Here is a 72,089-nt window from a genome sequence, read left to right as displayed (position 1 = left end):
TAGATTCACTCTCTAAAAATAATAAAATCTTGGAATTAAGTACGTCCAAAATCAATCATAAACTTACGTTTAATCTTTAAACAAAAACAACTCTAACTTATTATTATGGCCGAAATAGCCTATATATACTACAAGAGTTCCTAAACCTACTAGGACTAGTAAAGCTTAAAAGATAAATCTAATCTTATCTATCTTTATCTTAAGGATTAAGATAAATAATCACTCCTAATCACACGCCTATTATTACTCCTAATTAGACTTTGATAAGGAATTAGACTCCTACGTATAATAGGATTCCTTTATCAACTTAAACACTTAATTAACATAAAACTGAAATAAGACTCCTAATTTTACATAGAATCCTAACAGAACTAGAATTCTATATAATGACTACCATTTCCATATCATTTTCGAATATGATGCTCCTCACACGCATCAGGTGGGAGGGATTGTAGGTAGCGAAAACAAAAGTGGCTCAATGGTTGAGTACGAGATATGGTCAAATTGCGTGATCTATTCTATTCTTTAAATGAAGTAGTAGGCCATAAACGAAAAAATTCAATCAATTTTTTTATAAGATTAATAATGGGTCACGTGATCCATAATGATATTAACTACATCAACTACTAAACACACGGGTCATAAGTCATTTTAAAAGTAAATAAATACATGATTATAAAACTTTAAATCACAATATACTATTTCTACAATGATTTAGGAAAAACAACATAAAATTCTAAATTTATGGAAAAAAATTTCCCGTTTAATTTGCACAGGTCTAATAGCAAATTAAAATTTACATTTATGTATATACTTATTTTTTATTCCTAACTAACTTTTGTATCATCTACTATTTGATACATGAACGAGTTAAATATTTTCACCCTGATTTTAGGGGAAATAACATAAAATCTTAAATTTATGAAAATAATAAATCCCCATGCAGTTGCACGGGTATAAATTTAAAATTATGACTAAGTGGGCAGCTACCAGTGGGTGGCCAAATATGATGCATCGGTGGTGCAAGAAGGTAAAAATAAGACTTCCATAAGTGGTTGCTGAAACCGGCGTATGACTGGGTGTTATTGGTGGTGCGAATTGTGATTTTATCTTAGACTATATGGGAAGCAATAGACAGAGCAAATACTAATTCTATCAATTTTTTTAAAAAAATATAGGTGGGTCATGTGATTTACCATGGCATTAACTACATCAGCCTAAGGACACGGGTTATAAGTCAGTTTCTAAAATAATCTCAATACATGATTATGAAATCTTAAATCACAAGTTAATATTCACCACCATGACTTTAGGACAAATTCTTTTTTTCAATTTATAAGACAAAACATTTCCCGTGCAGTATGCACGATGCACGGGAAGTTACTATTATTTTCGGAAGCAATGTCGGAGAAAAAATATTTATCTCAAGAATGACCCTAATCCCGTCTGACTTCACTAAATTTTATATCGGATTTCAGAGACGACTATTTCTTTTAATTAATGATTTTTTTACTATGACCAAAAATAAAAGTCAAGGACAAACTCTGTCTCATGTAGGCGTGTATCTTTCGATACCTGTTTTCAGTCATGGAAAATTTTATGTTGTCGTTTCCAGAGTTACGAGCAAAAACGGTCTCAAGATCCTTTTGTTGGATGAAGAACATTGTTTGCGTGCAAATACGCTAAATGTAGTTTACAAGAAAGTGTTCGCATACATACAAATTGATTTGGAAATTTCATTTGTAACCATTCATACTTTATGTTTTATGATTTTGTGTAATATGGGAAGTTAAGTTAATGTTATTATGTGACTTCCTTTAAATATGTAATAAAACAATAAATACTCCCGTGCGTTATGCACGGGTCATAATACTAGTTATATATAGAGAAAGTGTATTGGAAAGTAAAATATGAAAGAGAAAAGTGAAAGTGGGGCCCACAAAAAATTGACAAAGCTAGTAGCTTTGTGGAGCTACTTGGCTTCACAAAGCAACAAGCTAAATTTGTCTCCAATAATAAAGCTAGTAGCTCTATCTTTTAGAAAATTGCAAGCAAGGACTTCCAAACAACCATTGGAGTTGCTCTAAACCCTTTTTCGATTTTTCGAAAGTAAGAGTACTTCAATTAGCTATGTTCAATTCACCTTATTTTTTATTATTTAAGATTTAATTAGATCAAATCAGAAAAAAATAAGTTCATATCAGATGAGTCTGATCTGATCAGAACAGATAGATTCAAATCTGATCAGAACAAATGAGTTCAGATCAAATCATGCATATATTTAAATATCATCCTTACTATTAATACTATTATTTACTAGTATATTTGTTCAAAAGGATTATTATGGTTGTTGTTGTACTTATTAATTATTAATATTGATAATTATTAATAATCTTGATGTTATCATTATAAATGTCATTGTTATCATTATTTGAAGTTATTTTGTTGTTATCAAATAATAGAAAATTGAAAACCACATGTTAAGAATATAATATTGGCGCAAAAATAAGAAATATATAAAATATGATAGCTCAAATCCATGACAACGAAACTACTAAATTTGGATTACATTCAAAATAAGCAAAGTGCGAGATACATTTCAAAATAAGCTAAGTGCGAGATACAAATTATAAATTTAGATCCGGTATACGTCTTCCTACCGAATTCCAAATCTCTCTAGCTATTTGAAGTTCCATGCTATCCATTTCTTTCTTGCGCAAGTCATAGTTGTTTTTTTTTGTTTAACATGGCATTTTCATTAATTACCTAATAATGTTAAACATATTACAATCCGAAAGTAGTTGTTCCGAACAATAACTAGGGGGGAAGGGAAAATCCTAGTTACAATACTATCACTATCCATGTATATCTTATTTTATATCTTATTTTATTTTATATGATAAAAAAGAGTTGAGTCTGCCAATTTTTCAAGTGTGAAACATTTTTTTTAAGGAAAAGTGTGAAACATTTTATAAGTGCTCCTATAAATTAATGACTTGGGTTATATAATTATTTTTAGTAATAATTATTATTATGATTATAGTTATTGTTGTTGTTATTATAATAATGATAATAATAATTATTATTATTAATAATAAAGTTGTGATAGAAATAAGGAAAAATTCACAACAATAATCCGAACTATGGTCATTCTTCCCATATTAATCCCAACCATAAGTTATTCTAGTATAATCCAAATTTTAGGAGGTATCTTCCCAAAATGATCTAGTTACCTATTAAAACCTTTTTAGCAGGTTACTTTGCCACTTTGCACATTATGATTAGTGTTTTTTTTTTTTATTTCCCATTTCTAATCCTTACCTTCCAGGCACCACCATCTCCTCATCAGTAATCATGCACAGTCCGTTACTCTCCTCTATTACACTAGCAAGCCAGCAACCACCCTCTTACTTCCTCAATCTAGCACCATTGTTCCCACCTGACATTTGATAACTATCACCAGCACCTCTGCTCTCATTCTCAACATAATCTTAGCATCCATTTCATCAATACAACGACATTAGTAATCAAGATGAAGACGTTGAATACCTTGACAACGTTACTAACATCGGCAACAACGATAATGATTAAGTTTCGTGAAAATCGTGCTCTTGAGCTAGCCATTGTCACCAATTGATTCCGGATAAAAAAATGGATTTTGCAAGGTTACCCACTGTCCACTCTCTCCTCCACCACTACCTACACCATTGTCCCACCTTGACCTCATTTCATATTCATTTTAGGCTTTGTTGAAGCTCTCTTCTTGTTCTTTATTTCTATGTGTATTAAAGGACATTTAAGGTGGTTGGGTGGGTGGTGATGGAATTGAAATTTCGGCACTTTTTGTGGTTGTGTTAATTTATTGGACGTCGTTACGAGCCCCCCGTAATCCAAATTAAGGAGAGTAGAGGTGATGTTCTGAGCAATAGATTGAGCATTGCACCCGTTTGGTACCGCACAATTCTCGATGTCCCACCACACCAAAGTCCTTCCATTGCTGTAACTCGGTGCTGCTACTACTTACAGTTGACATAGAGTTGATGCTTGATGAAGCTATCATAACTTGATTCGATTCTTTGTCATTTCCTACCATGCCGTCTCTTTGGGGTTTTCTTGGTTTACTATTTTGGTGTTTCTCCTCTTCTTACTAGGATGTTGGGAATTTATGGTATACTAGTTGATGAGGCAGAGATAGAGGGAGACGCAGCTACAAGGCGCTGGGTTTGAATTGTGGGCGGTGATGAGGGGTCGTAGACGTTGGCTTGGTTAGGCAGGGAGAAAGATAGTATGAAAAACAAATTAACCGGTTGAACAGGTCACTAGTCACATTGGATCATTTTGGAAAGGTGTCACCTATAGTTTGGATTATACTAGAATAACTCATGGTTGGGATTAATATAGGAAGAGTGGCCATAGTTAGGATTATTATTATGAATTTTTCCTAGAAATAAAATGATAATGATAGGAATACTATAAATAAGATCTTATAATGTATTGCATAATAATGAATTACAAAGTAGTTATATAATACTAATAATATATTTTATAAAAGATAAGATCTTATAAATCAGATCAGATCAGAAAAAATAAGTTCAGATAAGTTCAGATCAGAAAATTTCAGGTGAACTAAACATAGCCTTAGGGTGAGTTTATACCTCATATTCAACTCCAAATTCCAGACTGTGCCACATCAGTTTTCCACTATTTTTAAATTTTACAGACTCACTCCAAATTCATTCTAATTCTATACTTTATCTCTCAAAATCTCATAGACTATGTTTTAAATTGATTTTACAAAAATAAAATAAAATAAAAGACAAATGTCAACTTTTAAGTGGCTAGAAAGTCAACTCCTTACATTCATAGTCTTGGAGGGAGTCTTTGATGATCAAACTCACTCCAAGACTTCCATCTTTTTTCTTTCATCATTATTGCATAGTCTTTGCTCAATACTCCCTTTAAGACTACCAATATTCATACCCTCGGTGTCATTTGGCATACGCGTAAGTTTTCAGGTTTTGGTTTTATGAATATAAAAGTCGTATAATATAAGAGCAACTCCAATGATGAGCTATAACACCTTGTACTTTGACTTGCCACACAAACTTTTTAAGCAATATTATTTTATAGCTACAAAGTATTCCAATGGTAAGCTACAGTACATTGTTGTTTGAATAGTCCCACTTCCCAATCAATATTTTCAACTTTAATTTTTTATTCAATTATAATTAGCTAGAACACAAAAAAAAGTGTCTTTATTGTTGATGGAGATGCACTCACCAATCATATGGAGTGTGAGCATCACCTTCTCTTTTTTCCAATCTCAAGCCATGTTGCCTTTTTAAAGTCAAGCAAGTAGCTTGGTGGAGCAGGTGTTGCTCTCAAGCAGGTATCAATTATCTTGCTCCAATGATTGAGCAACTTGTTCACTACTTTCAAATATTGCAAGCAAGTCCGAAATTACAATTATTGGAGTTGCTCTAATAAACTTAAATTAGTCATTTCAGCAGAAACCGCAAACTACTTTTTTCTGATTCCATATTTTTGTTTTTAGTTTTCACAGAAATTGAATAGTGGAAACATAAAAAGATAAAGAACGAGCCCTTAAAATGTTAAATGCATTGATAATGTTATATTGCTTAAATCAAGTTCATTTTAGGGTTTCTGACCTAATCCCCTTAAAACTTATCTCCATTGTCCCTCCAAAAAACACCTCACCAATTTAGGCATGTCCACCTCTCCACACAAAACAAACCCCACATCCATTTATCGATCATTTTCCTTTATAGAGTTTCAATGGCTACATCTCGTAGATCCTCCTTTCACAAATTTCCTCAAAACAATCAAAATAATGTGCAGTGGGTGAAGATGAAGCCTTACAACTGCCATTTCTTGTGAAAATGTGAAACTCGAGTCTTAAATTCAGTCAACGATCTAGGTAGGTTGTATTACAAATCAAAATATGTCCCTACTCTGCCTAGGACATTAAAGATGATTTCATCAAAGCTGATGAAGAGGTTGATGTTGAACCAATTGGAAGGATGCACGCAATTAGTGTTGCTGGAAGGAGTGATGTTACTATGAAAGAGACATTAAGATGATTTGCTTACATATGTGAAAGTTGTACTTAGAATGGGCAACTAACGATCTTGTATATCATTCTTATTGTGCTAATTATGTTGTCCAAGTGTAATGGCAATTGTAATGGATGATCAATAAAATGCAATATTTTGAGGTATGGTTTGCTGAACCAAAGATTCATATGCATACATGTTACTTAAAGCCAAAAAAAACTTGTTCAAAACAATAATATAGAAGTTCAAGATCATTTTTGCAAGTCACCAAAAAAACACAATCCATTGAAACAAAGAAAAACCAAGTTTGCTCCTAAACAAAATCTAAGCAAAGTAACTACAATTTCACTATTGTACACTCTGTGTTGGTTGAGTAAGTGACATAAATTTGGTGTTTGAAGATTGTTGAGAGCTTGATCCCCCATTTAGTTTAGTTACTGTTGGTTGTGATGCTGAAGTACTCACCTTTATCTTAGTTGTTTTTTTTCTTTGTGTTACACAACTTCAATCTATGCAGCTTGTTCATCACCACACTATAACAAAAACGGTCTATTATGGCCTTTTTTTAAGCCTTCTATGGTGATTTTAACAGTCTAAAAACCTTTTCAAATAAATCACTATTTAACACAAGCAAGAACCTTTGTTGCCATAGCCTATTGGGCGATTTTCACCATTGCTGGGGTTAACCTAAATAATCTCCACGAAAAGTTCATGTCTACTTTGTGTCGGATATTATGGTGATAAGAATCAACCTGAATGCCTAATTCTACTGTATGCATAGTGTAGTGTTGGTGACAATTACAATCACCATTATTGGTAAACAAAGGCCTTGTGACATTACAATAATTGCCACAATTAGTAAGCAAAACAAGTAATATTATGCCTATTGAGACTACTATATTCTTCATTAATCCTTATAAAAATTCCGCAAAACGTAAACGAATATAACTATGGAAAAATGATAAATATCAATGTTCCTACAATACAAAGCCAAAGATGTCTAACAAAGTATGGATTACCATTTCTCAATGAAAGAAAGTATGATAACTTCTTCATAATGCTTGACAAGATATATAAATAGAATAAATCCTAATATTTCGTGATAACATCTTATCTGCTTCCTAGTGCTTTACAAGATAATTGAGCTTAATTTCACCACTCCTTATCCAATGTCATACCTACAAGAGAATAAGGTAAAAAAAATAAATTAATATTTAATATAAAGAAACATATAAGTGCGAGGAAGCATATTTTGAGAAGAGAAAGACAAAATTCATAGTATTTCTACTCTCACACATTTAGGCACCACAAAGGTGACGCAAGAAATCAACTCCTACAATACAAAGCAAAAATGCCAACTATAAAGCAATTACAATGCAATATACCAATCTCTATCACTATTACTCACTTTATTACCAATAAGTTGTATAAGTTTGTACATAACTATGTATTGAACTTCTTTAATCACAACATCAAGATGATGGATTCCTCCATACAAAATACAGAACTTTTAGTATGATATGCTTGCTCTTACACATTAAGTCACACAAAGATGAAGCAAGAAATATCAAGAAAAAAATATTATATTATTTTTCAAAGGGTTAAGATATTTATCTAATATGTATGTTCAAATTTGGTGAAAATTTACATTTATATGCTATTACTCTGCATAATTGATCATGAAATGAAGTAGTATAGCAATCTAACAAAATATATAATCAAACAAGACTCTTCTCATATCAATTGTAAGTAGTACTCCCTCTGTATCTTTTTATCTTTCCTACTTTGACTTTGCACGTTTGCCAATGCACTTATTCCACATTAAATATCTTTCATTATATATTAGTAAAAATTTTAATAATTGGAAATTAATAAAGTACTCATTGAGACGAATCAAACAAGACCTTACATGACTATATATTTTCTTATATATTGAGAAAAATCTAAAAGATTCTCTCTAATTGTGAATAGTGTCAAGATTCTAAGTGACAAAGATAAAAAAATACAGAGGGAGTAGATAACTACAAACCTAAAACCAAGTTTGGTGAAAATTTACATTCATCTACTTTTGCTCTACATAATTGGTCATGAAATGAAGTAGTGTTATAGTCGAACAATATATATATAATCAAACATCAATTCTCAAATTAAGTGCAGGCAGCAGGTAATTAACAACACTTCATAAATCAAGTTTGGTGAAATTTTACATTCATCTACTTTTGCTCGGCATAATTGGTCATGAAATGAAGTAGTGTTGCAATCCACGACAATATATAATCAAACAACACTTCTCAGCTGCTACATTAGTTAAGGAATAAGAATCATGAAAAGGAGTGAAAATAAGAATCAAATCCCATGTGTAAGAGGTAAGAATCCGAATTTTTTCCACCGGGTTCGAGTTGTGCACCAGACACACGACCATGCGCCAGACGCATGATTGTGCACCTAGCGCACAACAATTCCCTTCGCCAGACGTAGGGCCATGTGCCTAGAGCAGGCTCCTGCTTTTGGCGCAGTAATCCAATCAGTTTTAACTTTCACGTTTTTTGATGCATTTCTACGTATTAGGATGTATTTTAGGAAGAATATTTTCTGAAAATCCGACTTTGCCTAATTGATGAGAAAATTAAAAAAGAATAAGAATATTTGTGTTTCCAAAGAGATTTGATGATGTCGTTTGGGTGAGGTCATTAGAGTGATGTGATTTAGAATGGAAATATCAGATTTTTTTGGTAAAAAATCAGATTTTTTTGGGTAAAAAATCAGATTTTTTTGGGTAAAAAATCTTATTTTCTATTTCTTTCAAATCCTGATTCATCACTTGATTTTCGTATAAAACCACCCCTTTTGTTTTCATTTTCAAATCAACAACTTCTCACTCACAAAAACACTTAAGGAAAAGAATTTCACACAACTTCACTTAACTCTACTACTCTCCTCCTCCTTAATTTCTCCATCTAAGCAAAATTTATAATTAGTAAGTAAAGAAGTTCATCAAAAGAGACACACAAAAAAGGGTTTAAGTTAGTAATTAAATAGATTTAGAAACTCACTTAGAAATTTAGAAAATCACAAAAAAAAGGTAGAAAAATTAGCAAAAAGGAAGTGTATCATTGAGCTAGCAAGGGTAAGTTCAAGTTCTTGTTATTTTTCTTAATCACATACTACCTTTTTCTTTGTTCTTATCATTTTTTTAATTTTTGGAGTGATTTGGGTATGGAAAAGTCCTAATAGGTCCCAACCTTAAATCACCCACCTAGATGGGGAGTGTTACGTAGCGTAAAACTAGTAATTAAATATCACAACTCCCAAAGATATGTTCTAAAACTGGAGACTTGTGCAACAATGATTGGCTTGAATCCCGATGCAGAATCCTGACCAGCAACCTGCAAAAAAGGGACGCACCCTGGAGGTTTGGGTGGTATTTCCCCCTCTGATGCTTAAGTCAGATATCAGGGATGTGAAGGAACTTTTAGAGAGAGAAAATAGAGAGAGAGAGAAGAATTTATGGCAGAATAACAGTACTATGCTCTGAAAAACGTACCTTTCACCCTGAAATAAAGGACTATTTATACTGTTTGAAATGACTGATGTACCTTGATGTCACCCTAATTTGGGAGCATCTGATTGGCTAATTAATGAAATGGGACACGTGGCAGATGTTGATTGGTTAGTACACCTCACTTTATGCAGAGGTGCAGACTGCCTTGGCTGGGCCTGAAGTACAATTTTGGGCCATTAGAGGGACTTTTAGTACTCTTTCTTCAGAGAAACATACTTTTAGCCTGCAAACTTTTGGCCCTTTGTACTTTGCCTCCATGAGCACACGCCACATGTAGGGCTCTGATGAAGCCACGTGTCATCTTGATAGCCGTTGATTTTTAGGCTACAACATTTGCCCCTTAAAAGAAGGAGTTATTATTTTCTAGGCGCCAAGACGGTTAATCTTCCTCTTTTAACCGACCTGGAACTGCCCTCTCTTTTTCAAAAAAGAGGCGCCATTTTGCGGTCTCCACAGGTCAACTCCTAAGAGCAACGGTTACTTTTACTGGATGGGGGGGTCATTTTCACCCTTCTATAAATATGTGACTTTGTCGTTTCTGGAATCATTTTAACATTGCTGAGAAATTTTCTAGAGAGAGAGACTCCGCAATTTTTACTGAATTTTTAGAGAGAGAAATTACTCCCGTCAAGCTCTTGCGAACTGTTACTCCACTCGTCCGAGATTTCAACTCGCCTTGATATTCGTCCGAGCTTTCATCTACAGGTATTTCTTCACTCCTTTCCTTTATATTTTCAAACATTTTTTAAGAAAATGGATTCATCCTCTTCATCGAACAATTCCGGGGGCTCAAGGGTTGGTGCTAACCCTAGAACAGAGGGCCTGACTTCCTCGGCATCTTCTAGAGTTGGTCCTATCTCGGCCGGACATGCATTATTTTTCTTTAGCCATGGACGGCAAAGTCAGACGACCCAGTCTTTACCTGTGCAGGGTAATCTGGCGTGCGTCAAGCAGACCGCTCGTATCAGACGAGGGGTTAACATGCCGGCCTCTAGCTCAGAAAGAGAGGAATCAACTGGCCAGATTCCTGCTGACGGGGAAAGAGAGATCCAGAGCGCTCGTCCTGCCAACCAAAACCCGTCTCCTGAACTCGTCCAGGAGGAGTCTGAAAGACAAGGCTCTCCAGAGCCTAACCCGTCAAACCCAAGAGTGGCCTCTGATGAGTCGAATGAGGCCGAAAGCTCTTCTGCTGCTGGTAGTGCTCAGACGAGCCATCCACACATCTTCTGAGATAAGGCAGCGCCTGGGCCCCTTGTCCGACCCTAGATACATCCTGGCCGAAAGTGGCTGGCTAGGACGAGTAGGTCGCCATTTAGACCACCTTTCTTCAGCCATACCCATGCCGGGGTATCGTTCGTTCTTCCTGGCCGGGAGGACACTATACTTAGTGCTCCTGCTGGCCATTTTGCTGTTTATCGTCTGGCATTAGATTCCGGACTACGGTTTCCTCTTCATTCCTTCATCACTAGAATCCTTTACTATTACAACATAGGACTCAATCAACTTGCCCCAAATTCGTGGCAAAATATTTTAACCTTTATAGCCGTCTGTGAGCTTAAGGGCGTCCAGCCATCCATGGCGGCCTTCTCACAAATGCACTATGTCTCCAAAGTCCCCAAAACTGTTAATGGGGCTTGGGTGAGTGTTTGCAATAGGCAACGCTTTATGACGTCTTGGGACAAAACATCCAAGATGCATAGCTTGGAAGGCCGAGTTCCTGTTCGTCCAAGCTCCAAACGGGCGGTAGCCAGACGGTACCGCTATACTAGCCGGAGTGCCACTAATACAGGACGAACAACGTCCTTTCTGGAGTTGGAGGACAGCTTGGTTGAGCATCTGATGGAATACTTTAAAATTTTAGAGTATTCCATCGATGACGTCTCCTTTAAAGGCCCGTCCAACTGGATCCCTTTCAAGGAGATGTTTTACAATGACGACTTCTTGGTCGCGGCTGGGTTGAGGCCGGCCGCGGATAGAGGTATATTCTTCAAAAGCTCTAAGTAAAAAACCCTTTCGTCCTGAGTTTAAGAATTTCACCCTGCTTTCTCTTCTTATGCAGATTCGGCCAAGGAAAAGTTACGAAAATCTTGGAAAGGCGATATGAGCGCGTCCAAGTTTACCGACTCCCTCTGGAAGGAGTTCAGCAAGACTGGAGCTGAAAAAAGAGCGGACACTCTGGTAATTTTCAACTTTTTTTTTTTTTTTTTTTTTTTGCCGTCCAAGGATGACTCTGGACGAGCTAATTCTGGACGCCCTGCTTCTTCAAGCGGCAGACCGTCCTGGCATCATATTGGACGCCTTGCCTCTTCGAAGAGCAAGTCGTCCTGACTCTTCATTGGACGCCTTGCTCCTTCGCAGGGCAAGTCGTCCTGACTCTTTGTTGGACGCCTTGCTCCTTCGAAGGGCAAATCGTCCTGACTCTTTGTTGGACGCCTTGCTCCTTCGAGGGGCCAATCGTCATAGCTCTATTCTGGACGCTTTGCCTCTTTGATGAGCAAGTCGTCCCGATAATACCTTGGACGCCTTGGTCCTTTGCTAAATAGATTATTATCTTTTAAATAGCCTCCGGACGACCTCCAACTTTAACTTTTTCCCTTGGTAACTTTTTTCAGAAAAATGCCCCAACGTCCAAGGCGTTGGTGGAGAGGCGGCCTCCAAGAAAAGACCGCCACCACCAGTGAAGCCCCTCCTCCAAAGAAATCAAGGGGTTCACAGCAAAAAAGAAGAAATCATCACGGCCTCCTCCCAAGGTCGTGATTAATAGTCCTGCTGAGGACGATCCTCCCAAGGTCGAGGAACTGGCCTTGGTTACTTATAAGGGCCCTGCCGGCCCACAGGTGAGTGAGCATCCGGACGCGATGTTCACTTGGACGGAGCAGAGACCCAATCTGCCATCCGGACGCGGTCGCGGACGGGTCTGCTTATTCGGGACCAGTTGCCAAATTGGTTTCCCATATGTCGGAGGCATACAAGACGGCCTCTCGATCCTCTGGTGAGTCTTACTACTCTAACATAGTTAGAACGTTGCGGGTTGGCGGGCGTCCGATGAGTCCGTCCAACAAACAAGCCATGGTTATCCCGGTGAGAATACTGACGCCTCTAATCTTTCAGATAAGGGGAAAGGACCAGCCCTTGACGGCTCTCCAACCCTTTCTGACGATGAATCTTCCCCCGCCTTTGGGAGGATGTCATCGTCCGACCGCGAGAAGCTCAAGCTGGAGCTTTTCAAGTGCTTTCCTGAACCCTACATTAAGGGGTTGAGGGGAGCATCATCAGGGCATGTAGGATACATGTCTCAACTTGCTGCCGAGGTACACCTTTCTTCCTTTAGACGCTCGTATTTTTATTTTTTTTACTTAGATTTATATTCTCCATGTTGCATTCGTCCTGACTCTTTTGTCCTTCTCCTATTTTCAGCTCTTTGCTCGCAGCATGATAACTGAAGATTGGGCGAAGGAGCTTAGAAAGGAAAATAAAAAGCTCGTCCAGGATGTGACCGCGGCCGCGGACCTTGCTCAGTATCCATGGCCGAGCAAGAGGTGCTGCATCAGCAGTCAAGATTGCTTGGGAAAAACGGTCAGCCGAAATGGAATCCCGAACAAAGTTTTCTCCTTCGGCTGACGGAGATGCTGGACGAGAGGCGTCCTGGAACGTGCCCTGAGGACGAGAGAAACGCAGTCACAACAATGGCGGCTGAGTTCTACAAAGAGAACCTCGTCCTGAAGGTAAAAAACCAAGCCCTCAGAGCTGAAGTCGCGGCCACGGTTGAAGCGGCCAAGGAGGCTATGAAACCGTCATAGATACCTCAAAGGAGTGGGCTGTGCAGGGGTTTGGTATGATGGCCGAAGAAGAGGATATTCCCAGATATGCTCGCCGGCTAGAGTTCCAAGAAAGCTTGCACAAGGCCAAAATATCAGGGGAAGAACCTCCCGTCTTCGAAGAATCTTCGAGGACGAAGAAGGAGAAGAAGATATGGAGGCCAGGACGAAGATGACAATGGCCCTCCTGCCGCTTAATTTCCTCTTTTCTTGGCCGTGAGCCACTTGTACTTTACTTTTTCCTAGACTAGCTTGTAATCTTTTCTTTTATCTATAAAATTATCTTTTTCATCTCAATGTTTTATATTTCTGCCAAGGACGCCTTGCCTTACAATTCCATATTTATGCCAAGTATAAAAGCAACTCGTTATAACATACTTTTGGACGATCCCCCCAACTCTTTTGGCCGGGCGCAATTAATGTCCCAGGCTTAAATGGATAAGTATAAAATCAATTCGTCAACATTTTTATCTGACCCATTAGCTCTTTTCTGGACGTTCATCACCAGATGTCCAAGCAAAAACTTGTTTTAAATTTTGAGTTTTAAAAGTCTGCTAAGTTAATAACTTGTTCGGCCGGAACCTGGACAATCATTCGTCATTGGACAAAGACTTAGTCATTTATAAATTATGCCCCTATATGCCCCCCTTCTTGGACGAGGAGTTTCTATAACCTTCCTCTGTTCAAGAAGGAGTAAGACCATAATTTTTTAAATAACTTGGACGTTTTTCTAAGAGGATTGCAACTCGTCCATCTTTGTTAAATTATGAGATAACTTGTTCCTTTACTAAGGTTTTATCTCTAAGTTTTTGGCTTTTGGACGGAAAGTAGATACCTTTACTAAGGCGTCCTAATTCCAGCCGACCTTGTTTAGGAGATGTTTAACTCTTTAAGTAAACAACCGGCCAGTTTTATTAATGATAACATGTTCAGCCATCCTCCTAATGAAAGGTGCATTGTCTTTTTGCTCGTTAAATTAGTTAGCTTTGGACGATAGATATAACTTTAAGCAAATAAATCAAACAAAGTCATAGAGAAGTAGAGCTGTATTATATGAAGTTTGCTTGACGAATAGTCAAGATACATGTATACATTCTACTTTTTCATTGTAATGCTTAAAAAGATTACAATTGTGACAGGATGCCCTAAACAAAGTATTTCTTCAAAGTGTCAGAATTCCACGTCCTAGGAATGGGACGTCCGTCCATGCCTTCCAGACGAAAGGTGCCATTCTGAACTACTTCGATTATTTTGTAGGGTCCTTCCCAGTTAGGGGTGAGCTTGCCTAACTCTTTGGCTCGGCCGACCGCTTCCATTTTCCTTAAGACGAGGTCTCCCAGCTTTAAGGACGCCTTGCAACTCTTTTGTTGAACTCCCTTGCCATTCTCAACTTGTATAGTTGCATTCTCAGCAAGCATTGCCCCTGACTTCGGGAACTAAGTCCAAAGCCGTCCAAGAGCTGCCCAGTTAGCATCTTCGAGTACATCAACCTTAAGGTGGGTTCTTCAACCTCAATAGGAAGGACGGCCTCAGAGCCATAGACCATCATAAAGGAGTTCTCCTGTGGAATTCTTGGCCGTTGTCCTTATTGACCATAAGACCAGCTGCAATTCCTCAACCCAAAGCCCCTTTGCATCGTCCAACTTCTTTTTGATCCCGGCCGAGAGGATCTTGTTAAAAGCCTCAACTTGCCCATTAGCCTGTGGATGACCACTGCGGCAAAGTGAGCTTGATTCCTTGTCAGCCAACCATTGACGGAGCTTGGTGTTTCAAATTGCGGCCCATTATCAAAGACATCGACTGGGGCATTCCAAACCTTGTAATAGTTCTTCCAGATGAACCCTTTGACGTCATTAGTGGTGATGCCTCTTAATGCTTCAGCTTCAACCCATTTTGTAAAGTAGTCCACGCTACTATTACAAACTTCTTCTGGCCGGCAGCAATAGGAAAGGCCCAAGAATATCCATCCCCCATTTAGCAAAGGGAGAGGGAAGAGAATTGGATTAAGTATTGGACGGCTTTTGATAGAATTACCATGCTTTGGCAACTATCACATTTCTTGGCTATAGCAAGGCGTCTTCTTTCAAGGACGGCCAAAAGTAGCCCGTCCTGAGAGCCTTTTCTGCCAAAGCTCTTCCTCCAATGTGGAAGCACAAGCTCCCTCATGCAACTCCTTTAAACGTCCAACCTCCTTTCGGCTGATGCATTTAGGAAGAGGCCGTTGTAGGATTTTTGTATAGAGTCTCATTCCACAACTCAAACCACTTGTCCCTTGCTTTCACATACTTAGCTTCAATGGATCAAGAGGCAACGACCAGTCTTCTTAAATTCAATGATTGGGCTCATCCACTCATTTCTCGGCTGAGAAACAGAACTTCCCGGCCTCAATGCTCTTGGCCGCTTTACTCCCAGAAGACCGTTCTAGGAACATCTCCTTCAGCCGAGCTGGCCAGCTTAGAAAGGGCATCAGCCTGATGATTCTCAGATCTGGCACTTGATCAGGACGAACCTCTTCAAAGACTTGATCTCTTCTTTGACTAAATTCATATATTTGCTCATGGACGCTTCCTTGCATTCAAATCACCTTTACTTGACTGACGACCAGCAGAGAGTCATTTTAGCTTCAATCTCCAAGGCTCCAGCCGCTTTGCACATTTTATGCCGGCTAAGAGAGCTTCATACTCTGCCTCATTGTTGGACGCCTGGAACTTGAACTTCATTGCATATTCAAACTTGTCCCCTTCTGGGGATTGAAAGATGATCCCTGCCCCACTTCTGTTCGCAGTTGAGGATCCATCCACCATGAGGGTCCAATGACGCTTTCCCTCTGCTGGATCTTGGACGGTTTCTACAGTAGGCCGGGTAAGCTCTACAATGAAATCAGCTAAAGCTTGCCCTTTGATTGCCTTTCGAGGCTCAAATGTTAAGTCAAACATGTTGAGCTCAACGGCCCATTTCAACATTCGGCCAGATGCATCCATCTTATGCAACACTTGCCTCAGCGGCTGATCAGTATAAACAAGAATGTGTGGGCTAGGAAGTAAGGCCTTAACTTCCGGCTGGCCATCAACAAAGCCAGGCCGAACTTTTCAATGGACGAATACCTGCTCTCCGCATCCTTCAATACATGGCTCACAAAATAGACCGGTATTTGCACTGAGTCTCTCTCAGCTAAGAGAACAGCACTTACCGCGAAAGGAGACACGGCCAGGTAAACGAACAATTTTTCCCCTTCGGACGGGCTGATCAATCTAGGCAACTGCCGAAGATGATCTTTAACTTGCTGAAGCGCCACCTCAGCCTCTTCCGTCCATTCAAACTTGGCATTCTTTTTAATAGTTGCAAAGAAATGGTGACATTTGTCCCCTGATTTCGAAAGAAACCGTCCAAGAGCAGCCAAACAGCCCGTCAATCGCTGAACTTCTTTGACTTTGGACGGCGAAGCATATTCATAATAGCTTGAATTTTATCGGGATTTGCCTCAATCCCTCTCTGATCAACCAAAAACCTCAGAAATTTTCCAGCAACTACGCCGAACACGCATTTCTGCGGATTGAGCTTCAACTTAAACTTCCTCAAAGTGAGGAAAGTTTCCCTCAAATCGTCCAGATGATCTTTTTCTTCTTTACTCTTGACGATCATGTCGTCGATATAGGCTTCCATGTTTCTGCCAAGCTGCGGCTGAAACACCGTGTTGATAAGCCTTTGAAATGTGGCTGGCGCATTTCTTAGGCCGAAGGGCATTCTGAGCCATCCATACAACCCTTTCTCAGTAATGAAGGAGGTTTTATCTTGGTCGTCCGGCCACATGGGAATCTGGTGGAAGCCGGAGTAAGCGTCCATGAAACTCAGCAGTGCATGGCCGGCTGTTGAATCCACCAGACGGTCGATTTTGGGCAACGGAAAGCTGTCCTTAGGACAAGCCTTGTTCAGATCCGATAATCAACACACATTCTCCAGTGCCATTCGGCTTGGAACCATCACAACATTTGCTACCCAATCTGGGTAAAAGTTTCACGGATGAACTTAGACTTGAGCAGCTTTTGAACTTCTTCATCAACGGCCTTATTCTGGCCGGCCCTAGTGCCTCTTCTTCTGCCGAATAGGCTTCTGCCCCGGCTCAATGTTGAGCTTATGCACTGCCACTTTAGGATCTATCCCAGGCATCTCCTCTACAGCATAGGCAAACACATCTTCAAATTCTCGCAGCAACGCAACTAAGGCGTCCTTATTTCTGATCTCAAAACTGAGCCTATTTTCAATGTCCTTTCTGGACGTTCTGGATTTAAGCAAATTTCTACCGGACTCTCTACCGGCTCTGGACGTTCTAGTCCCAGACTCATTATTGCCATAATCTCCTCAGACGAATTCTTTTCTTCCTTAATTGCCAAACATTTTCTCTTCTTGCTAGGCAAGAGCATTGACGGCTTGCTCTCAGGAAGAGGTAGCATTTGAACCTTCTCAACCTCTTGTGTTAGCTCAACAATCTGACCCTTTACCTTCTCGGCCGAATCGTACCTCCCGGACCTTACCTCTCTTTCCAGTGATGGTTTAAGAGTGGTGAGGTAGCATTCTCTAGCAGCTTGCTGATCTCCATAGAGAATCCAATCTTTCCCCATCACACTCAAACTTCATTAACATTAGGTGGGTCACAATGACAGCCTTGATGTGATTTAAGGTAGGTCGTCCGAGAATGACATTATAAGCGGTCAAGTCTCGTACTACCAAAAATTTCACAAAAAGCGTCCTGCAGCATCTTTTCCCCAACCCTGACGGGCAGTGTGACGGTCCCCATGGGATGGATAACCCCTCCGCCAAAACCGATTATAGGATGATTTACCGGCATCAAATCGTTTTTATCAAACTTCAACCGAGACAAACAATCAGCACTGATTATATTTCTGTGGAGCTTCCAGTATCAATCAGAATTCTTCTAACCCTAAGGTTGGCAATCTTCATCTCCACAACTAGTGGATCATCATGCGGCGTCCTTATCTTCCCTCGGTCCAGCTCGCTGACCACTATTTTTGGAAAGGATCAGACTCGGCCTGGTTAGTGAGCATAACCTGACTGAGCTCCCTTAAATATTTTTGTGGCTGCGATTTGTTGGACCTCCTGCCGCAAATCCTCCTGAGATGACCATTACTACATCATCATCTGTGCTATCTCCGTCCATCTTTCTCCTTGACGTTATCTCTTTCTGGAACTTCCTTCCTGACGAAGGTAGGTAATTGTTCATTTTACCTTTTCGAGCCAACTCTTCTAGTGCTCTCTTCAAGTGCTTGCATTCATTGGTTTCATGCCCACAATCTTTGTGGAAGTGAATACTTCTTGCTTTTGTCTCTGTTCGTATGGCGTCTTCATTTCAGCCGGTGCCTTTAGCTCATGCTGATCCTTTATTTCCATCAAAATGGAATATTGATCTTTGTTGAACTCTATTGGTTCAACTGAGGCCGCCGGCTCAGACCGCCTACTTCTTTTGGACGAGGTGGTCAGAGAAGTCATTGCCCAAGTCTCAACTTTCTTCACCTCTGGCTGCTTTGCCTCAGCACAAACCTCCATGGCATGAATGAATGCCTCAGCCTCCTTCAAAGCTTCCATCAAAGTAGTGATTTTCTTCTTAACCAAATCAAACTTAAAGCTTCCCGATCTTAAACCTCTGATGAAGGCGTCAAACGCCACTCCCGCATTTAGATCTTGGATCTGCAATGCTTCTAGATTGAATCTCTTCACATAACCTCTCAATGCCTCCTTAGGACCTTGGATAACTTTACCCAGGTGCATGCTTGTTTTTTGTTCCTAACGATTAGCCACAAAGTGACTGGTGAATAAGATGCCGAGCTCAGTAAAATTGTTCACTGAGTTTGGCGGCAAGTTGTTAAACCATTTTTGAGCTACCCCCTGGGAAATTCTTACACCAAGTAGCATCGTCCACCCCTTGGACATACATCTGATGCTTGTAGGCTGATAGATGATCGTCTGGATCAGTAGTTCCATCGAAAGGCTCAATGGTCGGGAACTTAACCTTTGGGAAAGGAGGGGACTCCATAATCCTGACCGAGAAAGGAGTTGGCCAATTGATCTGGAGGGCCCCAACCTGACCCTCAATGGGTATGTGCTCCTGACGGTACTCCTTTAGTACCGGATTAGAAGAGGTGTTAGCTAAGGCTTGACGCCTGTACACCATTGGCTGTAAAACTGTCTTTTCCTGCCTTGGCTGAAAAGCTGATGGTCCATGGCTTCGTGCCATTGTTTTGGACGGGAGTCTTAACGACGGATCCTTCATATAAGGAGTGGAACCAGAGGCTGAACGCTGCTGAGCTGCCGCCCTCTTGGCCTCCAAATACTCCCTGCATCAGTCTCCATCTTGTGGGCAGTAGGGGGAATATTGTCTCCTGGACGGACTACCAACCTCCAGTCCATCTTTCTCCTAGAGTCACTAACAGCTGGCCCCTTCCCCTTGGAAAGCGGCATGGTCAATTCTGGCCGAGGTGGCCGACTAGGTCCTGGACGACCCTCTTGGGATCTCCCTTTGAGCGGCGCTGCTGCCTCTCCTCCTGGACTCAGCTGAAAGAATAACATATTGTTCTTAATCTGCTCTTCCATAACCGCGGCCATTCTTGTCTGGAAGTCATTCAACACATTCTCCAAGTGACCAGCTGTCACTGGACGGTCAAGGTTCTCCTGAATGACAGGAGTCACAGTCCTACCCTCTAGATGGACGGCAGCATGACCGTGATCCCGTCCACGGGGTGGTCTCTCGTCGTCCACGGTGTCTTCCACCTGAACTCTAAAACTCCTGTTCCTTGCGACATTCGATGAGTGACAGTCCGTCATTGTTGCGTCTCCCCACAGACGGCGCCAAATGTTACGTAGCGTAAAACTAGTAATTAAATATCACAACTCCCAAAGATAGGTTCTAAAACTGGAGACTTGTGCAACAATGATTGGCTTGAATCCCGATGCAGAATCCTGACCAGCAACCTGCAAAAAAGGGACCCACCCTGGAGGTTTGGGTGGTATTTCCCCCTCCGATGCTTAAGTCAGATATCAGGGATGTGAAGGAACTTTTAGAGAGAGAAAGTAGAGAGAGAGAGAAGAATTTATGGCAGAATAATAGTACTATGCTCTGAAAAACGTACCTTTCACCCTGAAATCAAGGACTATTTATACTGTTTGAAATGACTGCTGTACCTTGATGTCATCCTAATTTGGGAGCATCTGATTGGCTAATCAATGAAATGGGACACGTGGCAGATGTTGATTGGTTAGTACACCTCACTTTTATGCAGAGGTGCAGACTGCCTTGGCTGGGCCTGAAGTACAATTTTTGGGCCATTAGAGGGACTTTTAGTACTCTTTCTTCAGAGAAACATACTTTTAGTCCTGCAAACTTTTGACCCTTTGTACTTTGCCTCCATGAGCACATGCCACATGTAGGGCTCTGATGAAGCCACGTGTCATCTTGATAGCCGTTGATTTTTAGGCTACAACAGGGAGACTCTTAGGAAACAATGTGTTTATGTGATTTTTCTTAATCAAGTTGTTATTTATCACCAAAAATATGTTTTCTTAAAAAATTCAAGTAAATTTGTGCCCAAACATCTCCATAAGAAAAAAAAATGTGATGCTGTAATTATAACTAGTTTTAATTTTGTATTTTTTTCGTCTATATTATATAAATATTTTTTAGGATGTAATATTTTTTCTATGAATTTCAAGATATTTAGAGAAATTGAAATTTGGAATTTCTAAAAAAAGATTTTTGTAAAGTTAATTAAAAATCATACAAAATGATTGTGAAAAACCGATTTCGTCTAATATCACATAAGCTTGTTCTTCCAATAAAGTTCAAACTAAACTCATTTAGGTAAAAATAAAAACATCAACTTTAAATTAGACATCAATAGATTTCCAAAAACACAAAAATCATATTAATATAAATTTTATACAATTTATATCATTTTTACAAAATCATTTATGCAAATCACTAAATTTCAGAAAATTGATTTTCTCTTCAGTTAATAAAATAAATAAAAGAGGTCTTACAAAAGTCCAATTTTAGTGAAAATTTTCAGTTTAGTCCTTCAATGTGGCTGGAATGTTCATACAAAAATTCACATCAAACCAAGTTGAATAAGTTAGGTTTTAAATAACAAATTAGATAAAGATCCTGTTTTGACCAGTTTTAGTATAAAATTCACCATAATTCGAGTTGTCACTAAAAACTTGTGAAATTTTGAAACAACATAAATAAGTCACTGAAGTTTCCATAAGTGTATCGCATATTCAATTTCATGTTTTTTACAAAAAATAATTTTATAAGTCAATATAAGAACAAAAGTGCAATCTGAAAAATAAAATAAAATGATCAACTCAAGTTTCATAAAAGATATTTTCTTTTCACCCACGAAAATGTTACTTAAAAGTCACTAAATTTTAATTTTCTCTTAAAATGACTTATTTTGATTAACTAAATAAAAATCATCATACAAAATCAAATTAAAGAAGTTAATTAATCCTTAACTTTCACAAGTTTACAAATAAACATGAATTCAAAAGTCCATTAAAGGAGATGAAGATCAAGGAGCATCATGGTGAAGATCAAGATTGAAGATCTGTATAGATCATATAATTGTACATTTTATTGTGATAATAGGTTCCTCTAGGAACCAGTTCTCAGTCACCTTGTTTCCCCTGAACACGTGACTTTCCTCACTTGACTTCACTAGAAGTCTTCTCTCTTTCCCTCTTCTCTTTCTCTTTCTCTATTCTCACTCTTGAATACAAGATTTAAGTTCTCTCAACCCACACTCGAAAAATATTACAATAATTGCTCGAAGAGTAATAACCGAAAATAAACTTTCACATAAAATATTACAATAAAACCGGAAAGTCTCTTTTATTTTAGTTGAACGTCGAGCTATATATAGAAACCACAGCAGCTCCTATTTTTGCTCCATTACATAAACGTGGGTGTTAATGACCTATGATCTATCTGTTGAGTTTGCCATAATAACCACGCTGTTATTTCCACTAAATCCACGTTCATGTAGCCACCACTCCATAGTTTCAGCATTTAGTTGTGGTGGGCTATCTTCATGGGTAGTTGGTAACTCCTCCTAGATTCTAGGAACTGGCTTCCGGGATCTCAGGAACAGCAGCTTGGGTTTAGTATTCTTCGCAACAGCTAAGTTTGTTATGCCCAAGATTTCAGCCGTTGGTTCTACAAGAAGTAACAAACATAATCTCTTCGAACATCATGGAGATTAATAATATTCCATGACATTAACAATTTTGTAACATACAATATTTCGAGCATTTGAAATAATTTATTCAAATAACTTGACTAGGTTAAACTCATAACCATTTCTCCACAAGTTATAATTAAATAAATTATTCTAAAGACAACATGGAAATTGATTCTAAGTTACACAATTTATTTCCTAGACTCAACTTATTTTCCTAGACTAAATACATTAGATGTTGTTGGCTAGGCAATACATTAGAGAGAGGTCAAGTAGATTGGCTTGGATTCTTTTTGAGGTGCAAGGAACAAGGAACCGCTAAACGAGTTGAAAAAGGAATTTGTGAAAAGGGTTTAGGTCTTTTTGGTCCATAGACAGATCAGAGGGATGGCCACCAAAACAATTTAAAATTTTCTCATTTTTGGCCCCGCCCACATTTAATTTAGCCTTCCCTTTCACATACTCTTTATACCCAGCAGCAGGTACATGGAACCACTCACTCAGTTTTTGTTCATCAAACTAAACCAGATTTGCCCCAACAACACTAATAAACAAACCAATGGTATTGACAAACGTTGAACAAAACTCGGTCATCTCACTTTCACAACCCCTCATCAACACATAAAATACCCGACCACTTTTGAAACTTAACTATATCAAGAAATTCCGTCCACTTCACTTTTTTGCACCAAACAAATCCACACAAAAACAAATCAAAAATTTTGAGGATTTCGACCTTTTACCTCTTTTCGTGGGAATTTGAATTTTCCTTTCTACTTCTTCTTCTTCCTCAATTTCATCTTCCAATTGCTTGGAAGAGAGTTCCAATTCCACCGACTTTTCCTTGCATGCAGAGGATTCTTAGCTTGAGACCTCTTTGCCATTGTCGCTCTCATCATATTCCACAAGAGGAGTTCTCTCCTGTGGAAGAGGAATACTTTCGGTGCTTGAACACTTGGGTGCCATGGAGATTAGGGTTTTTGAGGAGAGAGAGAGAGAGAGAGAGTAGGTGAGAACTTTCGGATGTGATGGTTTTTTAGAGTGAATAGTAGCACGAGTAATGATGGGATGGAGGGAAAGGTTTATGAAGGGGCTTTTATGCGTGTTTCAAGAGGGTTCATTTATTGTGGTGCTTTCCCTTTTTCTTAGACATTCAATTTTTCAAAAGGGCATGCATTTATAATTGTCGAACCAATGCAACGTTTGAAATAAGAAAATGGAAATTCAGAAAAATAAGAAGAGAGGAAAAATAAAATGAAATAAAAATTATGAGGAAAAATAAAAGAAAATGAATAAAGAACATTTGAACTCATGCTTATGAGACTGTCTAACTAAGTTGTACAAGTACTGTATTATTTTCTCAAAGTACTAGTGAGGAAACTAAGGGGAATATTATGAGACTAATGTGAGTTCTCAACCTTTAACTAAGGTGTATGAATAAAATTCATGAAAATTGCAGGAGACACTTAGTAAAGAATATTTCTTGGGGAGATAAATATAAAGGCATTTTCATATTATTCTGATCATCCCTAACTCCAAGCGAATCTTTTCAAATCAATCTCTAGAAAGTGGTTTGGTCAAGATATCGACTATTTGATTTTCAGTGGGGCAGAATTCAACTTTGACTAATCCTTTTTCAACATTGTTTTTTAAAAAGTGATGACGAATATGAATATGCTTGACCCTAGAATGATGTACTGGATCTCTGGAAATACATATTGCACTAGTATTATCACAGAATATAGGAACACACTTATATTTTATGCCAAAGTCGCGTCCCTGTTGTTTAATCCATAATACTTGGGAACAATAAGCAGCTGCTGCTACATTTGTAGGAACTTAGATGCATAATGCGGAAAACCAAGTATCATATACTTGTACATCTATCCCAAGATCATTGCATAAATTAGTATGAATCAAACAATAGTATAGAATTATACCTTCGATGCGTATGTTCCTCTTGTCCACCAAACTTCTAGTGGAGATCACCTTAGAACGTCAAGCGCCGTTCCTCTAATGTTGGTCCACGAACAACACTTGGATCACCACGTATGCTGGTACGGAAGAGAGAAAAGCACTCTCTTACTTTTGTGGTGAGGGCCGAAAATGAGTGTGAAAAGACTAAGGGAAAAATCTTTTTTTCACTCTAGAAGTTGTAAAGTGTATGTACACCTTTGTAACCCCATATCAATATATAAGGTGGTTACAAAAGAGGTGTTTCATGAGGCTTTATTTTGCCTCATAATGTCATACATTATGAGCCTAATAAACTCATGAGTTACAACTCTTCCCATCCATCATCAAACCGCGCAACCCATTTCACAAATGGATTTGGATAAATATCCAAGTGTCATTACTTGTGTGACCTCATAGGACTCAATGATATTAGTAGTTGGCCCTAATCATATTAGTCCAACAAACCACAATTAGCTTCTAGCAAAACGTTGTGATCATCTAATATTATTGAATATATTATCTCCATAACTTATCCTAATATTATTTAGTTTATTACACTTGATCGAGGACAAAATCCTTCAATCTCCCACTTGTCTAAGAACAAGTGTGTAACCTTCAAACTCCTTAAGTCGCTTAATGTCTAACTTGATGACATGATAACATCATATGTTCATCATACAATATTCAAGTCGTTCCTTGAAATCTGAGTTCGAACTGTCGAAACAAATGATTAACTTCTTAATCCATTTGAGCACGGCCATGCATTTTCAGTTCTCACTCTTCAAGAGGCCAAGACACCAATCCTAACTCTTAGGAGGACTTATCCAATCTTGTATGACCAAAGCTCCCACTCAATTCATAGCAGTTCCGATCGCTGCTTTTATTACCTCCTTTTACGGCACGGCGTTTTGCAGCGTCAAGAACATACTAATCCTTAAGTAAGAACAGTTTCATACTCATGTCAAAGGAATCCACTAAATATATTAATAAGAGTCTCATAAACCTTTTAGAGAACTCCCACTAGGTCTGCCCAGCGTGTATCAACTATACAAGCCTATGCAAATGACTAGACATCTCCATGTCCCTATAGCCCATGAAACTGCGCTATCAATCAACTTGCAATCTAGTCCATGAAACTGAATCATTTACGTTCAACTTAATGATTCGAACTAGGGACTAAGGTATATTATAACTCCTGTTCACTGGATAGAGTTCCATTTGTCAAATCACGTATTTGACAATTCTATCAAACGTTATAAAATACTTTGAACGTTTTATTTAATACTAAACCAAGATTAAATAAGAACAAAACTTTTATTGATAAACATAAACATAACATATCAAAGCGAGTAATTATAACTGTGAACTAATTAAAAGTAAATAGTACACAATTAAACCCACTCTCCTATATGCTTAAGCCCTATAGCCCTAGTATGACTCTCATGCTTGGGTTGTGGCAAAGGTTTAGTCAAAGGATCAGCGACATTGCTATCCGTATGAACCTTGCAAACTATTACATCCTTTCTCTCAACGATTTCTCGAATGAGATGAAACTTTCTAAGTACAGTTTACATCTTTGATGTGATCTTGGTTCCTTAGACTGAGCTATGGCACCATTGTTATCACAATGTAAAACAACACCATCTCCAACACTAGGCACTACTCCTAGCTCCAGAATGAACTTCTTCATCCAAACGGCTTCCTTTGCTGCATCTGCTGCAGCAATATACTCAGCTTCTGTCGTAGAATCAGCGACAGTGCTTTGCTTTGAACTTTTCCAGCTCACTGCCCCTCCATTTAGACAAAAGATGAAACCAGATTGGGATCGGAAATCATCTTTGTCAGTTTGGAAACTGCATCTGTGTAACCCTCAACAATTAACTTACTTTCACCTCCATACACTAAGAAATTATCCTTAGTCCTTCTCAAGTACTTTAGGATATTCTTAGCTGCACTCCAGTGTGCGTCACCTGGATTTGATTGGAATCTGCTACACATGCTCAAGGCATATGAAACATCTGGGCGAGTACAAATCATGGAGTACATAATGGACCCTATAGCTGACGCATAAGGAACATTACTCATTCGCTTAATCTCATCAGGCCCAGATGACACTGAGTCTTGCTAAGCGACACTCCATGTTGCATGGGTAGGAAGCCTCTCTTAGAGTTTTCCATGTTGAACTTAGTGACGATCTTATCTATATAAGTTCGTTGGCTAAGTCCGATCATCCTCTTAGACCTATCCCTATAGATCTTGATCCCCAAAATGTACTCAGCGTTTCCAAGGTCTTTCATAGAAAAACAACTTTTTAACCATTCCTTGACTGACTCAAGCATGGGAATGTCGTTTCCTATGAGAAGTATGTCATCTACATACAAGACCAAGAAGACTATGTTACTCCCACTTTCCTTCTTGTAAACACAAGACTCTTCTCCGTTTTTGAGAAAACCAAACTGTTTGATTGTCTCATCAAAACGAAGATTCCAACTCCGAGATGCTTGCTTCAATCCATAAATGGATTTTTGAAGCTTACATACGCTCCTAGGATTTTCTGGATCCACAAAACCCTCCGGCTGTGTCATATACACATCCTCTTTCAAGAACCCATTCAAGAAAGCGGTTTTGACATCCATTTGCCAAATCTCGTAATCATAAAAGGCGGCGATCGCTAGGAGTATCCGAACGGATTTAAGCATGGCTACGCTGAAAAGGTTTCGTCATAGTCTATACCATGAACTTGCTTGAACCCTTTTGCAACCAACCTTGCTTTGTAAACCTGAATATTACCATCCTTGTCTGTTTTCACTTTGAAAACCCATTTGCAACCAATAGGTGTAACCCCATCGGGCAAATCTACCAAGTCCCATACTTGATTTTCAGACATGGATGCCATTTCGGACCTCATGGCTTCAAGCCATTTTTCGGAGTCTTCACTCATCAAAGCTTGCTTGTAAGTAGTAGGTTCCTCAAATTCTAAAATCATTATCTCAGAATTTTCGGTTAACAAGAAATCAACAAACCTCTTGGTTGGTATTCTTGTTCTACTAGACTTACGAGGGGCTGCAACAGGAGAAATTTTCTTCTCAACAATTTGAGAATTTTCGCACGAATTAGATTCGAGTGGGACAGTAGGAGGTTCGTGTACGGGATGCACGTCCTCCAACACTTGGTCAGTTATGGGAGAAGATTCCTCCAAAGGAGGAACTACTTCAAGCCCAACATCTGGCTCTTGTGTCGTTGTCTCTAACATAGGATGAACTATGTCCATTTGTTGCTCTTCTCGAACTTCTTCGAGAAATACATTACTCCCACTTGCCTTTTTGGAAATAAAATCTTTTTCCAAAAAGACACCACGACGAGCAACAAACACTTTGCCCTCAGTGCGATTGTAGAAGTAATAGCCCTTGGTTTCCTTGGGATAACCCACAAAGAAACACTTATCTGATTTAGGGGCGAGTTTGAGTGAAAGTAAACGCTTTACATAAACCTCACATCCCCAAATACGTAGAAAAGACAAGTTTGGAACTTTTCCACTCCATATCTCATATGGTGTCTTATCTACTGCCTTTGATGGAGTTCTATTAAGTGTGAAAGTAGCAGTTTCGAGAGCATATCCCCAGAAGGATATTGGAAGATCAGCAAAACTCATCATAGACCGAACCATATCAAGTAGAGTTCGGTTCCTCCTTTCGAATACACCATTCAACTGAGGTGTTCCAGGGAGGTAGTTGTGAAAGAATTCCACAACTCTTCAATGATCACTAAACTCTTGGCTCAAATATTCACCACCACGATCGGATCGCAGTGCTTTGATTGTTTTGCCAAGCTGGTTTTGGACTTCATTTGGAATTCTTTGAATTTTCAAATGATTCCGACTTATGCTTCATTAAATAGACATATCCATATCTACTTAAATCGTCCGTAAAAGTAATGAAGTATCCAAACCCTCCCCTAGCTTTTGTGCTCATTGGTCCACATACATCAGTATGTATTAGGCCCAATAGATCACTGGCTCTTTCACCCTTTCCAGTAAAAGGTGACTTTGTCATTTTACCCATTAAACATGATTCACACACATCAAATGGCTCAAAGTCAAAGATGTTAGAAGTCCATCTTTATGCAACTTCTGAATGCGTTTCGCGTTTATGTGTCCTAAACGACAATGCCATAAGTAAGTAGGATTAGTATCGCTTGATCTATGTTTTTTGCTGTCTATGTTAAGGACATCTTTGTCTAAGTCTAGGTAATATAGACCATTAGACTCTTAGCAGTGGCATAAAACATTGAATTCAAATAAACAGAGAAACAACCTTTCTCAATTGTAAATGAAAACCCTTCATTATCCAAAACAGGAATAGAAATAATGTTTTTGGTAATAGCAGGAACATAATAACAATTATTAAGCTCTAATATTAATCCAGAAGGCAAAGGTAGACTATAAGTCCCAACTGCAACGGCTGCAACTCTTGCACCATTTCCAACTCGCAGTTCCACCTCTCCTTTAGCCAATTCTACTCCTTCTTAGTCCCTGCACATTCGAAGTAATGTGAGAAACACAACCGGTATCAAATACCCAAGAAGTAGAGGTTGCTAAATTAATGTCAATGACATAGATACCTGAAGAAGAAGCCCCAGACTTCTTATCCTTCAAGTACTTTGGGCAGTTACGCTTCCAATGACCTATTTGATCACAATAGAAGCACTTGGCATTTGCGGCCACCTTTGGCTTTGCCTTTGCCTGTGGCTTAATAGCAGTCTTAGTGGCAACTTGCTTGCCCTTATCTTGCTTTTTCTTGCCAGCCCATTCCTTCTTAAAACCCTTTTCCTTTTGAACCATAAGAACTTCCTTCTTAGGTGCAATAGTGATGTTTTGCTCGGCAGTCATGAGCATCCCATGAACTCAGCAAGGGTTTTCGACACCCCGTTCATATTGAAATTCAATCGAAACGTATTGAACCCCTTATGAAGTGAGTGCAGAATGATGTCAGTAGCCAACTCTTGGCTATAAGGAAAGCCCAACCTCTCCATGGCTTCGAAATAACCAATCATTTCGAAGACATGAGTGGCGACCGGCTTGCCTTCAACTAACGAACACTCAAGAATAGCCTTGTGAGTTTCATACCTCTCTATCCGAGCTTGTTGTTGAAACATGGTTTTCAACTGTCGGATAATGCTATAGGCATCCAAGCTTGCAAACCTCTTTTAAGGCTTGGTTCCATAGCCGCTAGCATAAGGCAAGTAACAATTACTGACCTTTCTGCAACGGCCTTATGGGCCTCTTTCCAGCATCAGTAGAGGTAGTAGTTAAAACTGGGATCGGGGTTTCAAGAACATCCTCTCGACCTTCGGACCTAAGAACAATTCTTAGATTCCTTTCCCAATCAAGGAAGTTGTTCCCGTTCAATTTATCCTTCTCAAGGATTGAACGTAAGTTAAAAGGTGAATTATTGTTGTTACCAGACATGATATCTACATAGAAGATGCAAAAAGTATAAGTATGTTTATCATAATAGCTTTTAACAAATTTTAAACACTTTAAAATAAAAGCTATGCACTTGACCAATTTTAACGTGTCCCTTTTTTTTTTGAATCAAGTGGTTCTAAAATCCTATCAAACATGATTTATAACTGGACTTTGGCCTCAACTTAAAACCAAGTTTAAAAGGTAAGTAAACTCCTTTACTAATTACAACATTTTAACTCTTAGTTAATGGGTGTTTGCTAAGGTGATTACGCTCCCAGGTAAGGAAGTTACCCACAACGTTGGGGAGAGCCTTCCTAATCCTAGACAGAGCTTGTCACCCAAACACAAAACCCAAAAACTTTGCTACAAAATCCAAAACCGTTTTGATGATTTTGTTGGGCCAAACCAAACTAAACTTGCAAATTTCGGAAATTTACTCTACTTAGCCCAAGATTGAAAGTAAACTACTCTGCTTTGGCAGAACCTATTACTAACGATCAAGTTTTAGTAGGTGTTTATTTGGAATAGCAAAAACCCAATATTTTATTTAAGGGACCTAAGTAAATTATTATGTTGATTTAATTACTAGTGAACATTTAAATAATTAAATCACAAGCATAATAAACTTAGAAAGCATTTAAAAGCAATATTTAAATGCATAAAATAAAATGTGATCCTAGTATGGCCCCTAAACCTAAAGACTACTCTTTAAGGCTCCCTTGTTAATCACCATGGATCTCCATCCTTGTGCTTCATAGGATAAGATTGAATCACCATTCTTCTTATTACTACTTGAATAAATATTTTGGAATTATAAACTAAAATATTACAAAAATACCAACGATGCGTAGATCGTATTTAGATTACAAAAATACATTAACGATACGCAGATCGTATTTTCTATCCAAGTTTTGGGCCATACTAGTCACCGCATGCATTCATAATATCATATATACAAAACATGCATTTTAATCAACTATTAAAATAAATTATCATGTTTTAACAACTTTAAAACATAATAACACCATGAAGATTTAATCACACATTAAATCCTATGGTTGGTACCTTAAGACAAAATTTAATCATATTAGAATTTCGTCTCACAAAGGCTTTAAAATATTAATCTAACAAATTTAATCATATTAAACTTAAAGAAAAATTAAAGCAATTGTAGGCACCACATATAATTTAATCATATTAAAAAAAAAACATTAACATGATGACTAACCACATAAAAAGGGCATGGAAGAATTAATCAACTATTAATACTAACAACCTAAAATGTAATTAACATCATAATAATAAAAAATAGTTACTAACTCCTTAGTAACCCCCTTTAAAATTAACTAGTCAATTATCACATATAATTAACTAATAAAATTAAAGCTCATTATTTAATTCAATTATGACTTAAATATAAAATTAATCACCATTAATTAATTTATTTGCAAATTGGAATATACTCAAAAACAAGAAAATTAAAGAAAAAAAAAATAAAAGCAGGCTGCCAAGGCAGCAGTGTACACTGCCACCTCAGCGCCGGCCACCTGCGCGACCACCAGCAACGACCAGAACCTCAGCACCGGCAGAACCTGCCACCACGTCGCTGGCCACGGCGACCAGCACCGGCAGCATCGCAGCGCAGGCAGCAGGCCGCGCCAACAGCAGCGCCCAGCGCAGGAAGCTCGCGCCGCGCGAGCCACCACGACGCCGGCCACAGTCCGGCGGCACGCCAGCCACCATGTCGGTCGAATTCCGGCGGCCCTTCCCCCTTTCCCTTTCAATTATCATCAACCCTTGTGCATAATTAAATGAAAGTTACAACAAATTGATTTGGGGAAAAAAATAGGGTTCATATTATGTTTGTTTTTAAAAAAAAAACATAAACTAACACACAAAATCTGATATTTTGTGATGTGAGATTTCAATTTTTTTTTGAGTATAATATATATTTACATATACATAAAAATCCAATTTTTATGTTTCCAATCAATTAACATCATAATATCAATTATGCAAATAAATTTATATATAAAGCGCTCCCTTAATTGAATTAAAAAATGAAATAAAACATGAATCAACATGATCATATTAATCTATGCAATAGGCTAACTGATACCACTGTAGGAACTTAGATGCATAATGCTGAAAACCAAGTATCATATACTTGTACATCTATCCCAAGATCATTGCATAAATTAGTATGAATCAAACAATAGTATAGAATTATACCTTCGATGCGTATGTTCCTCTTGTCCACCAAACTTCTAGTGGAGATCACCTTAGAACGTCAAGCGCCGTTCCTCTAATGTTGGTCCACGAACAACACTTGGATCACCACGTATGCTGGTACGGAAGAGAGAAAAGCACTCTCTTACTTTTGTGGTGAGGGCCGAAAATGAGTGTGAAAAGACTAAGGGAAAAATCTTTTTTTTTTCACTCTAGAAGTTGTAAAGTGTATGTACACCTTTGTAACCCCATATCAATATATAAGGTGGTTACAAAAGAGGTGTTTCATGAGGCTTTATTTTGCCTCATAATGTCATACATTATGAGCCTAATAAACTCATGAGTTACAACTCTTCCCATCCATCATCAAACCGCGCAACCCATTTCACAAATGGATTTGGATAAATATCCATGTGTCATTACTTGTGTGACCTCATAGGACTCAATGATATTAGTAGTTGGCCCTAATCATATTAGTCCAACAAACCACAATTAGCTTCTAGCAAAACGTTGTGATCATCTAATATTATTGAATATATTATCTCCATAACTTATCCTAATATTATTTAGTTTATTACACTTGATCGAGGACAAAATCCTTCAACATTACCCGGCCTCAGGTGTTGAGAGTGCAACATTGTTCTGTTTCATTGAGCTCCAAGAAACTAAGCTTGTTCTTAGTAATTGAGCAATTTCAGAAATGCTTTTGCGATTTACCAAGTCTCCAGCATAGTCAGCATCAAAGTAGCTAACTAGATCAAAGATATCACTTCGAGGATAGAACAAAGAAAGATCATCACTTCCTTTCAAATACCTAAGAATTCTTTTGAGTGCTGTCAAGTGTGATTCCTTAGGATTTGATTGGAATCTTGCACATAAACCAACACTAAAGGAAATGTCAGGTCTACTAGCAGTTAAGTAGAGTAGGGATCCAATTATACCTCTATATAGTTTCTGATCTACCGATCAACCACTTGGTTCCTCATACAACCTTGTTCCTGTTCCTATAGGAGTATGGTTGGTCTATGCTTATTCCAGGCCATATTTTTTCAGTAGTTCCTTCACATATTTTTGCTGATGGATCATTGTTCCTCTTTCAGTTTGCTTGATTTGCAAACCAAGAAAGAAGTTCAACTCTCCCATCATGCCCATCTCAAATCCACTACTCATTAGATCAGCAAATTCCTTACAAAGAGATTCGTTTGTAGCACCAAAACTTATATCATCTACATAAATTTATACTACTAGAATGTCTGTTCCTTTAGATCGAAGGAACAAGGTCCTATCAATTTTGCCTCTTATGAAATCATGTGAAAGCAAGAATTTTGAGAGTCTTTCATACCAAGACCTAGGGGCTTGTTTCAGCCCATAAAGAGCTTTATCTAGCTTATAGACTTGGTTTGGAAGATCAGGGTTTTCAAATCCGGGAGATTGTTCCACATAGACATCTTCCATTAAATATCCATTTAAGAAAGCACATTTAACGTCCATTTGGTACAACCTAAACCCCATAAATGCTGCAAATGCAATCAAAATTCTAATAGCTTTTATCCTAGCAACAGGAGCAAAGCACTAGTAGAATAAATGCTTATTGCTGCGGTCCTTAAGTGGCATATTGCAGCGGTTTTGGCCGCATAACAATTAAGGGGGCAACAATAGGTAATTAATATATTGTTGCGGTTCTAAACCGCAGCAATATGTGAACATATTGCTGTGGTTTCTAGGCAAAATCGCAGCAATATATTTTTGTTATATCATATTCATAAAGCATATTGTTGCGGTTTCTGGGAAAAACCGCAACAATATGCTATATTTATTAATAATAGAAAGACATATTGCTGCGGTTGTTGCAGAAAACCGCAACAATATGTCATGGTACAGGTAAAATTTTTTTTTTGATATTAAATTTGAAAAATTAAAACCGAGCACATAACCCATCCACTATCCACCAAATTCACATGACAAATGAGCATCAGATTTTTTAAGAGAAACTTAACACCACATTCATTCACAACGGATGAAACTAACAATAAATGAAAAAAATCGAAACTCCTAACATTATATTATAACAGTAACAATATCCAACTTACAAAGAAAACAAAGATGATGAAAATTATAACAGTACCTAAAATCGAGGAACTAAATATAAAAAATTATAACAATACCTAAGTACTATAAGAAAATCAGAAAATCAGAAAATCAAATCTAAGAAAAAAACTAAAATCGAAGAATTAAATTTAAGAAAAAAAAAACTAAAACGAGCATCAAATAAGAGGCTTCGCACCCAGATCTGGCCGGTGATTGATGACATCGATGAGGCTTCGCTGGGCTTCGCGTGGTCGCCAGTTTTGTGTGTGTGTTTGGTGGGGGGTTGGCTACGCTGGGCTTCGTGTGGTCGCCAGTTGCGGTTTGCTGGTGGAGCGACGGTCGAGAGAAAAGTCGTCGGAAATGGCTGGACGACAAGCAACGAGTGACGACCCAGATCTGTAGGCCACGAGCGACGGTCGAAAATGGCGGATGAAGAGGAGGAGAGTGAAAATTCAGATGGGAATTTAATGGGTCATGGGTAGGAATTGGGATTGAGAGAAGTAAAGCCGAGAGAGAGAGAGGGAGAAGAAATAAAGCTGAGAGAGAGAGAGAGAGAGCGGCGCCTAAGGTTAAACGAGTGAAGTAAAAGGAAACCTAGTTGACCCTTTTATTTTTAATTTTTAAAGTCTATTGCTGCGGTTTTATATGAGAACCGCAGCAATACGTTCAAATATTTATTTTTTAATATATTGCTGCGGTTCTTGCCAGAAACCGCGGCAATATGTCTGGTAAAATAGTCAATTTTTTTTTTCAAAAATTTTTCGTTGAAACTATATTGCTGCGGTTTTGGCTAAAACCGCACCAATATGTTATTTTATATTTTACCTTTTTTTTTACGTGATATATTGCTGCGTATGGGTAAAACCGCAGCAATACCACCGCAACAATTAACAATTATTCTACTAGTGAAGGTCTCATCGAAATCAATACCTTCTTGTTGATTGTATCCTTTAGCTACTAGTCTTGCTTTGTTCCTTATGATTGTTCCATGCTCATCCATCTTGTTCCTGAAGACCCATTTCAGCCCAATTACCTTTTGGTTCTTCGGCTTGGTCTCAAGATGCCAGACTTTGTTCATCTGAAACTCATTCATTTCCTCTTGCATGACATTTATCCAGTCAGACTCTAGTAGGGCATCATTGTGATCTCGAGGTTCTGTCATGGATAGAAAGGCCTGGAATGCACAAAAGTTCTTGAGTTGGGATCTTATCTGAATATCGCTTATGATCAGATCCAATGGATGGGATCTTAGGTGTCTCCATGGCCTTGGTTCAAAACTCCTTGTTTCTGTTCCTTCAACTTGAGGTTCTTCCGTTGTTACAATTTCTGGTTGTATTTCTTCTTCTTGTGTTCCTTCATCTGCATGTTCCTCTTGAGGAATAAGATCAGGAATAATCATCTCGTTTCCAGGAATATGCTTCTTATCAATACCTGCAGGTGTTAGTTCCTCATCAAAGTTGGCTGACTCTTCAGAACGAGTCAATCCAATTTCAAAATCATTCTCAAAACATGGTTTCTGCAGGGAGTTAGTTTCATAAAAAATGATATGTACACTTTCCTCAACACACATTGTTCTTTTGTTATAGACTCTATATGCTTTACTATTTAACGCATATCCTATAAAAACTGCTTCATCACTTCTACCATCAAATTTTCCTAGATTATCTTTACCATTGTTGTATACAAAACATCTACAACCAAAGACTCTAAAGTAAGAGATGTTGGGTTTTCTTCCTTTGAAAAGCTCATAGGGGGGGGTCTTCAAGGTAATAGGTCTCAGCATGACCCTATTGATGATATAGCAAACGGTGTTTACTGCCTCTGCCCAAAAGTTCTTTGAAAGATTGTTGACTATTATCATTGTTCTAACCATGTCCTCCAGAGTACGATTTTTCCTTTCTACTACGCCATTTTGTTGTGGGGTCCTAGTAGTAGAGAAGTTGTGATCTAGTACCTCATTGCTCCAAAAATCATCAAACTTAGCTTGGAGTTTTCAAACTCCTTACCATGGTCAGAATGTAAATATCAATTTAAAACCACTTACCCTTTGAATTCTTTTAGCAAAGGTCACAAATTCATCAAAAGTCTCATCTTTGTCGTGAAGAAAAATAACCCAAGTGTATCTTGAAAATTCATCAACCATAACTAGTACATATCTCTTACCTGATCTACTTTGGATACGTACAGGGCCACACAAGTCCATGTGAATCAATTCGAGTGGACTTTGTGTACTTAACATCTTCTTTGGTTTGAACGACGACCTAACATGTTTTCCTTTTGCACACGCGCCACAAACTTCATGATTTGAGACCTTGATTGTTGGAAGACCAACAACTAAGTCCTTACCACTTAGCTTATGGAGCAAGATCATACTTCCATGACCACACCTTTTATGCCAAAGGAGTGGTTCATTATCTATCGCACTTAGACAAGTTAGATTGTTCCTAGGAACCAGGTTTAGGTCAACAACATAAGTGTTCCCCTTACTAGTTCCTTCCAGAATCTTGGTACCTGTATCTACATCACTTATGACACAACACATTCATTAGTAAACTTCACATTGTTCCCCTTGTCACAAAATTGAGAAATACTAAGTAAATTATGTTTCAAACCCTCGACCAAAAATACATTATTTATGGAATGTGACTGAGATTTCCCAGCCTTATCTACAACTACTATATTACCTGTAAGATTGTCTCCGAATGTCATTATTCCTCCTTCATAGATTAAAAGTGAGAGAAATTTTATGTTGTCTCCTGTCACGTGCTTAGAACAACCATTATCGAGGTACCACAGGTTGTTCCCCCTCACTTTAGCCTGTATTCAGAACAATTAGTCAGTGGTAGGAACCCAGTTTGACTTGGGTTCCTCTGTCGGGCTTGCATTGAGTTCCTTTTAACTTTCCATACTTGCTTAATCAAGCGAGTGTTCTTTTCAATATGTTCTTCTCTGGTGGAACAATTAGACACTAAGTGACCACTGTTCCCACATTAAGAACATACTCGGTTGCTTGGCAGATCAACATATTTTTTCATTTCGTTTTTCTTCTTATGGTTGAAACATAGTCCATTTCTTCCTTCATTTTTATACTTTTGTATCCAGCTAACTGGATCAGGAAGTTTTGTTCTTAAAGATTCCAATTTTCCTTTAAGTACCAAATTTTCATTTAAAACTTTATCGTATTCAGATTTTAATTTTTCAAAATCTGTTCTGGTATTTTTAGGGGAACTGGTTCCTTCAGGAACAAATAGTTTCAATTCTTCCATCTCCATATTCAAGAAGTAGTTTTCATTTTTAACCTTTTCAAAGGCTTCTTGAATACGTCGATTTTCATCAAAAAATCTCAAAGAACATTTCCTCAATATTTGCGTTTAAAGTTTTAAATTAGTTTGAATGTTCTTTGGTGACTTCCAAGGCATTCTTCATATTCTCCTCTCTAATGCAGATTGCCTTGTAATCATCCAAAGTCTCCAAAAGTAATTTTATAAGTTAGCTCTTTTTAAGTTCTAATAGCTCTTCTTCAATAACATTAGTACATACCTTGTTGTTTGTCAAGTCCTTTTTATCATCTATCTTTGCCATGAGACATAGATGAGTTGTTTCTTCTTCAGGCTATTGCTGCTCCTCGTCAGAGTCGGATTCCCCCCTAGGCATAGATGAGACATAAATGATCCTTCTCATTTCAGTTTTTGAGAAAGGTTTTTGCTGTTCCTTCCCTTTTTCCTTGTATTTTCCTTTACTCTTGTCATTCTCCCAAAGTGGACACTCCTTAATAAAGTGGTCAGGACTTCCACATTTATGGCAGCTTAGCTTTGTGGGCTTTCTCGTACTCTTCCCATTGTAGTTCCTATTCAAGAACTTCTTGAATTTTTTCACGATCAATGCTGCTTCCTCATCATCCATTTTTGAATCATCTTGTTCTTCAAACTTGAGAGCCGAGGCTTTAGGTCTGCTAGGATCAGCCTCGGTGTAACTCATGAGTCAGCAAGGAACCTGCAAGTTACTTAACATTAAATGTGGTGAAGTCCTTGGTTTCTTGCAAAGCTGTGACTTTCGCCATCCATTTGTCATCTTGTGGGAGACTCCTTACAACTTTTCGAACCTGTTCATCTAGAGTGATAGCCTTTCCTAGAGATTCAAGCTCATTGATAATATTGGAGAATCTAGTGAGTATATCTTGAACTGACTCTTTAGGTTTCATTTGGAACAACTCATATCTATGCATGAGCATGTCTATCTTTGATCTCTTGACTTCGCTTGTTCCTTCGTGAGTAACCTTTAGAAGTTCCCACATTTGTTTGGCCGATTTCCATCCTATGATTCCATTGTGTTCATGGAGACTAAGACCATAGTGGAGAATCTTCTTGGCTAGATTGTTCATCTCCATCTTATCAAAGTCCTCTTAATCATATTTGAAAGAGGTTTGGGAACTGACTCGCCTTTTTCATTCTTCTCTGTGGCTTCAAAGTCACCGATTTCAATGACTATCCATACTTGATAGTTTTCAGCCTTAATGAAGATTTCCATACGATTCTTCCAGTATGGATAGTGCTTTCCATTGAACATAGGCGGACGTTGGGTTGAGTAACCTTCGTCTAATATTTCTCTAGTAGTGTTCATGATTACCAGGTACTAGCTCCTCAGTGTTAATTGATTTTGGAGGAACCGGGCTCTGATTCCAATTGTTAGTCTAGTATAAACACTAGATCAACTACAAGAGGGGGGGGGGGGGTGGTGAATTGTAGTTAGGGAGATTTTCGAACTTTTTGCGGATAATAAAACTTGAAAGCTTATGAAGAGAAATAATATAAGGAAGAACGCAGAAGATCCTTTTAACAAGGTTCTCTTCCTCAATTCTTTAGGAAGAAACCTTGCTCTTTTATTTATAAAAGTTATTACAACTTAGTATAAATCAATCCTCATTTAGTTCCTCTAGGAACTAGTTCCCAGTCACCTTGTTCCCCCTAAACACGTGACTTTCCTTACTTTACTTCACTAAAATTCTTCTCTTTCTCTCTTCTTTTTCTATTTCTCTATTCTCACTCTTGAATACAAGATTTAAGTTCTCTCAACCCACACTTGAAAAATATTACAATAATTGCTTGAAGAGTAATAATCAAGAATAAACTTTCACATAAAATATTACAATAAAACTGGAAAGTCTCTTTTATTTTGGTTGAACGTCGATCTATATATAGAAACCACAACATCTTCTATTTTTGCTCCATTACATAGACGTGGGCGTTAATGACCCATGATCTATCCGTTGAGTTTGCCATAATAACCACGCTGTTATTTTCACTAAATTCACGTTCATGCAGTCACCCCTCCATAGTTTCAGCATTTAGTTGTTGTGTGCTATCTTCATGGGTAGTTGATAACTCCTCCAAGATTCTAGGAACTGACTTCCGGAATTCCAGGAACAATAGCCTGAGTTTAGTGTTCTTCGCAATAGCTAAGTTTGTTACGCCCAAGATTTCGACCGTTTGTTCTACAGTAAGTAACAAACATAATCTCTTCGAACATCATGGAGATTAATAATATTATATGACATTAGCAATTTTATAACATACAATATTTCAAGCATTTGAAATAATTTATTTAAATAACTTGACTAGGTTAAACTCATAACCATTTCTCCGCAAGTTATAATTAAATATATTACACTAAAGACAACATGGAAATTGATTCTAAGTTACACAATTTATTTCCTAGACTCAACTTATGAATCCTAGACTAAATAACATTATTTGTCATCATTTAAACCGTGAATACAACAATTAAAATAGCTAGGATTACACATGAAATAACATTAACAAAAGATATGTACTACATATGCATCTAACTTGAAAGTGTGCAGCTCATTACTTCAACATTGAAAGCCTATCCATGATCTTCCTCCCGAACTCAAATTATGACTAAAATCAATAGCACTTATTGAAGGTTGGCTCCTAGAATGTTGTGCAGCATTGGATTGAGGTGATGAATGTTGTCTTCTCCGAGGTTCATATCTGTTATGGAGTTAAGATGATGACCTATGGCTGTTGTCTAGTTTGTGGTTAACTTACGAAATGTTGTCTGCCATGGTATTGAGAGGATGATCCAGCAACCTTGTATTGAGAACCATTTATCATCAGTTCAATCAAATTGGAGTCGCTCTCCTCAGGAAGCTCATTGGTCTTTTTCCCTTATCTGCAACCCTAGTTGGTTCCTCTCTTCCTTTCTACTGAGCTAATTTCGTTGCCGTAGCACCACCTTTGCAGGTTTTGGAATTATGTCCAAATTAAATGCCTTACATCTTTTGCACTGCATTGTGGCACTCTTCTTACCCTTTTTCTGCTCATCTTCTTCCCTTCTTCTATTTCTAAAAGGTCTACCTACCAACCTTTTCATTGTTTATGGGATCAAAATGGGCACATTCATAGCAGGCCATTGCTCAAGATCAGGAATAGGTGATATATTGTCATTATAGGCTTGTCTGTACCTAGCAACTGAAAAGCACTCACTCACAAAGTCAGTTGTGTCCTTTTATGTGCATGTATCATGGCTTTAATTCCATGTTTGCATGGAATTCCACTCAACTGCTAGCTACCACAATCACACACTATGTTTGTGAGAGACATAGGTAACACTGCCCTACCCAGATGGATAGGCCTTACATGTTCTTGATTCATTAGTTAACACTCTTAACCTCTCTCTAATATTAGGGCAAATCCCATCATCTTGCCACTGCTCAGAAAATTGTTACCTTGTTGCGCGCGTCACTATAAATATCCTCCTCATACCGGTGCAAAGAACCAAAGTGAGTGTTTGAATCAATACAAAGCACTAGAACAAGAAGGATCAAAATAATGTAAACCTTCTAGTAGAGTCAGAACTGGATGGGACTTATCTACTCCAGTTATGTTGTTAAAACACTCAACAAATTGTTGGTATTTTCATCATTGCATAGTGACTCATCAAACTTAAATCTAGCCCATCGATCCACTGGTCCAATGTCTTTAAACCACTTTACAACTCCAAGACCTGCATATGCTTGCACATTTCTTATGGCATGCCTAAATGAGTAAGTTTAACATGTAATTGTTACTCCCCAAAACAACTTATGCATGAGGATTACTGGGTATTCAATCTTTAAATTCTTGAATAAATGCCTAGCACAGTACCTTTCATGTACTGTACGCCACACATAATCTAATGATGGATCAGTACACTAACAATACATACATAAAAAATCAAAATCACATTCAAAACATGAACACCTCTGCCTATTATAAAGCTTTGAATATAAATGCAAACCTTTTGTCTGTCAGACATTATAAGTTCTTTCAGTGGCAGTAAGTATACCCTTGAGATGTGCAAAGAGTCATGACCAGCTTGTCTTGTTCTCTGAATCCACAACATCAACTGGAAATATTTCAAAATTTCCATCTAAATTGACTGTTGAGATCATAATACTTCCATAGTTGCCTTTGAGATGGCAACATCAACTCTCACCAACCATCTGCAACCATTAATCAATCCCTTATACTATGTAGCAAATCTTATAAACACATATGATGAATTGCATTGGCCTCTCTGGTTGTTGAAGTCTAGCCCCGGTTCAAAACACAACTGAATTAGGGTTGTTTTATTTCAGTATCTCATAATACTTCATGAATCATCATGGCCCCCTAGTATGAGTTTCATGTCTATCTTCTTCATCTTGTACATGGTTGAAATAGCAAGTCATTCATTACCTTCCCTTTTATATCGGGGGTTTTCCTGATATCTTCTAGTAATTTATTTGTTGTCCATGCATAGTTACACATAGGATTGTGCACAAGGTTCAAATCACATTCGTGGTCCTTAGAAACTTTCTTTATGGCCCATGTATGTATAACCATCAACATTAGTATCTGAGTAGAGTATTCCTAACAATTCATATGCGTGCATATAGAAAAATTCATGTTGTTCATATTACACAAAAAAACATGTAGATCCATCTAAAATAATAACCCTAGAAACATGATATTATGCATGCAGACAATAATTGAAGATTTACATATACATGCACCTTGAAAATTAATAACTACTAACAGTGTGTTTGGTTCATTTTTAGTAAAGGAAAGGAAGAGAAAGGAAAAAAACCTTAACTTCCCATGCTTGGTATAAAGTTTATCTTTCCTTCCAAATTCCCCCACTTTTGGGAGGAAAGGAAAGTTAAATTTTATTAAAGAGTCTTTCCTTCCAATTCCGGAACGCATGGTGCGGGCGCACCAAAAGGAGGTGCTGGCGCACCATGCTCAGGTGCGGGCGCACCAGACCTCAGGTGTGTGCGCACCTGAGTCTTCTGTCTTTTTGTAAAAGTGCACCACAGATGGTGCGGGCGTGCAATGAACAGGTGCGGGCGCACCAGATATAGGTGCGGGCGCACCACATGTCAGGTGCGGGCGCACCTATGTCTTCTGCCTCTGTCTCAAATCCTCCGTCAAAATGTGCGGGCGCACCAGACGCAGGTGCGGGCGCACCTTGTGCGTGGTACGGGCGCACCAATGTCGTCTGTTTTGTGCTCCAAAACTGGTCCATGGTGCGGGCGCACCAGTAGCGTGTGCGGGCGCACCATCGTGTGCGGGGCATACCAAGCGTACCTCAGGCTAACTCTCAGCCTCTCGCTCGTTCCCTTGTGCCATGTCTTGCATTTCTCGGCCCCGAAAAGGATCATACCTGCAATAGAAACACGAGCAAACATGGTGAAAGCATATGTGCTAGAAATTCGATCAAAATAGATCGAAAATCTAGCAAAATGTCACTATGATCAAGTATGATCAAGTGAATGAAATAGAAGTGAAAAGTGAGGAGAAAGAGGGAAGAAAAGGAGAAAAAGGGAGCTAAAACAAGCCAAAAGAGAGTCAAAAAGTACGTTAGGAACGCACTTATCATCCATGCATAGTTACACATAGGATTGTGCACAAGGTTCAAATCACATTCGTGGTCCTTAGAAACTTTCTTTATGGCCCATGTATGTATAACCATCAACATTAGTATCCGAGTAGAGTATTCCTAACAATTCATATGCGTGCATATAAAAAAATTCATGTTGTTCATATTACACAAAAAAAACATGTAGATCCATCTAAAATAATAACCCTAGAAACATGATATTATGCATGCAGACAATAATTGAAGATTTACATATACATGCACCTTGAAAATTAATAACTACTAATAGTGTGTTTGGTTTATTTTTAGTAAAGGAAAGGAAGAGAAAGGAAAAAAACCTTAACTTCCCATGCTTGGTATAAATTTTATCTTTCCTTCCAAATTCCCCCACTTTTGGGAGGAAAGGAAAGTGAAATTTTATTAAAGAGTATTTCCTTCCAATTCCTCCTATTTCCTTTCACTTATTTTTTTTAATGAATCAAACATTGGAAAGTAACAAATTTTCTTTCACTTCCTTTGTTTTCCTTCCAGATCCTTTCTACCAAACAAGCTGTAAGGGAGAAGAGAAAGGTAGGCCAAAAGGGAGAAATTTTAAACTTGAGAAAAGAGATGTATTATTCAAATTTGGTGTGAAATATATGAGGGGTGGAGACCCCTATTTATACTAGTTGGGTAGATAGAGACTAACTAAGACACGAAAAGTAAAAGATGGATTTAAGAGAAAAGCTAAATAATTTTAGCTAAGATCCAACTATTTTTTACGGTCATTTAGATAGAATTGGGCAAAATATAAATTGTCTCCTAAATTATTTTATTCGAGAAGTTAAATTAGTCAAAAGATAAAAAGGAATAATACTAACCACACTTTTGATAAGTTTAAACTCACTGGCATGAATTCATGGGTCGGAATTCAAAAGTTTTTTTAATAAATCTTTTTGTAAATATTTTTGAATTTTTCCTTTAAAATAATTTTTAATTTTAATAAACAAACTACTTGAATTAGAAATTGTGGATCTATGTTCAATATTTAATCTGGATTAGACTTTATTTGAAATACACCATAATTTATTATAAACTTCTACTTAAAAATCTTTATAATTAATTTTAAAAACGTACTAAAAATATGGAGTATGCACAAGTCTTGTAGTTATTATATTTCTTCAACAAGTAATTGTCTAGTGGTATTAGCATGGATAACGATTTAGAGGACTAGAAATCAAATCTTATTTCTTACAAGAGACAAATGGGATCCCCAATTTCTCCATCAGTATCGGAGGGATTTTAATTTCCCCTCTTTACAACAAACTTCAACTTACCTAAATAAAAAATAAAAGGTGGTGTTGAAGACTTTTTTTAAACACGAAAAAAGGGTTGCGTTGAAAACATTATTTTATCTATTTTTGTTTGCATCATTCTCCCAAAAACCGATCTATTGCCTTTTATGAGCTAGACAAAACGCTAAGGGCACCATTAACCATGAATGAGAAATAAATCTCATGGGATGATTGAGAAAAAAAGAGGCTTAATCATGATTGAAAAATCAATCATGGGTTGAATGGGGTTGATTGGGGCAAAAAAAGGGGATGGGGTGAGTGGAATGGTGATCAGGCGTGGAGTGGGACCCACTGCCTGGTCACCATTCCACTAATTTTTTTTGCCTCAACAAGCAGCAAAACGCTGCGTTTTGGGTTGAGCTGTGAAACAGCTCAACCCAAAACGCAGCGTTTTGCTGCTTGTTGAGGCAAAAAAAAATTCAACGCTGACACGCTGCAGCTGGCAGCTGACACGCGTGTCAACGCCAACTGCAGCGTGACATTTGTCACGCACGCCATGTGTCGGATTGCTATTGGTTTTTTAAAATATAACCGTTGTAAATTTTACAACGGTTATATTTTAAAAAATATAAATCAAAAAAAAAAAAAAAAATACCAACGGTCTATTTTTTCGAGATCTATAAATAGAGACCCATTTTGCTATATTTTGGGCACACTTAATTTTCTCCATCTTCACTAATTTCTTCTCTTTGTTCTAACTCTTCTTCCATTGCTCTTTATTTTCAAATTCTTATAATTATGGATCCTAATCATCCTAATTATATAAGAAATCAACCCCAAAATCGCTCAAAAAATCAAATGCCTAGGCAACAAAATCGCTTAATTAGCTCTCAAAATAAGTCAAATTATCGCCAACCTTCTCAAAATCAATCAAAATATCGTCAACCCTCTCAGAATAATTACCAATCAAAGGGGAGAAAATTCTCAAAATGCTTCTCCTCAATATGATAACCTCTACCATGAATCTCCATCTGAAAATGCCAACCTTTCATATCGTCAAGTTGATCCTAATTATGGATTTTCTCAATACCAAGAAGATGCATCTCCTTACAACGATGTTAATGATGATGGTGGTGAATACGAAGAAGGTGGTGATGGTTTTGGTCAATACCATCAAGATGATGATTCTGATGATGATGATGAGTTTGTTCAGGGAACTCAATCATTTTCGCAATTACTATCAGGTAATCAATCTCAACAACCACCGCAAAGACAACCCGTTCAATCACAAAACCCACCTATCCACAGAAACAAGTTCTTCTGTTAAGAGGGTTTGGGATCAAGTTGAAGATGAACTCCTGGTCTCCGCATTTATGAACACTTCTCTTGATAAGGTGAGTGGGACGTACCAAAAGAAAAATATCTTCTGGGGAAAAGTTTGGGAAGCTTTCGAGGAAGGAAGAATAGCAAACCCAACAGAAATTGCTCCAAGAAATGTTGATATGGTGAAAGGTCGTTGGAGTAGACTTGCTCCACGGGTTTTAAGGTGGGCTGCATTTTACGATGAAGCTCTTGCAAGAAAGAAGAGTGGTCAAAACGATGATGATGTTCTGAGAGAAGCTCATGCATTGCATCGTAGGAAAAATGGTAGGTTCATCCTCGAACATGCTTGGAAATTGTTGAGGAAGTTTCGGAAATGGAGGTCAATAGTTATAAAATCAATGGATAGTCAACGTGGTCGCCCCAAAGATCAACAAGAAAATGTTGATTCACCTGCAAGCGGAGGAAGCGGTAAGAGGACAAGAGTTGATGGAAGCGACTCAATGCCCGAGACACCTACTAGTGCTGAAGGAGGTGAAGATGACCCACGTCCCTATGGTACTAAGAAAGCGAAGGCTAAGCTCAAAGGGGTGGCTGGTCAGACAATTGAGTGTTTTGCTACATTCAGTGAAAGGCTTCGGATCCATGCAGAGGGTAGGAGTGTAGATATTGAGAGAGAAGACAAAAAGATGGAGGTTCAAGCAAGGAAGGTTGCTGCAAAGGAGGCAGAAATAGCGTTGCAAACCAGGATGCAGCAAGTGCAAGAGTATCATAAGAACATGGATTTGCTACAAGCAATGTATGCAAAGGAAAATCGAACAACATTTGAGGAGGGTATGATTGAGACATTAACAACATGGTTGACCAATAATCCAATTTTTTAGTATTTAGTTTAAATGTTAGTTTATGTTTTAGTTTAAATTTTAGTTTATTGTTTTAGTTTAAATTTTAGTTTATGTTTTAGTTTTAATTTTAGTTTATGTTTTAGTTTTAATTTTAGTTTATGTTTTAGTTTATGTTTTAGTTTAATTTTTAGTTTCTGTAAAAGTTAACATTTGTATGTTTAAGTTCACTTAATAAAAAAAAGGTTTAAAAATATTCTTGTGTTAATTATTATATGAATTGACATATGAATACAACTTTTTACATGATTGTACTATTTTTTACATTATTGTTCAGCTTTCAACATTATTGTACTGATGATAGCACTACTGTTTTACTTTTTACATTATTGTTCTGCTTTTTACATTATTGTTCTGCTTTTAACATTATTGTACTGCTTTTAACATTATTGTACTGCTTTTAACATTATTGTACTGCTTTTCACATTATTGTTCTGCTTTTAACATTATTGTACTGCTTCTATGTATTATTGTACTACTTTTCACATTATTGTTCTGCTTTAAACATTATTGTACTGTTTTTCACATTATTGTACTGCATTTATGCATTATTGTTCACTTTTTACATTATTGTACTTCCCTTTACATTATTTTATGCTATATAACTCAAGGATCCTTCTTCACAATTTTCTCACACCAAACCCAGACACAATATTGTTCACCATTTTCTCACACCAAACTTAAACACAAGAATGAACCCCTTCAACTTCTCTCGTTCAAGTTCCTCTAGTTCCTCTAGTTATGATGAAAGAAGATCATCACGAGCAATAATTGATCAAGAAATAGATGATTTCTTGACCAATATTGTTCACCACTTGCTCCAACTCTTATATCAAATGTAACTCCAACACCAAGGAATAGAAGAGCAAAAGTGACTGATGATAATGAAGCAGGTCATTCACGTCCTAATCGAGGCAGGGTGGAAGGTCATAGAAGATTGTTCAATGATTACTTTGCTGATCAACCAGTCTATCCAGCTCGTTTATTTCGTCGAAGATTTCGAATGCAGCGACATGTCTTTGTTCGGATTATGGATAATGTCATTGCAAGTGATGAATGGTTCACTCAAAAAAGAGATGCTACGGGTCAGTTAGGTTTATCGCCCCTACAAAAGTGTACAGCGGCTATTCGAATGCTTGCCTACGGGGTAGCGGCGGATTCGCTTGACGAGTATGTGCGAATTAGTGAAAGTACAGCTCGAATAGCATTGATGAAATTTACGAAGGGGGTCATCAAGAAATTTGGTGCGGAGTACTTGAGACGGCCTACTCCAGACGATTTGGCTAGACTACTCAGATTCGGTGAAGATCGTGGATTTCCGGGCATGGTTGGTAGCATAGATTGTATGCATTGGGAATGGAAAAATTGCCCGACTGCATGGAAAGGACAATTTCAAGGAAGAGGTGGTGTTGCTACTTTAGTTCTTGAAGCTGTTGCTGATCGTGACTTATGGATATGGCATTCTTTCTTCGGGATCCCAGGTTCGTGCAATGACCTAAATGTTCTTCACCGATCTCCTGTGTTTAGGGATGTTTTAGAAGGTCGAGCACCCCCCGTGCAGTTTACGGTGAATGGTAACCAATATGATAAGGGTTATTATCTCACTGATGGTATATATCCGAATTGGGCAACATTCATTCAATCAGTTACATGTCCTCATACTCTCAAGGACAAGTTATTTGCTCAACACCAAGAAGGAGCTCGAAAAGATGTAGAGAGAGCATTTGGGGTGCCAATCTCGGTTTGCATTTTCGTAAACCATCCCTCGCATGGGATGAGGAAATTCTCAATGACATCATGTTGTCTTGCATTATCATGCACAACATGATTGTGGAAGATGAACGAGATACATATGCCCACTACGCAGATACTACCGAATTCAATTCCAACACAAGTAATAATGGGGACGAATTTGAATATTATCATGATCGGATCGTAGATATCAACCAGTACATGGCCAATAGAGATGCAATTGAAGATCAACATGTGCATCATTCCTTGAAACGTGATTTGGTTGCTAATATATGGCAAAAATTTGGTGGGAATGCTAATTAAGAGCATTTTATGTATTTCTTTCTTAATTAAGTTTTATGTTTTCCGTTTTGAGTTAAGTTTAACGTACTTTTTTTCTTAATTAAGTTTGTAATTGTCGCACCAATGCATCATTTTATGTATTTCGTTCTTAAGTTTGTAATTGTCGCCCAATGTACATTTGTGTCTCATATCATTAAAAACGCTAACTAATTTCGTATTTAATTACTTAATGAAAACGCTAATTACATATGCTACGTATTAATAAAAGCTAATTATGCAGATAACTTAATTATTAAAATGATAATTATAATTTTAAATTTATTAATTATTTTAATTAATAATAAATTATTTTAAATTTATTAATTAAATTAATTAATAATAAAACGCTAACTAATTCATATCATTAAAAAGTAAATAATAAAAATATTGTATGATGGTGGTTGGGTGATGAGAGAGAAAAAGTAGTTGGGTGGGGTCAAAAAGTAAGAGAGAGAGGAAAAAGTAGTTGGGATGATTGAAAAATGGTTCATGGTTAAGGAGATGAGTGGGAATTGATTGTGGGATGTTATTTTTTAGAGAGAGAAAGTTAGAAAGAGAGTGGGATGATTGAGTTTTTCAATCATGAATAATGGTGCTCTAATAAGCCTTTATTGTTTTCATAGTTTAAGGACACTTTTAAGTTTAAGGATAGCGATTGGTGGATTAGACATCTATTAGAAATTATGAGATTCTATATATATATCATTTATTAAAATAATGTTGTTGTTTCTCATCAATAAATTATTTCCCTAAATTTGACTTGGTGTATATATACGTTCTAATTAGAATGGAACCTCGCACAGGTCAACCCAGTTTGAGTTTGCAAGTAAGGTCCCTTAAAAGTAGGGGGAATGATAAAGGGAAATCCCAATACCTAAAGTGTCTCTAGGACTCTAGTGGGGTTTGATTCCACAACTTCAAGTTCATAAAATACAAACCAAATTACTATATCAAGTACTACTTGGTGAATTGGTCTTTATAGGTAGAAATGTAGAATAGAGTAATATCAAAAGAATTATACACCTTCTGTTTTTTTTTTTACTGCACTTTATTTTGGGGGAGAATCAAGGAGAAAGTGTAAAAATATGAGAGAAGAATTTAAAATATGGAGAGAGAAATTGAAAAGTGAGCAAAATTGAAAAGTAAATGACATATGTGGAAAAAAAAGAACGAATGGAGTAATATTTTACCCGGAATAGGTATAAAGACTGCTTTCAATTAAATTAGGATGCAGGAAGTAGTTTGCTTTTACAACTGGCATTATTGATTACCTGTGATTGATTTCTGAAGAGTTGAAGATAGTGAATAGGGCCTGACATGAGTTCATGCTCCAACGCGGACAGGGTTCACATAAACATATATCTTAGCAAAAGTAATACTTTAAAAGCAATTTATTTACTCAATTAAGGCATTTTTAGTAACTGCCTATTCATTATTCTGTTTATATCCAAAAATGATGGTTAGGAAAATTTTCACTGTTATTATAAAGCACCAAATGCTCTCTTCCTATTTCTTTTTGTTGTTTCCATTTGGATTTAAGAAAAAGTATAGCTATATCGATCGACTCGTATTTGATTTATCTTAAATATTGTTAATGAGTACTTTAATGAAACTTAACCATTACAATTTTTAGAAATATAAAAAAGATATTTAAAGTGAACAAAATGCATTGACGCACATATTAAAAATAAGAACAGGTAGAAACAGATAGAATAATATTTAACGCCTATGTTTTGAAAACAAAAAATCAATATTTTAAAAATAACAAATTAGACAAACAAGTTGGACGGATGACGGAACATTGAAGAAAATCAATACGTGAAAATTACGGAGGACTAAACAAACTATTATCAAGTATATAGATAGTCAACTGCAAATTCAAACAGAAAAACATATAATAATAAACAAAATATAATATGTTGCATGAAAAAGTTTATACTAAATTAAACCCGGGCCTTGATCTTTGCTCTCAAGGAATTCTTCATGACGACAGTAAATTCCAGCTTCTCACTAAAATCAACTTTATTTTGTTCCGTCAATGCCCCCCACTCAAATTCTTGCACCAATCGGGCAATTAACAAATTCACATGAATCGTTGCCATACTCAAACCCGGGCAAATCCGCCTGCCTGCTCCGAATGGGATCATCTTTACTCCCTTTACCCCCGTCATATCTGCATCCTCCCTACCCGATAAGAATCGTTCCGGATCGAACTTTTCAGGTTCGCTCCATATTTTCGGATCATCCGATATACCGGGCAGGTAAATCTCCACGTTGCACCCTGTGGGAATGTTATAATCTCCGAGCGTGGTGGGCTCAGTAACTGCATGAGTGAGGGAAAAATACGTCGGAGGATGCTTCCGAAGAAGCTCCTTAACAAATGCATGCAAGTAAGGCAAGTTGTCGAGGTCTCCCTCTTGAACGGGCCGTGAACCCACAGCGGCCCGGATCTCGTCATGCAACCTTTCTTGCATGGCGGGGTTCTCTATGAGCCTCGCCATCGCCCATTCGATGGCAGTAGCCGTCGTGTCGGTACCTCCGTTGATAAACTCCGAGCACAACGTCACGATTTCGGGCTCAGTCGGGCCCGAGATCCGCCCCTCAACTTGAAGCTCAAACAGTGTATCCAAGTACGAGAACGGTGCAGCTGTCGGGTCCGAGGCAAGCCCTGCCCGGATAATGGCCCGACGCTGCTCGATAAATGGGCGTAGCGTCTCGATCTGCTTCTTCCGAACCTCCAAAGCCTCTTTACGTTGCTTCGTGAAAAAGGGGCTTAAAATAGGGAGGAAATCGTCTATTCGCGGGTTGACCGTTATCAACACCATTTTCATCATATGATCGATCTTTTCGATGGTTTCCTCACTCATCTCAACACCAAAACACATGGACAATAAGATACAAAACACAGCGAATCTAGCATTCTTTAAAACATAAACGACACCTTTTTGGTTCTCAGCCTCAGTTTTGATCCGTTCAATAAACTTGTCCATAGCAGCATCCCTGACATCTCTAAACTCCTTAAGCCGAGAAGAACTAAGCCCGTTTTGAACCATATTCTTCCTTAAAGACCGCCACACGGGACCATACACGGCCGCATTGACAGTAAACTTATCACAACTAAAGATAGCCCGTGTAGGGGTCTCGGCGGGGCGGGTGGCGAACACCTGCCCCTTCTCAATCAGAGCCTCATGAGCCAACTGCCCATTACTAATAATGATCATGGTTCGAGACCCCATCTTAAGGGTAAAAATGGGGCCGTATTTAGGCAACAAGTCCCTCACATACTCAAAGAATGGCTTACCAGAGTTAGCCACCTGGAAGAGGTTACCAACGATGGGCCATCCGGGCGGGCCTGGAGGGAGACGACGTCGGAATGATTTCTTTTTTGACTTTGTTGTGGTGAGAAACAAGGTAAGAGTTGAAATTAAGAGGGCTAATGTGATGAATACTAAGTGATAGTAAGAAGAGAAGTCCATCATTTTTTCTGTTGTTTGGTTGAATAGTGAGTGAGTGAGTGAGTGTCTGAGTGAGTGGAAAATGTGGGGGTAGTTGTAGAAGTTGAAGGGTAGGGGATGGAGTATAAAAAGCAGAGAATGCATGAAATTACAGTTGAGTGATTTTAATGAGGGCAATTGTGATGAAACCGAACCCCAACGTATTTGTGCGGCACGTTAAATGCTGTAGCAGCTCACAGTAATGCTAGTAGACAGGACTCAGGAGTAGGACTGCACATTTTTAGGTAATTGTATTGCTTAGAAATTTACTATCGTGGGGTTCTTAGCCACAAGAGTTAGGCATCCACTATATTTTGGAGAAAATTGATTTTAATAATTTAATTTTTTGCGGGTTCTCTTTTATTAAGTCTATCTATGGTTTTTTGTGTAAAGATCAATATTTTATAGTTAATTTTTATTTTCAAAAAACATTTTTTTAATATAATTTTTTGCAACTTGCAGCAGTCTTAAACAAATTCTTTTTATATGAAACTTTTTCCATTTTTCGTCATTGACAGTTAAATTTTAGCGTGGACTATTAGTTGGTTATTCCCATCTCTTTTACAATTTATTTCCCTCCTTTTCTAAGTTCTATTTTCCTTTATTTTCTCTTATAAAACCCTTATTATTAGCTAGCTAACCAAATTCTTTTTTGCACACAACTTTTCAATGGTTCTTGCTTACTACAACATCCAAATTACTCCCATTAAAATAAGTAATTAATTAAATAATATTTTAGTAACTTAGGTATATCAGCTCCTCGTGACTTTCACGATTTCGACAAATAACTACTAACCAACAAAATAACTTGCAACGGAATACTTTTACCAAAATAATAATAACTCTTTATAATTATAAATAAATTTTGTCTCAACTTAAAAAGAACGAAACATCCTAAATTAAGCGAAGATCCCCTTTTCAGTATGATCCTATGCACATCTAAAGTTTACTTGCAAAACTGATTACCAAAAGATGAACGAAGCCAAATAGGACAAAGGAAATAAGCATTAGTATAAAACTGCATAGAATACGTACATGATAGGTAACACATTTACTAGTTTGCAAAATGTATATATTGAAATCTCCTTAACTAATAATTCAAGGATAACTTTATTTTAATAACAAACTCTTTCCAAATAATTTGGATTAAAATGATATTGGAAACAATTCCCACTAGTGGAAAAAACGTCAAGAAATACGGTCAAAATAGCTCTAAGGGTTGCATTTTTGGCTAGCAACCCTTGTTGTAGCATCCCTTGGGCAAATAGGAAAGGTTGCGGTTTTTACCGCAATCCTTAATGCGCATAAAGGGTTGCGATTTTGACCAAAACCTTTGTTGTTTATTATTAAAGCTAGCTAGTGATGGAGTGTTGCGTTCGATTTCCCTATTTACAGCCTTGATATTGGTATGTTATCGCTCATATTTAGCTTTCTTTCATGGTAAATTAGTTTATATGTGCAAATATGTATATATTTATCGTTGAATTAAGATTAGATGTAAAATGCTTTGTTGTTTAAAAACCTATGTATGTATCATCATATCATATGCCGAGATTCCCGTTCAAGACTTACTCATTAGGAGTAAGTCTTGAATAGTCCTCGGTTTGGGACTGTTCTTAGATGTTTAATGTAATCCCCCATAATTTTAAAGGATTTTATAAATATATATATTTATATTTAAACCCAAATTAGTTTTAAAATGATTTGACTATTCAAAAAGGTTGACTATTTTTAAAAGTCAAATGAAATTATTTTCATGATGTAATAAAATTGAAAATATTTATATTGAAAAAGAAGTCTAATGGAATCAAAAATCCTAAAAGGATAAAAAGGAAAAGAGTCATGTTGATGATTAAAGTCTTTAATTATTTATCTTATTGATTATCAATTTTCATTAAAACTCTTATCTCTTTTCCTAAGCTCAATCAAGGAAGCCTTTATATAAATACCTTAATACCCAATTATTTTATCCCACACAAAAGAAAAATTTTCTCTCTCCTCCTCCTCACTCACATGACTCTCTCTCTCTCTCTCTCTCTTTTCCCCTTCCACGTTTTCTTCTTTCTCTTCCAAAGTTCTTTCTTCTTCTTCAAGCAACATTTCTTCTTCGACAAGAAACGTCATAAGCCTTCCTAAAGTCACCAATTTGCTGCCGCCTTGCTGCTGCCGTGAGATGCTCCTTGCCGGCGCCCTTCCTTATCCTCTTTTGTTGGTTGTTTTCTTTTCTTCCTTCTTAAGATTTCATTAAAGACTATATTTTTATGTTTTCTATTATTGTTAATCATGTTTATTAGTTTAAATTAATGTTTTTAATAAGTAATTTCGATTATCTATAGTTTATATAGTATAAGAAAATTTTTAGATTTGATATTATGATTATATTTTAGTTTTAATCATGAAAACATGAATTTTTAGGGTTTTAAATTGCTAGAAAACCATAGTAGCATATTAGGTACTATGAGATTACTTACAATATGATTTTATATATATTATACATGTTTTAAGGAGGTTTATTAATTTTTAAAGTTGCTGTAATTTCAAAAAGGGTCTATTTACAGGGTTTTTAAGAGTTTTTAATTGCTAGTATGGTAGTACTATGCTAGAAATTAAAAATAATTCAAGTTTGTTATTAAAATCGACTTTTAAACGTTTTTAAAAGGGGGTTTTAAGTACTTTAAGGCTGTTGTAAATTTTTTAAAAAAGTTATTAATTTCGGTTATCTTGATTTCTAGGCGGAGAATATATCGTAGGAGACTTTTAAAGGATTTAAAAGTAGCCTATAGGCTAGTTTATACGAGGTACATACATAATTACATGCTATGTGATGATTAGTATCATGTTCTAAGGAAGAATAAATTTTAGTATCATGTATAGGAACCTACTTTGTTCATATATATGTGATTTCTAGTAATTGTTTTACATGTTTTATGCGTGTGTGCAACATGTGACTTGGAATTTATTATGAATATTAGATTGTATGTTTGTGTGGAATAATTGATGCAAGCATGAAAAGAAAGTTTATTTATCAATTCGCATGAAGAATTAGTATATGTTATAGAAGTTGAAGCATGTTATTCTTGTATTCTTTGAGAAGTATTATTTTTTTACCTTATGAGGATTGTGGACCTTATTTGGTAAGTTTAGAAGTTATACCTATATAAAGGTAAGATTATTGTTGGCTAGGTTCAACAAGTAAAGAAAGTTGAGGTTAAAAAGGAATTAAAGTATTCTTGAACTGTAAGTTGTGATCACTTGTTAAATCCAAAGATAAAAGAAGTTCAGTTGTGACTGTCTAATTATTATTTATGTGTTACTTGTATGTGTGTGTCAAAACAAGTAATAATATGTAAATAACGTAAAGTGTAACGAGAATAGTTATAGACTTTAGACTGGTGCACGTCTAGAGTTGGACATTAAGGTTGGAGTACATGGTGGTAGCCCATGGCTTTTCTAGGAATGGATTGATCACCATCCCTCTTTTAGTTCAAAGGTTCCTCGATATCGTAGGTCACTCTGGAGTACGGAGTCGCGCGCCCGTATTTCGCATTAGTAGATAAGACAACCTGTTCCAATAACTATTCCATTAAAATAATAAAATGATTTTAGAGTTTAGTTCAGTAAAAGTTATCTGCAGATTGTTGTATGATTATATTATTATTGATCCTTGCATGTTATTTATGTAGTATCATGTTTAGGAATGTGTATGTTTGATATGTAGTACTCAGCTTTACTGATTACGTGCTTTGTTTGTGTGTGTGATCATGGCTTTGCCTTATTGATCCTGTGATGATCCTTGTGGTGAGCAGAGTTGGTATAGCATTGACATTACAGGTTTGCAGATGTGCATCATTGGGAATCTGGAGTGGAGAGTTGTGTAACTAGCTTAGTTTAATTCTTGCTTTACTTAGAACATATTTTATTTAAGTTGATTGAGTTGTTAAGTTGGTTTATTTAAATCCTAAACATTTGTTATTCATTTTGAGTTATAATAAAGTTAAAGTTTAGTTAATGATTTTCTGCTGCAAAATTCTGAATAAGCCGATACGTTATCACACGGGCGATAATACTTGGGTAATTCTCTACTTGTATATTATAAAAGTATTTTCTAGAAAGAGAGAATTATCGGGATATTACATTTAATCTCACATAGATGGTGAATGTATGTCTTTATTTCAATTCTAGAAGAAAATCTTGGGTCGTCATTTCCCTACTCTTGTTCTCTGGGTACATACGTAGATATAAGTAACTATATATCTACATCGTGTACTTGGAGAACTATAGGGAAATGTTGCCGAATTTTCCGTAGAATCGAAAAGAAGACATACATTCACTTGGAAAGGACCCTTGGAAAGCATGCCTAATTTGATTAAATATATATCGTTCATAAACTCTAATCATGTAATGAAGTTCGTTATTGACATGAGGTACTTATTGCTTGTGTTTCATAAGATGTCTGATTGAAATGAATCGTGCATGAATGTGTGGTAGTCGTGACACGTGTGAATTTGTGGATGGGGTCTTTGAATTTTGTGATGCTGTGTTAAATCATCGGGCTGCAACGACAACTGAGGGTTCTTATTGTCCTAGTGTTGATTGTGGTAATATGTGCATGGTTAGTAACATTGGGTCGCTGAGGGAGCATATCTTTCGTAACGGGTTTAGGCAAGACTACAATGTATGTGTTTGGCACGGTGAGGAGGGCATATATGATGGTGGGAATGTCGTGGTTAACGATGTGGATGAAAGAGGTTAGTTTGAAGTCATTGAGAATGACAAGAACATCGAGGACAAATTTGAGAATATTGATGTAGAGGATGATGATGATGATGAAGGGGACCATATCGAGGAGATGATGGAGGGGGTTGATGATCATGCTGGGAAACGACCTCGTATTTTTGAGTGCATAGCCGAGGCATCTTGGAAACTGTTGTATCCTAGTTGTATGAGGTACACCAAGCTGACATCCGTAATAACACTCTTTAATATCAAGATAAAAGCCGGTATAAGCGACTCTTATTTCACTTCCTTGTTGCAAGCATGTGGTGATATGTTGCCGGACGACCATGAACGAATACCCAAGTCGAACTATTATGCTAAGAAACTGATGTGTCCCTTCGGTTTAGAGTACCAAAGGATACATGCTTGTCCAAATGATTGTATGCTATATCGAAATGAAAATGAAAATATGGATGAGAGTCCTCGATGTGGGAAGTCGCATTATAGGCGCACAGGGGTTATTGATAAGAAAGGGCCTCCAGCAAAGGTGATGTGGTATCTTTTGATTATACCATGATTCAAGCGCATGTTTTCAATCAAAAAGGATGCTAAGAACTTAAGGTGGCATGCAGAATGAAGGAAAAAAGATGGTTTTCTCAAACATCCAGCTGATGCTCCTTTGTGGAAATGTATCAATCGTTTGCATAAGACCTTTGCTGCCGAGGATAGAAATTTGAGGCTTGGCCTATGTACAGATGGGATGAACCCATTTGGCACTCTTAGTTCTCAACATAGTACATGACCAGTTCTTCTAGTTATATACAACTTTCCTCCTTGGTTGTGCATGAAACGCAAGTACATCATGTTGTCGGTTCTTATTTGAGGGCTGAAACAGCCTGGAAACGACATAGATGTCTACCTCCAACCACTTGTTGATGATTTGAGAATAATGTGGAGGAAGGAGTTTCTGTGTATGATGCACATGCTGATGAGGTATTCACATTGCGTGCCATGCTTTTATGCACTCTTAATGACTTTTCCGCTTATGAGAACTTATCCGGGTACAAGAACAAAGGGAAGAAAGCATGCCCGATTTGTATCGACGACAAAAAATCAAAATACATTTCTACTTGTCACAAAGAAGTTTATATGCAGACCGAAGGTTCCTTTGATGCGACCATCCTTATCGGAATAATAAGAAGGCGTTCCATGGAATAGTTGAGGAAGGCAAAGTTTAGCATCTTTTAGGAAGAGAAGTGGTGATGATTGTTTAGTCACTTACATTGAGAGATATTTTTTTTTTTTTTTGTAAGTTAGTGATGATGATGTAATTAACCGCTCCCAATCTATGTAAGGTTGTCGGATGCACTTGTAATTTCTATCTATTTGAAACTTATGTATTTTTGTCGTTTTAAATTAGTTGTAATTTGAATCATTAATTGATATTGGCATTGCTTTGATTTGAATTTTTAGTCGTAAATTATTTTTATTTTATTTGATTTTTTCTCATCCGTACCCCCATCTCGTAATTCCTGGATACGCCACTGTGTCAAAGGATCAACTCAACCAAAAGCTTAAGCTGATGGTTGAGGCCCCAGGAATAGATTTATACTCTATCACTCCCCCTCACGCAAGAGCCCTTTGGGCTTGAAGTATGGACGCAACACAAGTTGCCCTCATACCTGGCGCTAAATATTCCACTGAGAAAGGAGGGGTGGATGAGATTCTAACCCTTGACCTTTTTGTCACGCTGGCTCTGATACCATTTCAATGGACCAACTCAACCAAATGCTTAAGCTAATGGTTGAGTCCGCAGGAATAGATTTATACTCTATCACACTAGATCTAATCCAATCCGTTTTAACCCTATCGATCTAATTCGACTCGAAGCCTCATACACCCGAGATGGACTCGAATCCGATCGGACCTGACTCGAATGTAATCCGAACAAAAAGTTGACCCAATTATGACCCGACTCGTTATGACCCGTTTTCCACTTCTACTCCTCATCGTGGACCAGTTTATTTGAAAGAATATGGGAGAAATACCGTCTGGGCCGAAGATTTGAGGGGATGGACTGAACAACACGCTTCTTTGATTTCTTTTTTTTTTCAGTGAATGGTTATGAGAGGTACCTAAGATGATCCTCTTTAAGGCGTAAGAGATTGTTTAGGATGGCATCCGATGCTTGAATTTCGGAAATGAGATTTTGTGGGCCTATGAACAGCTCTGCTTCTGAAGGAAGAGCGCTTGGATGTCCTACGGTTTAAGTATCCAATTTCCCTCTTCATTTTTTACCCCCTTGATTGTGTTCCTTTAGTTTCCTCACCAGGTTTTAGGCCCGTGCATAATGCACGGTCTATTTAGTATAATAACAATGTTTATATATCAGCTACAATGAAAACGTGTAAATGATTCTTACGTTAACTTGATAAAAAAAACTTTGTGTTTAAGAGATATACACCTTTATATTAATTATAAAGTTGTTTAACATATACATGATACTCGACATAAATTAGGCCTTAATGAAACCTTTTACAGGAATCTTTCATAAAATTCTCAATTAATATTATCAACTAATTAAAATGGTTCGTTAATAGACCATGTATTCGATTCGCCAAATACATCATTATTGTATACTCTTTCATATATATGGCGCAACCCAAATATAACCGTTGTTTTTCAAGTTTCTAATTTCTTACCCCATTTGAATCAAAAGAACTAAATAATTAGAAATTTACTCTTGACAGCGGCATATGTTGTATATTTATATCCTAGATGTGAAAATATGCGGAATTCCATCATGAAAATGTAAAAAAAAAGGCTCGACACAAATCTATATACTAAATACAAACTAAGTCCCAATCCGATAGAAATTACGAATCATAAAAAAATATAGGTTAGGGTTCGGGTTCGATTTTTGTAGATAATATAGAAAGGATTGTCTATAATGATAGGCAAATAAAAGACTTTCTCAGGATTTTTGGTCATCCTTTTGATATTTTGAAAATAGGTGGATTGAAATTTTAAATTGAATAGAAATAGAATAATTCAAAAAATTAAACAATTGAATTGGATTCCTTTGGATGGTACTAACAAAATGGATTGCTAACTATTATTTCTTATTTAATTAATCGATCAACTTGCTATCGGACATTTTTTTTTGGGATTTGATAATTTTCATTTTCGCAAAAAAACTCGACATACTTTACTATATATTATGAGAACCAATTCTACAACTTCTGGTCCTGGGGTTCCCACACTTGAAAAAAAAAAAATTGGGGCGTATCGCTCAAATTATTGGTCCGGTACTGGACGTAGCTTTTTCTCCAGGCAAGATGCCAAATATTTACAATGCTCTAGTAGTTACGAGTCAAGATACTACTGGTCAACCAATTAATGTGACTTGTGAGGTACAACAATTATTAGGAAATAATCGAGTTAGGGCTGTAGCTATGAGTGCTACAGATGGTCTAATGCGAGGAATGGAAGTTATTGATACATGAGCTCCTTTAAGTGTTCCAGTCGGCGGCGCGACTCTCGGACAAATTTTTAACGTGCTTGGGGAGCCTGTTGATAATTTAGGTCTCGTAGATACTCGCACAACATAGAGGTGGCGAGTGGTGCGGGCTGGATGGGCTGGGCCACGGGCCTTCGGGGGCTGGGCTGATGGGACAGGGCCCATGACCGGACCGCAAATTAGACAGGCTGGGCGGGCTGTGTTGGTGGTCCAAGGAGGTCGGCCCACGTCGGTTTGGACCGGTTTCTGATGGTTAATGGGGCGGTCTGGGCTGGGCTGACGGGTTTCACGGTTAGTAGCGCGCTAGAGCGGTTTCAAGGGGGCTGAGCGGGTTGACCGGGCTTGGTGGCTGGTTCTGCTTCATGGTGCCGGAAATCAACATAGTGAGAAACAGCGCGCCAAAACCGCCAAATAGGTTAGGAGAGAGAAACTCATACAAGCACCACCGAGTCACCGAGCACCCACACCATCCAAGTGATCCAACAAAAAAGAAAATAATGAAATTACAGTGAGTATTGACTATTGAGTAAGAGCAAAAAAAATAAATTAAAATAAGTTTTATAGTGAGTATTGAATTCTAGAATTTGAAATCCCAATCTCAGATCTAGACTTGTCTAACTCCATCAATCAACATATAACCAATTAAACATACATCTTTATCAATTAACAAGGAAAAAAAGAAGAGATGAAGAATCGCCTATGATTCTCCATCACGATTCACGAGCAAGGGTTTTTGTCTTTTTGATAATTTTCCATGGAATTACCTCTGTTGCTCACCGGAGATGAAAAAACGCCGTCGGACTAAGCTCCTTGAGTTTGACTCAGCGATCACTTGATCCTCAATCTCGAAGTTTCAGATCAATTTTGATGGTTTATTAGAAGTTCTAGTTGCTCTGATTAGTGGAGAAATGATTGGGTAGAGAGATTATGTTCCTTCGATGACAATAGCAAGGATTGTTGAGTTGAAATTGGTTGAGATATATAGCCATGAAAATTGAGATGGTGAACTTGATTGATGTTGTTGGAGTAGTATTGCAAGTGTTGGTAAAAGGATTAATTTTGATTCATGTTTATGAGATGGTAATATGAGAGCACTGTAGTTTGTAGATATGGAAATAGGAGGAGTGAGAGTTGACTTGTTCATAAAGAAGATAAGTGAAATTTGGATAACTTTTTACTCCTAAATTGGAAATTTTAATTTTGGCCAATTTTATTATATACCTAGAATTGGGCCAAATAATCAACCATAATACTAAATATTTAATATAACTAGTTTTATTTATTATTACATCTTACTCTTACAATGTATACTTTCATGCTAAATTAGATTAAAAACAATTGTAAATATTCAAAGTTCATAATTGACCATATAATTTACACTTTCATAATATTTGAATAGAAACAAATATAAATATTTAAAGTTCATATGTCATAACATTGATTTTTATTTTAAATTTCATGGCTTTCTCTTAATTTATATAAAATTAAGATGCCTACATATCCTTAAATTGATGAGGAATCAAAGCCAACATAGTTCTTATTATTAAATGTATATTGATTTGGTTGTTTGGGGGGGGGGGGGGTTGGACTTGAACTTACTTTTAAAAACTTTAATTTAATATCAGAATTAAATTAAAGAGATTAAAAATAAGTCGCCTACGTATCCCGAAGGATTCAAAGCCACACGTAGTTCTCATGCGTACGTCGTTTCACGGATCACGGAATGGTTGATTTGGTTGTGGGGGGGGGGGGACTTGAACTTACTTTCAAAAACTTTAACTTAATTTCACAATTAAATTAAAGAGATTAAAAATAAGCTACCTACGTATCCCGAAGGAATAAAAGCCATACGTAGTTCTCATACGCACCTGGTTTCACAGATCAAGGAATGTCGTCGCCTTCACCGTCAATAGCAATGGGCTGAGAGGTACTTGTTCCACCATCCGATCCCGATTCGGATGTCATTTGCATCCAAGGGTCATCCTCATCATCGTCCTCTATCTTCTTTCCTTGTGTTCTCTTCTCCGCTTGATCCCAATCCTTTTTACACACACATATCTCAATGCTTTCGGGGATAGTCGTGATCTTTTTTCATCGAGAACTCGTCTACCTGCACTAAAAGCTGATTCGAAAGCAATTGTTGAAGCAGGGATCGCAAGAATATCCCTTGCAATCCTTGCCAATATAGGAAAATAACCGGGACCATAATGTTACGTTGTTTCCACCACTTAAGAATATCAAGTCATTATCAATGTCATATTGTAAAGCATAATATTCATTAAACTCTTTGTAAGTAGATGGTAACGAGGATGACGAACCAGCCATTCGTGGCTTTTTAAGAATTTTTGAAATTAATGCTCCATACCTACCTTTGGCCTTGTTCGGTTCTGTAACATATATTCCTTCGAGATTGTAAAGCATCACATAATTATCATAGAGAGCTTCTAAAGCATGTTTACAACGTATAATATATGACTCAATATCATAATGAATACCTAAGCAATCATAATAGAACTCAAGCACATCCTTCAAACCTTCAACTTTGACTCCCGGGTCAAGAATAGCAGCTAAGCCATAAATGACAGGGAACTCACTAAAATACTTGTACCATTTCACCTTCATGGAATCAAGAATACTACGAATTGACAATACATCTATGCTACTATTGATTGCATTAACAATCTTAACGCACTCCAAAATAACAAGATGCAAGTTAGGCTGGTAAACATAAGAAAACACATTTTTAGCGTCAGCAAAAGCTTTCAACACATCACGGATGAGAATGGCATTGGTCCAATGTTCACTAGTAATTAAGGCTTCAAGATCCCGTTGTGAATCATTATAAATAATGGTCAACACATCACGATAATCTATAGCTTGATTTAGTAACTTATAATAGGTTGAACTCCAATGGGTTGGTGTGTCAATACACCATCGTCTCTTCTTTAGGCCTCTTTCCTTACATAAGGCCATATAACGTCTTTGAACATGTCGTGCAACTCTAATCCACTTGGTAACAGTTCTAATGGGTGTTAACAAAGGTTCTAGTTAGTCATACCTTCTTGGACAACAAATTCAGAATATGAGCATAACAACAAACATGTAATAGTGCACCGTCTATAAGCAAGGGAAGCTCAGTATCAACTTTCAAGTACTCGATACACTTCGTGTTAGCAGTAGCATTATCAAGAGACAAAAAAGAAACTTTGCGGTTCAAATTGAGAGTTTTCAAAGAAGTCATAATACGAGTTTTTAAATTGAAACCACTAGGGACTCATCCATAGCTTCAAAACAAATTATCCGTTTTTGCAAATACCAATCATCATCAACCCAATGAGCGGTGACAAAAATAAATGGATCATGACGAAAAGAAGCCACGTATCACAAGTCAAGTTAACCCGACACTCAATTGTAGGAAACATTTCAATCAAATGCCCTCTATACTTGAAGTAAAGTTGTTGGGAATGACGTTTAAGGGTGTTTCGTGGAATACGTCTATACTGGGGCTACAGAAATGTTCTATTCCACTCCTCAAAGTTTGACGACTCACCATGATTAAAAGGCAATTCATCAAGGATAACATATTTGCTAAAACCGTCAATCATAGCATCTCTATTATAAAAGAAAGGCTTACCTCCACCGGGTTCCTTACCAAAATACCCATGCAATTGTTCTTGGACACTGTCACTTCCACCACCAACATGAACATTATAGGCTGTCAAACCATGCTTTTCTTTCAAATGATGTCCCAATGTACCGGTTCCACCACCTTGTTTCCATTTGAACTTAGGAACTGGCTGTTTACCCATATTCTTACATACTAGGCAATAAGCATGGTATGACTTGTTTAATTTTTTGCCCATCAGGTTACCCGGCAACTAGTATTCGTTCATAATATGGCCATACCCATGAAGTTTCACCTCTACCTTTAGTTTCAGTTTGTAGACTTCCTTCTCCATTTATTTCAAAAATAAAATACAATATTAATTTTACTAGTATATATTTCAATTCAAAAAAAATTTATAATAATATATTTAAAGAGGTAATTAATAACTATAATATGAAGATATCCCAAATAATTATACAACCTTAACACCTAGGGGCTAAGGATTGCACATAAAAAACCAAAAATGAAATAATCCTTAATATGTAGTTTCTAGTATGCAAAATATTTAAATATATTGTAAAGATCCTTTATTACTCCTTAGTCCAAACTTATAGATTAAGGAAATGCCAAACATAGACTAAGTCGGACAAGATTAAGATAAAATTATGGTAAACTAAAACCCCTTAATCACATTATATAAAAATAATTGGGCCACAAATGAACTCCTCAAAACCCATAAAGCCCAAACAAACCAAAGAAAAACCCTAAAAATATCTTTCCACGCCAACTTGTCACCCCCAACAGGATGCACAAAATATGGAGTATTATGCCCCTCATCCATAAGACGTCTCTTAAGCTCAGCTACATTTTTGTGGTACACAATATCTTCCCTTAAACCTCAAACTTCCTTCATCATGGATCTTGAAATCGACTTCCTTATCTTGATTCATCTTCTCCTTAATCTTGTCTAGGTTTTCATACATCTCCATCTTGAGCCTCTTTGTTCTCGTCGAAAACTGACAATCCCAATGATTAAGCGCTCAATCTTGCGTCACTCTCCCCAAGATTTAAGATTTCTAGGCTAAACCTTTGCATATCTCGAAACAATTCCTCGGCAAGTACCAAGGCATTCATGTTACGGATCGACTTTCTACTAAAGGCATCGGCAACTACATTTGCTTTCCCTTCATGCATGATACTGGATTTTTAGGTCGTAGTAATTAACTCCGATCCAACCATCTTCTTTATCTTATATTGAGGTCTTTGTGGGTGAAAATGTACTTCAAGCTCTTATGTTTGATAAAGATCTTACAGGTTTCCCCATAAAGGTAATGTCTTCAAATTTCAAAGGCAAATAAGATAGCAACTAACTCTAGATCATGATGGGTAGGGTAATTGGCCTCATAAAGTTTCAACTAAAGCGATGCATATGCGATTACCTTCCCATTCTTCTGCAACACACATCCCAAATCATTCTTTGAAGCATCATTATACACCTGAAATCCATCATTCCCATTAGACAGAGTTAAAATAGGTGCAGAGGTTAAACGTTCCTTTAAAATCTGGAAAGCTTCCTCACACTTTTCACTCCACTCAAACTTTGACTGTTTCTTCATTAAATTTCGACAAAACTCTCACAAATCTTCTATAATAGCCAGCTAGACCTAGAAAACTTCTAATATCTGATACAGTCTTTGGAGTTGGCCACTCACTCACAGCTTGAATCTTAGCAGGATCTATAGAGACTCCTTCTTTAAACACGCAGTGACCCGAAAATGCTACTTTCTCCAAACAGAACTCACACTTAGAGAACTTGGCATACAATTGATTCTTCCTAAGTGTCTCCAATATAATCCTTAAGTGCTCATCATGCTCTACTTCATTCCTCGAATAGATAGAATATCATCAATCAATACGACCATGAACTTATCTAAGAACTCGTGGAAAATCCTATTCATCAAATCCATAATTATGGTATAGCATTAGTTAACCCAAACGACATTACAATAAACTCATAATGACCATGACGAATCCTAAATGCATTCTTAGGTACATCCTTATCAGCTACCCTCAAATTTGATACCCCAAATGCAAATCGATCTTCGAGGACACGCTAGCTCCATTCAACTGTTCAAATAGGTCGTCTATCTTAGGCAATGTATACTTGTTCTTGATGGTTACATTGTTCAACTCCCCATAGTCGATACACAACCTCATACTCCTATCCTTCTTTTTCACAAAAATTATAGGAGCTCCCCAAGGTGATGCACTAGGCCTAATATAACCATTCTATAAAGTGCCTTAAATATAGGTGTAGTTTCAGGAACTAAATCTATGGTGAACTCAACAGCCCTAGCAGGTGGCATATCAAAATCTCACTCGGAAATACAACCATAAACTCATTCATAATTGGAACATCATCGATATTCACCCCAACCTCTTTACAACATCATGCACACTACAGAAAAATAGCTCACGTACCCCTTCTTCATCAACTTCCTCACTTGCATCGCAGAAATAATCGCAAAGTTCTTAGCTTCCCAAATAGTCGATATGAAGTCTTTTCCCCGAAGGGCTTCTCAACATTACTTTATGAGATTCACAGTCTATTTTGGCCTTTTAAAATCCTAACCAACTCATCCCAAGAATAACATCTAGGTCTCCCAAATTGAATTCTTTCAAATCAGAAGGAAATACACAATCTCCTATTTTCAGAGGCAAATTCTTAAACAACATCGTACACCTTACGATCTCTCCAGTAGGTATACTAATGAGCAAATCAATCACCTCATAATCTTCTAACCCCAGACTCTTAGTGACAGACGATGAAACAGATGAATAAGTCGCCCCCGAATCAAACAATGTTTTAACGAGAACAAAGTTAATAGAAAAAATACCAGAAACTGCGTCGGCAAATTGTTCAACTTCATTGCGACTCATCACGAACGGTTTACATGGAGCCTTATTCAGTTTGTGGTTCTCACTAGTAAGCTTACTGTAGCTCTTGTGGTTATTCTGCGACCCTACAGCCTTAGAACCTTGATTTTTCGACTGGTTGAACCTAGATCTGACCTGGTTACCACTCCCATTGCCATTTTGCTCTTTCTTTTTCTTGGCAAAGCACTCATAGTCCCTATGTCCCTTAATTTGACAGTAGTTACAGGTCACTAAGTCTCCCTTGCAATCTCTACCAGGATGGTTATTACTGCACTTCTTATAATGGTACACTCTATTAGATTGACCCTTATTATTGTAGCCCTGATTATTCCTCCCTTGGAAATTCCCATTTTCATTCCTGTTCGTCTTGAAGTTCCCTTGATTTCTCCCAATACTGAAATCTTTTCTTTTCTGGCCTACTACAACATTCTTTTTATCCCGCCTCGACTGAAGACCATAAATGTGGGAGACTCTTCCATACACAATATCTAGACATGAGAAAGTCTCACCCCCTAACCCCAACTGAATTTCCTCGGTCAACCTTGCTCAAACCTTTGAGTCTTTAACTCCTCAGTAGCTACTACCTCAGGTGCAAACCTCGACAGGCGTTATGAACTTGATATAGTACTCGGAGATGGTCATACTCCCCATCCTAAGGTTGATAAACTCTTGGGCCTTCTGTTCCACATAAAAGAAGGGTAAAAATTTTCCCTTAAGGCAGTAACAAAATAATCCCAATTAAAACCTTCAACAGCACCAAATCTAGCCACATTTTTTCTCCACCACAAACCAGCCTCATCTTTTAGGTACAAAATCTTCACATCAATTCGCAGCCCCAAAGATCTTTTCAAATCACGTAATCTAATTCTCTAAGAAGGTAGGATCAGCTTGCCCCTTAAAGAACGGTGGTTTAACCTTGGCTAGTCTCTCAAACATGTCCCGAACAGAATAGGGATGCTCAGCTCTTTCCTGAGTCAGTTTCTCCGCCAAGAGGCGAATAGCAGCAGCTAAGTCATTATTGTTGCAATCCATTTTGTTGCGCGTCCTGAAATTAATGTAACTCTAATTTAGGTTTCGATACATAACTTACATGCCATTCTCTAGAGAAGCAATATTTTAGTTGATCACACAAGATCGCATGAATAAACAATTCTCATGAAGTTACAACAACACCATAATTATCCATGGAAAATGTTCACATCAAGTATATACATGTGGGGATTGGAAAATAAGAATTCAATCACAACAAATAAATAAAATATTCTCATTCGCATGTCAAAAATAAATTCTTGCTCACTCGAATAAATAAATATTTGTCCTTTAATTCTCAAAAGATGCTTATAACAATTTTCCTAAACCATAATACCATATTCTTCCTAAAACAAAGCAAAGGTATTATGAAATAAATTTAAACCACTGCTGGACAAATTATCCAACATTATTCTTAAAACATAAATACATAAATGAACAATCTAAGGTGAAACATCATCAGTTTTATCCTTTGGTTCCTTGTATAGTTCTAGAGTGAAAATCTCATCTTGAAAGTCATCAATGTCTCAGTAGTATCATATCTTTTATCTCTATTTGATCTTCGCAGCTTCTTAGATTGAGGCTCATCCTCTTCAGACCCAGATTCAGTATCGAGTCTCATAACAGCATCATAAATATCTTTTTTGGTATGTCCCTTAGCACGATCAAAGTTGTGGAGAGCCTCATCATCACTATCAAGCATGTTCTCCCTTAATACGTTACGCATAATGAACTCTAGGCTAGTATAGCTATCACTGTCAGACTCATAATCTTCATCACTCTCATCATCACTTAGCACAATAGGGTTGTAATAGCTTCCTATTCCAGTGTCTTCTCTGTCAGACATGGCTAGAGGTCTACAACAAATAAACATAACTTCTATGAACAATTGGTACTCACTTAACGTATAATCCCGACAATAAGCAATAAGTAAGCATAACGAACAACATAAGCACAAAAAAAAACATAAACAGTGGCAGGGAATAAAATATAATCATATTGAACTAACTATTTGATGCAGACATATAATATTTCTATCCTATATGCCCATTCATTTACTACCTATCACTCACAAAGTAATAAAGTAATCAAAAGAAACTAGAGTATTTAACTAAATAAATGTTTTCGAATTTATAAGGAAAGAATAAAAAAAACTTAAACATTATAGTTAGGAATTTTCTAACTCAATAAAAAATTTCGGACACAATAAAAAAATTTCGGACCCTTGAAAAAAATAATTTGAAGCGAAATAATACTTGAGATCTTGAAAAAGAACTTTCGAAAGTTAATTGAACACAACAAATAAGTAGGAGCTCAATTCTAAGAAATTCATTTGAAGTAACTAGCTAGTTAGGCGCCTAAATATTAAAGTTGGCACGAAAGGCTAAAAACAACCTAAAGCTCCCATATTCCACTTTGTAACACCCCAATACCACTTTATAACACCCCAAAAATTCTCTCTTTTCCAAAATACCCTTTCAATTAAAACTTAGAGAATCATCAAAGCATTATCACCCGTGTGATAAGGTATCGGCTTATTCAGAATTTTGTTGCGGAAAACATAATAAATAACTTTACAAATAAAACATAGTTAACTCCAAAAGTCAAACCAATAAAGTCAAAGTCAAACTTAAAACCAAAACCAACTACGAAAGTATAAACTCAATGTATGATAAATAAACTACATAAGCTCTCCAATCCCGAACACAATGATGCATCATCTTCAAACCTGTAGATGGACAATGCACCATTGATCCCTAGAGACTGCTCACCAAAATGGGTCATCACAGGATCAATAAGGCATAGCCATGATCAATATAAACAAACAAAAGCACGTAATGAGCAAAGCTGAGTACTACATAACAAATAAAGAAATAATCCTAACATGATACTACTACATAACAAATAGGAATAAATAATTATATAATAAACTTGCAGATAACTCTTACTGAACTAAACTTCACAACCAACAGTTTATTTAGTTTAAATGGAATAGTCAATAGAATGAGTTGTCTGAAAAAAAACCAACCTTCCCTTTGGAAGACAAAATACGGGCGCGACCCCGTATTCCCATGACCTACGATATCGAGGAACCTTTAATCTAAAATTAGGAACGGTGACCAATCCAATCCCAGGAAAATTCATAAGCTACCACCATTATTCCAACTCTCTACTTGTCCAACGCTTTAGACGTGTACAAGTCTAAAGCTATTGTTATCCACGTTTCACTTTACATGATTAACCATTTATTACTTGTTATGACTCACAAGCAATGCATACAATACAATCGTCAAACCATCATAAACTTTCATTTTTATCTTCGGATTAGATAACTGACCAAACAACTTAACAACCCAAGATTAATTTAAACTTTAATCCAATCTTCCTTACTTATTGAACCTAGCGAAGAACCAACCAACCTTTCAAAGGTATAAAATTAATAGGGCTGGCAATCAGGTCGGGTTGGGTCGATTTCAAGTCGACCTGATTTATATTTCAGGTCGAAAAACTCAACCCAAACCCGACCTGATTTATATTTCAGGTCAAAAACGTCAACCCAAACCCGACCTTATATGTTAGGTTGACCCGAAACCAACCCAAAATGACCTGAAATAAGAATCTAACTAAAATACTGCCAACTTAATTCGCAAAAAACTTGTAGATGTAAAAGTTAAAGTTTCAACTTTCTACATCCAAAACCATAAATTGGCCACCAACTTCAGATTACAAAACATAAATTCAAGATTTAACTATTTCTTGGAAAAAGTAAAATGAAATAGTTTAGTAGTTACTTTGTTCTTTTTCTCTGACTTGCCATGACTGATATCAGAATCCGAATCATCTCCAGCATTAATGGGTCGTTCACATTGAGAGTCATCCATCTAATAAGATTAAACACAAAAAAAAACCATCACTACATGTCTAGTAAAAACGAAAGCGAAAAAGAAAGTAAAAACAAAACCATGAAACCATCAACCATGTGAGCACAGAGCACCGGTATACTAGAAATTTATAGAAGAATCAGCATACAAATTTAAAGTCTAAACACTCGAAACTTAGAGAAGAAACAACAAAAAAATGAAAATAAAAACGAAAGTAAAAACGAAACCATGAAACCATCAACCATGTGAGCACAGAGCACGGGCATACTAGAAACTTAGAGAAATTAAAAATCAACATACAAATTACAAATCTAAAGTCTAAACACTCGAAACTTAGAGAAGCAACAACAAAAAAACGAAAGTTCAAAAAAATGAAAGACGAAAAACGAAAAACGAAATGAACATAACTAGATTTAGAGAGAACTTACTGTTAGGAGTTGAAGATTTAGCAGAACGTAATGTTAAAGATTTTTCAGATGGCGAAGAATTTCGAAGAACGTAATGTCTGAACTTCAAATCTTCTACTCTCTAGGGTTTTTTTAGAGAAGTCTCTAGTCTGTCTCTACTCTCTACTCTCTAGGGTTTTGATGTTTGAGCTTTTGATTGTAATTGCATAGACCACAATAAAAAACGCTTAGCCTTAGGGTTATTGGGCTTGGCCCAATATTATAAGAAAGTTTAAGTTATTTTTATTTCAGGTCATTTCGGGTTGTTTTCAGGTTCAAAAGCTCAACCTGAACCTAACCCATTATATTTTCAGGTCGGGTTAGGTCGACCCATTTTTTTTTTCAGGTCGAAAATCTCAACCTAAACCCGGAATTTTCAGGTCAATTTCAGGTCGGGTTATCAGGTTGGGTCAGTTTTTGTCAGCTATCAACATTCCAAATAAGGCCCTCGATTCTCATAAAGTAGTGAAATAATAAAAAGGGAACAACATGATTCAATCATGATCCAAACTAATAAATATATAT

General features: G+C 37.2%; 2 protein-coding genes and 1 pseudogene across 2 annotated transcripts; 2 read left to right on the top strand and 1 right to left on the bottom strand.

Annotated features, from left to right (window-relative positions):
- The first annotated feature begins 45,063 nt into the window (after positions 1 to 45,063).
- LOC125496929 (glutathione S-transferase T3-like) lies at positions 45,064 to 46,826 on the top strand (annotated as a pseudogene).
- An 855-nt stretch (positions 46,827 to 47,681) lies between these two features.
- LOC125496592 (uncharacterized) lies at positions 47,682 to 48,688 on the top strand. The gene has a single exon (XM_048642096.2). It carries the CDS (start codon positions 47,864 to 47,866, stop codon positions 48,686 to 48,688), a length of 825 nt encoding a protein of 274 aa, XP_048498053.2. The 5' UTR covers positions 47,682 to 47,863.
- Positions 48,689 to 50,769: 2,081 nt separating this feature from the next.
- LOC104907457 (cytochrome P450 77A2) lies at positions 50,770 to 52,572 on the bottom strand. Its single transcript, XM_010696390.4, has one exon. The coding sequence runs from the start codon at positions 52,530 to 52,532 to the stop codon at positions 50,877 to 50,879; it is 1,656 nt and encodes a 551-aa protein (XP_010694692.1). The 5' UTR covers positions 52,533 to 52,572; the 3' UTR covers positions 50,770 to 50,876.
- Between the last annotated feature and the right edge of the window lie 19,517 nt (positions 52,573 to 72,089).

The sequence above is a fragment of the Beta vulgaris genome, chromosome 4, assembly GCF_026745355.1.
Source record: "Beta vulgaris subsp. vulgaris cultivar EL10 chromosome 4, EL10.2, whole genome shotgun sequence".
In the NCBI taxonomy this organism is placed as follows: Eukaryota; Viridiplantae; Streptophyta; class Magnoliopsida; order Caryophyllales; family Amaranthaceae; genus Beta; species Beta vulgaris.
The sequence above is the reverse complement of the archived record's forward strand: the minus strand, read 5'-3'. Positions and strand labels throughout refer to the sequence as shown.

Coding starts and splice junctions, on each gene's coding strand:
- LOC104907457 (XM_010696390.4), bottom strand. CDS start 52,532: ATGCATTCTCTGCTTTTTATACTCCATCCCCTACCCTTCAACTTCTAC.
- LOC125496592 (XM_048642096.2), top strand. CDS start 47,864: ATGCAGCGACATGTCTTTGTTCGGATTATGGATAATGTCATTGCAAGT.